Below are 72,089 nucleotides of genomic sequence, written 5' to 3' on the forward strand. Positions count from 1 at the left end.
TAATAGCACTATCTATATGCTTGCCTTATCTATCATTTGAACCTGTTCAGCGCTAAACAGCACAACCAGAGGCTTAGAAAAGGAATTCCTCAGCTTCGGGCGAGATCATGTGAAAATACAGCCACCATTGATGGAGCAAAGAAAGTTGGGTTGCCCAAGAGAGGAGAATTAGAGGAGCACAGAGATCTCGGAGGGTTGTGGGGCTGGTTGATGTTACAGGGATAGAGGGGGAGGCTCGGGAGGGATTTGAACACAAGAGTGAGAATTTTCAAATTGATGCATTGCTATACCAGAAGCCAATGCAGATCAGTGAACACAGAGGGTGATGAATGATTGGGACTTGGCTTGTGTTCAGTCAGATGGGAAATATGTCTACTTGTGCAGTCTATAATGGAGCAAAAGAAACAGCTAAGGGTCTGCTCCTCGGTCCAACCATCTTCAGCTGCTTCATCAATGACCTTCCCTCCATCATAAGGTCAGAAGTTGGGATGTTCGCTGATGATTGCACAATGTTCAGCACCATTCGCGACTCCTCAGATACTGAAGCAGTCCATGTCCAAATGCAGTAAGGCCTGGACAATATTCAGGCTTGGGCTGACAAGTGGCAAGTAACATTTGTGCCACACAAGTGTCAGGCAATGACCATCTCCAACAAGAGAGAATCTAACCATCGCTCCTTGGCGTTCAATAGCATTACCATCATTGAATCGCCCACTGTCAACATTCTGGGAGTTACCATTGACTGCACTGAACTAACCATATAAATAGATGGGAAAGTAAGTTGTAATGAAGAAATAAGAAATTTACAAATGGATATGGACAGGTTAGGTGAATGGGCCAAAATTTGGCAGATGGAGTTTAACATGGATATGTGTGAGGTTATACATTTTGGTCGGAAGAATAAAAAGGTGACTTATTATTTAAATGGAGAGAAACTTCAGAATACTTCAGTGCAGAGGGATCTGGGTGTCCTCGTGCATGAATCGCTGAAAGCTAGTATGCAGGTACAGCATGTAATAAGGAAGGCAAATGGAATTTTGGCATTTATTGCTAAAGGAATAGAGTATAAAAATAGGGAAGTGTTGTTGCAACTGTACAAGGCATTGGTGAGACCGCACCTGGAGTACTGTGCACAGTTTTGGTCCCCTTACTTGAGGAAGGATGTAGTTGCACTGGAGGTGGTTCAGAGGAGGTTCACTAGATTGATTCCAGAGATGCGGGGCTTGTCTTATGGGGAGAGATTGAGCAGTTTAGACCTATACTCACTAGAGTTTAGAAGGATGAGAGGAGATCTAATTGAGGTATATAAGATGCTAAAGGGGATAGACAAAGTAGACGTGGAGCGGATGTTTCCCCTTCTGGGACATTCTAGAATGAGAGGCCATAGTTTTAGTTTAAGGGGTGGTAGATTTAAATCAGAGATGAAGAGGAATTACTTTTCTCAAAGGGTCGTGAATCTGTGGAATTCGCTACCTCAGAGTGCAGTGGATGCTGGGACGCTGAATAAATTTGAGGAGAAAGGCAGATTTTTAATTAGTAATGGGTTGAAAGGTTATGGGGAGAGGATGGGAAATTGGAATTGAGGCCAAAATGAGATCAACCATGATCGTAATGAATGGCGGGGCAGGCTCGAGGGGCTAAACCCACAACTACCACCATCTAGAAGGACAAGGACAGCAGATGGATGGGAACACCACCACCTGGAAGTTCCCCTCCAAGCCACTTACAATCCTGACTTGGAACTATATCGCCGTTCCTTCATTACCACTGGGTCAAAATCCTGGAACTCACACCCTTACAGCACTGTGGGTCTACCTACACCACATGGACTGCAGTGGTTCAAGAAGGCAGCTCACCACCACCTTCTCAAGGGCAATTAGGGATGGGCAATAAATGCTGACCCAGCCAGTGAAGCCCACAATCCATGAATGAATAAAAAAATGGTGTGATTCAGAAGTGATCTTATCACCAAGTGTGTGACTGTATAAATTAAGTTATTTGAGTTGGGACACAGCACAGGGTCAATGAGAAACATGCAGCTCAGTCACTCTTTGAGTTTGGTGGGTGGGTGGGTGGGTGAGGGTTACACCTCTTCATCGCTCAATGAACGAATTTTCATATCCCACCCCATTGGTAATTCTACACCATGCCATAAAAAGACACAAATCCTGACAGAAAGGTGTGGAACACTCACTAGATCAGCAACCCAGGCCCATCTCACCCAATTCCTCAACTGCCTCTCAACACCTCAATCCTGTCAGGATTCCATCAGAATGTTTTCTTCTAACTGAGAACAACATTCAAGTGTTGTTTTCATTTGTTTTTCTTTTGCAAAACCAACAGTAACTTAGCTTTATTAACCCCTTCCATGGAGTCTTTTATGTCAACCTGAGAGAGCGGATGGAGCATCAGTTTAACACTTCTCCCTCAGACAGCACCTCGGACAGTGCAGCCCTCCCTCAGACAGCACCTCCGACAGTGCAGCCCTCCCTCAGACAGCACCTCCGACTGTGCAGCCCTCCCTCAGACAGCACCTCGGACAGTGCAGCCCTCCCTCAGACAGCACCTCCGACAGTGCAGCCCTCCCTCAGACAGCACCTCCGACTGTGCAGCCCTCCCTCAGACAGCACCTCCGACAGTGCAGCCCTCCCTCAGACAGCACCTCCGACAGTGCAGCCCTCCCTCAGACAGCACCTCCGACAGTGCAGCCCTCCCTCAGACAGCACCTCGGACAGTGCAGCCCTCCCTCAGACAGCACCTCCGACAGTGCAGCCCTCCCTCAGACAGCACCTCGGACAGTGCAGCCCTCCCTCAGACAGCACCTCCGACTGTGCAGCCCTCCCTCAGACAGCACCTCGGACAGTGCAGCCCTCCCTCAGACAGCACCTCCGACAGTGCAGCCCTCCCTCAGACAGCACCTCCGACTGTGCAGCCCTCCCTCAGACAGCACCTCGGACAGTGCAGCCCTCCCTCAGACAGCACCTCCGACAGTGCAGCCCTCCCTCAGACAGCACCTCCGACAGTGCAGCCCTCCCTCAGACAGCACCTCCGACAGTGCAGCCCTCCTTCAGACAGCACCTCCGACTGTGCAGTCCTCCCTCAGACAGCACCTCCGACTGTGCAGCCCTCCCTCAGACAGCACCTCCGACAGTGCAGCCCTCCCTCAGACAGCACCTCCAAAAGTTCAGTGCCGTCTCAGGGTTTGATGGGATGAGTATTTGTCATAATGAGGATCTGTGAGATTCCTCTCTTGAACCTGCTACTGTTTCCCCATCCTCCATGGATCACCACTTTGAGGTTGTGAAGAGGATTGTGCGCTGCAACGATCTCTTGAGTGATGCTGTTGCGAGATCCTTGATTCTGGTAGGGTCACCAATGGCCATAAGGGTGGGGGAAAGGTGCCAGTGAAAGTGGGGTCTGAAAAGTCCTCAAAGGCAGGACGGGTGAAGGAAGATCGTCCAACTCACCGGCTGTGAAGGCGGAAGATGCTGAGGTGGTCTCGGTCAGCATTGCTCCACACGTTGCCGAAATCTGCTCGCCAACCAACCAAGGTCACGAGGACAAGGGCAGGTCCCAAGGTCCCACATTAAACAAAGTCACATGCAGGCTTTTACCAAGGTCTGGCCAGGGAGGACAAAGAAAACATTTCAAAGACACTCTGAATCTCCCCTTGAGGTGCGGAAGCATTGACTGAGAGGAGTTTGCTACCAATCGTTCAAAATGGCGACAATCTGTCTATCAACTGCATCATGCTTTGAGCCACAAGGTCTTAATGATGAGGCAGAGCGGAGGCAGAGAAGGGAAGGAAAGGAAGCAAACCCTGCTCTCTGGATCCCACTGCCTCATGGGCCATCCTGCCCCATGTCCCAAAGACCTGCAGGTTGAGAATCAGCCTGTTCAGTCACATTGAAGACCTATGGCAGAAACTTGCGACCCTGGGTAGACATCTTCCTCGAATTGAGGGACAGCCACCATCACCACAGCGACGACAACTATTCCCTCAGTAGCACTGATGGTCCAGAAGCAGCCCTGACCCATCCGTAACTGTAAGCTGTCATGTTTTTACAATGATATAAAGGCACCAATCACTCACACTGGACTGGGTAAACATGTTGTGGGTTCATTTATTTAGGTTAGGCACATGAGAACATATATACATGGATAGAGAGCTTGAAGGCATCGGCAGCAGAGCCACATGTGCTGTGTTCTGCTCACAGGCCAGAGTGAAACTGAGACTGGATCACATGACACACTTCCCTTCTAGTGACGGCATGCTGCTATCCCTTAAAGGCATATTACAACATTCCCCTTTCTTTTTAAAGACACTTTTCCCCCTTCCAAAGAATGATAACTATTTACAATACATGCTCATGTTTTGTTACCATTACATACGTGTATAGTACTGATGAATCTCTAAATCTCTAAAGTGTAGAGGTAACCTGCTGGTACCCCCATATCTTGTAATGGTAACCATGTCTGCAGAGGCTTTTAATTGCTCACAGTGATCTGTGGGATTGTCATTCTTGGGTATTGCTCCTGGTTGAATTTGGGATCTTCTCCTGAATGAAAGGTGGTTGAGGAGCTGAAATGGATCTGATGTGTTTTCTAACAAACCTCACTGTTGTACCTTTGTGTATAATGACTTCAAATGACCTTGGCTCTGAACAAATCCTTGTCACCCCAGCTGGCTGCCATGTTCCTTCTGTGGGATCCTGGATGTGAACTTGTTGTCCCAATTGTAAACTTGGCAATTCTGTACCTGCATGTTTATCGTGCATGTTGGTCATCTTCTCCTGCAGCTTTACAAGTTGGCTTCTAGTTTCTGAGAGAGTAGAATGGGTAACAGTAGGTAAATTGGTATGCACTGGTCTGCCACACGTGAGATCTGCCAGTGATGGAATAGTTGCACTTAAAGGCATTGTTCTCAGATGTAACATTGCAATGTGTAGACCCTGCTTGGTCTGTCTACATTTGATAATTATAGATTTCACCATGCAAATCATTCGTTCAGCTGGGCCATTGGATCTAGGGTAATGAGGAGAAGAAGCAGTGTGATTGATATTCCACTTCTCATGCATATCCTGAAATGACTTACTGCCATTATCTGGCCGTTAGCCATAATGATCTCTCTAGGCACACCAAATAAACTGAAAATAGCACTTAGAGTGTAATGCTTGATGTATTGTGCAATTGTCAAATAATGGGAACTTCATAAAGTAGTGGACGATGAGGATGAAGTCAGTGTCATGGACCTGAAAGAGGTCAGATGTGACTTTGGACCAAGAATGGGTAGGAACTTTGTGTGGAATCAATGGTTCTTTGTGCATCTGCTCATAACATGCCTCGCACTTCTTGACAACAACTTCAATGTCATTGTTCATCCCAGCCAATAGACTGTTTCTCTTGCAAGTCTTCTCGTCCAATCTATGCCCATGTGTGAGTGACGTAGCTATTGAAGAATAACAATTCACAAAGAATCCGTGATGACGACCTGCCTGCCTTTAAAAATGACTCCACAGGAGATGCCTAGCTCGTCCCAATAAGGCCAAAATGGTCTCAGGTGTTCATGGATGTGCTGAATTGAATCAGGCCAACCTTCAATGATGGTTTTCCACAGCTTTGTACTGTGGAACCTTTCACCATTTCTCCTTCTAGCTGCTGGCACTTGTGTTATGCAAAATGTTCCAGATCATTTGATGAACTTGCATTCTCCTGCAAGTGTAATGTTGCATCTCCCTACAAACTGCAATTTTGTTGAAACATTCTGGATACTTCGATGTCAGTTCATGAACCAAGGTGATAGAGATAGTTGCTGAGGTCAATCTGCCATGTGGTATCTGACTAATTCCATGGATTGTCACTAGTGTGAGGTCATGACATGCCAGTAGACCTATAATGACTGGAACTTTTTTCTCCGCAATGTAGAACATCTGTGACATCCAGGAGGATTGATTGTGCTTGCACTCCAGGACTATGGGTCCTTCACTTGGAATTAATGTACTGTTGCACACTGAGAGTTTCACAGCAGTAAGTTTCACCATGGCCTTCCATGTCTGTGGATACATGTCCTTTAGAATTTGCAGAGGTAGTATGTTCCAATTGCCCCTGTGTCAGTCTTGGCCAATAATGAGTAGCTGACAACTTTCTTAAGGCAGATAATTCGAATCCTGGCAAACACTTTGGACAGTGCAACAGTGTCTATGTTTTCCATGAGATTGATGATGTGAAACATGTGTTCACCACTCTTCATCTCATTGTCCTTTTCTGGTTTGTCAATCACCTCATGTATGTGTTTCTGACTGCATTCCGGATGGTCACTCTTACTGCTTGAAGGCGCTCATTGTGTACGGTCTGTTTAGGTCTGTGTGTGACTCTTTGTAGCTGCATCAGCCTTTGCTCTGGTGCACTGCCACTGCCAATGGCCCTTTCTGCCACACACCTTACAGAACTGGTGGAAAACTGGGCATTTCCTTGGTGCATGCAGAAGAGCACACCTTCCACATGCCTTGCCTGGTTTAGGTGTTCTAGTAAGTGCGTCACAATTGGGGTTGTGCTTAGGACCTGTAAACTTCATCGACCTGCCAGGGTCACTTTATGCTTATGTCTATCCTTGAGTAGCTCTTTGATGCTATATGTTCTGGGCTTGACTAGCAGAGTCTGGGATTTCTGGAATTCTTCCACGGGAGTGGACGCGATCACCAACTCAACAATTCTGTCTGCTGGCTCTGCGTTTGAAAAAAAATCACAGTACGTACCCTTTCCCCTGCACCTGCTGACGAAGGGGTCTACGGATCCTGCAGGCTGTTGTCGAAATGACGTGAACTCTAGTCAATGAATACGGAAGTTTAACCTGAATCTGAACCGGTCTTCTAATGTAGTCCGTATCTTTCGGGGATCCTTGATCTCTTCTGCTGCTAATCCTGATGTGTTCAGCCTGTGCAGGCCTTCATTCCCTATTGCTAGGCAAACTTTTATGGCTTGCTTATCTGGTTCAAATACACCTGAATCAAGAAACCATAGCTCTGAACGCTGTTTAAACATTTTCACTTTGGATAGTAGGTCGGCTTCATCCCATTTCAAACTGGGAAATTTTGTGGACATTCTGACAATATCCCTTTGACCATCCTCCTTGTTTTATTCAATTAATTGTTCAGCAACTCCTGAAGCCAACCATTATCATCGTAACCTTCTCTCGCTCGATTTTTATGCTGGCTTTGTTTTGTTTTTCTTTTTGTTTGGCTCTCGCTCGCTCGCTATTGGTCCAAGCCACACCCTGGTCACTCGCCTTTCCCGACTGAACTAACCCGGTGCTGGTCCTGGCGACACACCGTCCCACTCATTGAACTGACAGGCTCTGTGCTGCAACCTCACCATCCGTCTGCTGACCAGCTCTTTACCTGAGCACTAACCCGGCTTGTGTCTTCAAAGCTTCTCTGTGCAGTCAACACGCTGTGATTTCAACACTCCATGCCGCATCTTTGTTGTGGTCTGAGCAAAATGCTGAGGGTCATCTCATGTCATTTAGCACGATCTAAGGCTGTTCACCATATCACACCGACTTAATCTTGTTGCCATGCCGTTTGACCACTGCTGAACACCATGTTGTGTTTTATAATGATATAGAGGCACCAATCGCTCATAATGGATTGGGTAAACACGTTGTGGGTTCATTTATTTAAACTCGGCACATGAAAACAGATATACATGGACAGGAAGCTTTACGGCATCAGCAGCAGAGGCTTGTGTGCTGTGTTCCGCTCACAGACAGAATGAGACTGAAACTGGATCACATGACACACTTCCCTTCTAGTGATGGCATGTGGCTATCCCTTAAAGGCATATTACAACACATTTCCGGGGCAAGTTGTCAACATCCACCTGGAGATAAAACACCCGAGGGACAGAACTTATGTAGTTGTGGCACAGTTCGAATCTTTAAACCCACAAAGTGAGCTAGAGAGATTCCCAATCAGTCAAGTTTAGATTGCAATGCTTTTAAGCTCAGCTCTGTGCTTCAGTTAGAAACTTTCAAGGACCATCAGAGGAACAATTTTTTGGGTGAGGCATTAAAGGGAACTTCTGTTATACTTGTGCGGAACCTTGGTTAGACCATACTCGGAGTGCTGTGGGTTTCCATATTATATGAAGGATATAGAGGCACTGGAGAAGGCGTAAACAAGATTCACAAGGATAATACCAGGACTGGGAGTTTATATCTATCAGGCAAGATTGAACAGGTTGAAGCTCATTTCTCTAGAAAAGAAAAGGCTGAGGGGTGACCTGATAGCAGTATGTAAGGCTACAAGAGGTTTGATAGAGCAGACATAGAGGAAATGTTTCCAGTTGCGGGAGAGACCAGAACTAAGGGCCATAAATATAAGATGGCCACTAATAAACCTAACAGGGAGCCAAGGAGAAACCTACTCATCCAGAGTGAGGTGAGAATGTGGAACTCACTACCACAGGGCAAAATGAACAGCACAGATGCATTTAAGGGGAAGCTAGATAAACAAAGGAGAGAGAAAGGGATAGAAGGAAATGATGATAGGGTGAGATGAGGTAGGTTGGGGGGAAGACTTGTGTGGAGGATAAATACCAACATGGACCCGTTAGGCCGAATGACCTGTTTCTGTGCTGTAAACTCTATGTAAAGTGTTTGACGATCAAAGGTTGTTTTGCGCTATCAAACTGTGTCATTTGAGTTCATACAGCACCAGTATGGCAGTGATGAGACCTCCTTGCACTGAAAATAAACTCGTAAATATAGGGTAAAAGCATATTTATTGAGGAACACAAATGGGCTAAGGCCTCTAGTCCAGAACATCACCAAGGAGGAACTGATTAGGAGAGAAGACACCAGGTAATGGGATTCCCAGCTCACATTTTGACATGCAAAATGTTGTAGGAGGATATAAAACTGAGAGGTGTTAGGGGTTGCACAGTTATCAGGTTCTGGGAAACAATGGTACATCGTTTGATACATTTGAACAGTTGGCTGAACTTGAGAGACTTGTGATTCAGGTCAGAGACATTGTGATTCAGGTCATTGTGAGGCATGGGCTTGGTTTTAAATGCCCCTGTCAAAAAGGAAAGCTGAACAGGGACTTGTAGTGTCAGGGGATCTACTGTCATCTGCGTTCCCACCCAGTGCCGACCATTCCAATTGATCTCCCATGGAGGCACAGTAGGAGAGATGGGATGGAACAGAAAGGACTGGAATGATATGGGTTAGAATGAAATGGGATGGAATGTGGATGTGATGAGATAAGTTGAGTGAGATGGAATGGGGTAGAATGAGATGGGATGAGATTGGGACAGGATGAGTGGTATGGGATGGAAATGGGGTGAGTGGGATGGGGGTGGGATGGGGCAGAGAGGAGTGGAATGCGATGAATGGGATAGGATGAAGATGTGATGAAATGGAATGTGATGAATGGGATGGGACTGAAATGGGAGAAATAGAAAAATGACAAGGAATGAAATGGGATGTAATGAAATGAATGGGATGGGATAGGGATGGATCTACACTACCTTAGACAGGGTTCTGTGAAGTCTGTCAGTTAATGATGTGATATCTGTCGCAAAGTGATACTGAATTGGTGTAACATCAATATCACTCCCCTCCGCCCATCCTCCCACCCCCTCCCACTGCCACGCTATCCAATTTGTCCAGAGAGAGATTATGTTGCCAGAATCCATGACACACTCTATAGAATGGCTGAGGAAGACAATGACACACAGATATTTGAAGGGAGGTGGATTTTCCCCAATTATCTCTAAGTTCAAGCTCCACATTCACAGCTGAATCCTACTGACTCACACTTTGCACTTTAGCCAACCCTGGATAAAGTCTGTGTGGGTGGCTCGGTGTTGGGAAATCATCTCAATTCACTTGCGTAATTGTGTCTGGAATTTGATGTCAGGCAATCCCATTTGGTTTTATCCAGACATTTTATTCACCAAGGAAGTGGGCAACATTGGAGCCCATTCCTACAGATAGCACACAAAGTACATTGGAATGTCTTGCTCTGGATGACCCAGATGTCTACAATTCTAACTTTGCAGCAGAGACAGGCACTAAACTGTGAACATGGTGGGGATCGAATCAGAGCTTTCCTACCTCAACATCAGTAACGGCAAAGACATCATCAAAATCCCAAATCACTGCTGCCACCCCAACCCCCCCCTTCCCCTGCAAGTTGAGAGGAAAACATAATAGCCGAGCATGAACATCAGGGGGAGATGGTGGTGTATCCAGACACCCAGGTTAATGCTCTGGGGACCTGGGTTCAAATCCTGCCATGGCAGATGGTGGAATTTGATTTCAATTAAAAATCTAATGATGACCACCCATCCGGTTCACTAATGTCTCATTTAGGGAAGGAAATCTGCCATCCTCACCTGGTCTGGTCCACACCAATGTGGTTGACCCTTAAAAATGCCCTTTGAACAAGGGCAATTTGGGATGGGCAATAAATGCTAGTCAGGGACGCCCACATTCCACAAGTGAATAAAAAGCAACAACTTGAATTTATATACTACCTTCACCCCATGGTGCTTCGCAGGAATGGTTATCAAACACCGAGCTACATAAGGAGATATTCAGACAGGCCACCCAAAGGCAGGTTTTAAGGGCTGTGTTAAAGGAGGAAAGAGGTGGAGGGGTTTATGAAGGAAATCCCAGAGCTTAGGGCCTAGGCAGCTGGAGGCATGGCCACCAGTGGTGGAGAAATTGAAATCGGAGGGTGCTTAAGAAGCCAGAATTGGAGAAGAGCAGACCTCTTGGAGGGTGGTGAGGCTGGAGGAGGTTACAGAGATAGGGAGTGGCAAGACCATGGAGGAATTTGAAAACAAGGATGAGAATTTTTAAATCGAGGTGTTGCTGGTCTGGGAGCCAATGTAGGTCCATGAGCACAAGGATGATGGATGAACAGGACATAGTGAAAGTTAGGATACAGACAGCAGAGATTTAGATGAGCTCAAGTTTATGAAGCATGCATCAAATGGAGTTGATGAAAGTGTGGCCTCAGTCTGTACTTTCATGGCATCAGGCAGCAGAGAAATCCATTTTAAACCTGGAAATGTGAAATTAAAACAGCAAGGCCCGGGGTAAGTACAGACGATATTCAAATTTGCTTCATTCAAATTACCTGACAATTTAATTTTTATAAGAATTAAATCAGCTACCATTATTTATGTTGTTCAATTCAAACAACTGGATAAGTCATATTTTCTTTGGATGCATAAGGAAGATTGAGGACGATCAGAAATGGGTTGCGATGAATCGAGGGAAAACCAGGTTGTATTCTCAACGTCCACAAGGTGGCAATGTTACCAAACAAAGTAGGGCAGGGGCTCAATCGCCACCAGGTTTCAGCAAATAAGCTCACTGTCAGGGCAATAAAGATCTCTTGCTGAAAGAGCGTTTGCAGCACACACAGCTCCATGCCAATGTTTATGCTGCAAATGTGTCTGCTCTCAGCCCTCCTTAGCTTACCCTATCACCGTGTCCTTCTATTCCTTTTCTCCCTCGTGTCTTTTCATGGGATGTGGGTGCCACTGGCAAGGTCAGCATTTGCTGCACATCTCGAACGGTCTTTACGCTGAGAGGGCAGTTAAGAGTCAACCACATTGCGGCAGACCTAGAGTCACACATAGGCCAGACCAGATAAGGACAGCAGACTTCCTTCCTGAACAGGGACCATTTAGTCAGATGGGTGTTTTTACAACTGTGACAATTTCTTAGTCATCATTACTGAGAATAGCTTTTAATTCCAGTTTTCATTAATTGAATTTCACCAGCCACCATGATGGGGTTTGAACCTATGTCCCTAGGTCAATTCATGTAGGTTTACTAAATTACCAGTCTAGCAATATTACCGCTACACCACCCGCTCCCCACTTTAAACACACCCCTTTTCCCTTAAATGTATCCAAGCTATTCACCTGAATCGCTTTACAAAAAGTAAAGGAAGCCTTGCATTTATATAGCACTTTTCACAACCACCGGAATTCCCAAAATGCTTTACAGCCAATGAGATGCTTTTAAAGTGTAGTCACTGTTGCAATGTAGGAAAAGTGGCAGCCGTTTTGCATACAGCAAGCCTCCCTAGAGAAAAGAGAACAGAAAGGCATTGGAGATAGAAGCATTAAGAGATACCAGTCCTTTATCCAGTGAACACAGCAATGTTTATATATGGGCTGCTCCATGACAGTCGTGCCAATGTGCCTCAGAGCAATGGGGCTGTTGCTGTGATACTCCAAAACCAGCCAAGCCAGTCAGAGGCACTGAGCCAAGGGCAGGAGCTTCCTCAGAGAGGAGCACCTGGCTTCCAAGGTAGTTTTCCCACGAAAGGAAGTAGGAATGTGCAGCCACATCTCCCCACAGCAGCTTAGTTCCCAGAAGGTGAACCTGGCACAACGACAAGCAATCCTCAGTTCAATTCTGCTTTCTTGTATAAACGCATGCTTGGTTTTGTAAGTGTCTTAACTTTAACCAATGATTGGATGTATTAGTGATCCTATTGCCAGCAAAACAATCTAGAATCAGAGATCATACAGCATAGAATGAGGCCATTCAGCCCATTGTGCCTTTGCTAACTCTTTGGTGGACCAGCTCCTCTGCTCTTTCACCATATCCCTGCAAATCTTTTTTCCCCCAGGTGTTTATCCTATTCACTCCTGGATGTAAAGTACCAGCGTAAAATCCAGGCATGTAGGGTCAAATGAGGGACCAATGTCATCAGCTGCAGATCTGAAAATGACCCTCATATTCCAAGAAAATTTCTGTTTCCTATCATGTCTGCTGTGAAAATGAAGCCATATCCAAATGCTGTGTGGCTTGTTAAACTCGGCCTGCTTTCCTCCAACTAAATATTGGGAGGACCGAAGCCATTGGCCCCACCAGAAGCTCCACAACCTAACCCTCGGTTCCATCACACTCCCTCGCAACTGTCTGAGGCTGAACCAGACTATTCGCAATCTGGTAGTGTTTTTGACTCCGATATGAGCTTCAATCTGCTCCATCGCCATGGCTACCTATTTCCACCTCTGGAGTATCACCCTACACTGCTCCTACTTCAGTCCATTTGCTGCTGAAACCCTCAAAATGCCTTTGTTACCTATTGATTCCACTCATCCAAAGCTCTCCTGATTGGCCTTCTATCTTCCACCCTTCATAAACTTCAACTCATCCAAACCTCTGCTGCCCATATCTTCACTTGCCCCATTCACCCATCGTCCCCATTCTCATTGACTTGGTTCCTAGTCCCAATCCCAGTATTGCCTCCATTTTAAAATACTCCTCGGTGTTTTTAAATCCCTTCATGGCCCCACCCTTCCCTGTCTGGGTAACCTTGTCGTAACCCTCTGCGATCTCCTCCAAATCTGAACTGTCGCAAATGCCCAAGCGGGGGTGGGTGGGACTAACGTGATAACTCTACCAAAGAGCCAGCACAGGCATAATGGGCTGAATGGCCTCCTTGTGTACAGTTGTGTGATATTCTATGATACTTCATCATTGACGGCCATGCCTTCAGCTGCCTGGGCCCTAAGCTCTGAAATTCCCTCCCTAAACCTCTTCGTCTCTCTACCTCTTCCCCTTTAAGACACTCCTTAAAACCCACCACTTTTGGACCAGCTTTTAATCATCTACCTTAACACCTCTTTGTCTGGCTTGGTGTTAAATTCTGCTTGATAATCGCTTATGTGAAGTGTTTTGGGATGTTTCACTATGCAGTGCTACATAAAAGCAAGCTGTAGTTGTTGGGGTGCTGGCGTTGGCCTGGTTCAAAGGGAGTGTCCCCAGGAAAGTTGGGAGCAGAGCCATCGCCTGGATATAGCCGATCATTGTCTGCGGACTTGTCGGACGACTCCTTTCCTTGCTCCAGGGGTTGGGTCTCAAACGGCCGCAAAGAGCTACTTTAGCACCTTGTTCAAACATGTTCGAGCAGAGGCTCAGAGTGGGAGTGCTATCAGTCCAAAAGTGTGAAATTGACCATTCCTTTCTGTTGAAGTCAACTGTCTCGCTGTGACTGCCAAGATGTCATTCAAACCCAACAATTAACTGAAAGAGCTCGCAGGAGGAGCGTGGGCTTGTCCTCGTGCATATTACTTCTGCAGCTCAGAGAAGCCTAACAGGCAAGAGAAAATGTTTTGTTCAGCTGCAGCAATTTGCGGAGGCTGAGCAGACCGACAGCATTAGACCTCAGCTATTAGCGGGTCTCCCAGCTCAGTAAAGAGCGAGGGATCAGCAGGATCCCCTGTTGGAGCACAGGATTAATGCGCAGTTCGCTATTGAGCTGAGTCACACAGAGCAGGGAAGACGCAGGTTTAATCCCTAGCCCACAATGAATGAACACAGCGGCTCTCAAACTTGCCTTTGTTGGCCCCCCCAAGAATTTTGGCACGCTCCTCGAGAAATCCCCTGGAAATACGGATATACTCCGGGGATGGCCCCTGGAAATATAGTATACTCCTCGGGAATCCCCTTGAAAATGTGAACATGCTCCTGCAGGCATCCCTGAATAAATTGGGGGAATTCCATGAAAATACTGAGACACTTCTGAAGGAATCCCATTAAATATTGAAATACTCCTGGAGGTTTCTGCTGCCTGTGTCTTAACTCACACCACGTCCTGTTCCTCTATCACCCCTATGATCAGTGACCAATATTGGCTCCAGGTCAAGCAAATTTAAAAATGTTATCCTTTCTTTAACTCTCTCCATGACCTTGTGCCTCCCTATCTCTGTAATCTCCTCCAGCCCCTCAACCCTCTGTAATATCTGCACCCTGGCTTCTATTCGCTCCATCATTGAGGGCCATGCCATCAACACCTGGGCCCCTACTCAGTCCTCACTGTAGGGGTGAGTCCCTACACCTCGCCACCTCTACCTCACTTTCCTCCTTTAATGCACTCCTTAAAACCTACCTCTTTGACCAAGCTTTTAGTCATCTGACCTAATAGTCCAGATCTTCCAGTCTCCAGATGGTCAGAGACTGGACATGCCCTGGAAGATACACTAAGGGACTGCTCAGAAGTCCCAATGCAAGGACTCCATGGGAATTGCCCGGGAAATTTGGGCAATCCCCTTGTGTCCGGAATACTCTAAAACATTCCGAAAAGTCTCCAGCTATGAGTTAGAGGTAGAGACTTTGGAGGATAGTTACCCAGGAAATATTAGACAGGACCAGACCATGTCTAATTCCCAATAACTACACAGCTGACTCCCTACGACACCTGACTGACATCCCCCACTCCCACCCTCCAGCCACGCCAACCCTCTGACTCCCCCTGACCCTCAGACTCCCCACCAACCCTCAGACTCCCCAAAACTCCGATTTCCCCCCTTGACCCTCTGACCCCCTCCGACCTGACCTGACACGACCTCACCACCCTGCCACCCTGCCCAACTGGCACCCTATCCACCCTACCGCTCTACCTAGCTAGCCACCTTACCCACACTGCCACCCTACCCAGCTGGCACCCTACACACCCTGCCACCTACCACCCTGCCACCCTACCCAGTTACCCACGTGCCTCACTCACACTCATTCGCTACCACCTTGAAAAGCTATTTAAACGGCCCAAAGCTTCTCAGTGTGTGAGGGAACGAAGACTTAACAAACTACGGCTGCTAGTGCCCGAAAAGGGCAGGGGCTTGGCTTGGCTTCACCTGATAATCCTGCAGGAGGAGGACTTCCAGGGCCGGTAAGCTCCGTATTTTTGAATCGGCCTGGTTCGGACATCCAGGCGAGAAATGTGGAGCTTCACCTTAGTATAAAAATACGGTGTGGAGCGGCAATCCGACAGGAATCGCCGCCCCTCGGGAGATTTGGCTCAATACCTCCTTATCTGGCTAATGGTGTCATATTTTTGCATGTGTCATCAGGCTCTTGTCAAGCGACTTTGGGGTGTTTTATTATGTTAAAGCTGCTATAGAAATACAAGTTGTTGTTGTCTTTGTTTTTTTCTCTTCCACTTTCCTTTGCCGACTGTAATTCCCACAGGTCCTGCTAGGAGTTGTGTGTATGTGGGCATCATGCAGGTAGGTAAGGACACCACAGGATATACAGCACAGGGGGGGAAGGTCAGCGTTAGGATGGTAAACCAGCAACGCTCATTCCCATCGAGACAAACATGTGCTGAAATGCCACTGAGTTTGAAGCTCGCTGAAGGTAACAGAAAGCCCAGATGAGTTTCGGAATAAACACAACAGCTTGGTTAACGGCGAATGGGAGGGAAGAATTGTTTTCAAGTAGGACTCTCAGTTTGACAAAAGCTTCAAGGGTTTAAGTAGCAATATCGTGCGAGCAGATAGAAGGTAAGGAAGGGAGGCAGTTTCAAATGTTGAGGAGAGCAATTAGAACAAGAGGAAGAAACCTCATCCCCAACCCCCACCCTCCCAAACCCCACCTGACCAGCATCATTAGGCACAAGGAGTAGAAAGCATCAAACTTCATTAGACACAATGAGCACATGATAAGCCAAGCTGGGGACTGAGCTGGGAGTTTGAGTGCTAAGGCAAGCAAGTGGCTCTGCGATTAACAGCACTGAGCCAATTAAACAGTAGAGTACTGAGGGAGTGGGCAGTGGTTAACGCTGCTGCCTCACAGCTCCAGGGACCTGGGTTTGATCCTGACCTTGGGTGTCTGTCTGTGTGGAGTTCACTCAATCTCCTCATGCCTGCGTTGCTCTGGTTTCTCCCACAGTACAAAGGCATGCTGGTTAGGTGGATTGGCTATGGTAAGGTGTTCCCCCAGTATGAGTGTGCGCCCTGTGATGGACTGGTGTCTTGTCCTGGGTGTGCTCTGCCTAGTGCCCATTGCCCGTCAGGAGAGACTCTGACTCCTGGTGACCCTGAATTGGATGAAGCGATTCTGGAAGAATGAGTGATGGAGTGCTGCAACAACAACAACTTGCATTTTTGTAGCACCTTTAATGTAATAAAATATCCCAACGCACTTAACCCAGGAGCATTATTGTTGTAAGGATGGCCGAGTTGCTACTATTGATGATAGAGTTGATCTGCAGACACTTCTCGGGTGGAAACATTAATTTTATTTACAATGTACTCAGCAGCAACTACACATGTTCTTTCAACTCCAACTCTATCTCTACACTGACTGCTGAGGTAGCCTGTGCTACTCTCCTATTGGTTACTACAGATCATGTGATCTTCCTTAACACGTATTATTCTTAAAGGGACATTACACACTAAATAAAAGCATGATTACTACAATTATAAATCAAAATTTGACACAGCCATGTAAGGAGATATTAGGGCAGATGACCAAAAGCTTGGTCAAAGAGTTGGCTTGTAAGGGTGAGAATTTAAGAACGAAATGTTGTTTGACTGAGAGTCAATATTGTTCAGTGAGCACAGGAGTGATAGGGGACTTGGTGCGATTAAGGACATGGGCAGCAGAGTTTTGAATGAGCTCAAGTTTACGGAAGGTAGAATGTGGGAGGCCAGCCCAGAGTGTATTGGAATATTTAATTCCAGAGGTAACAAAGACATGAATAAGGAACCGTCAGAGGTGCTGTCTCTCAAATGAGGCGTTAAACTCAGGTACTGTCTGCCTTCTCAGGTTGGCATAAAAGATCTCAAGGTCAATATTTCAAAGAAAAGTATGGGAGTTCTCCCTGGTGTCCTGCTCAATATTTATCCCTCAAACAACATCACTAGAACTGAATATTATGACTGTTTGTGGAAGCTTGCTATGCACAGAATGGCTGTTGTGTTTGCCTACTGTTACAATCCCCATATATAAAAAGAAATATGAATTGCCCAACAGGAAACATCGCACAACAGGATTTCACATTTAAGGCTTTTACTGTAACAAACTAAAATCAACATTACTTAGTAGGCAACTAATACACTAAACTACAGAAAAGCTAGTTTCTGCATTAACTAATTAACACAATGGAAAACACCATGCCACAGTTATACTTCAAGCCTCACTCTCAGCAGCTATTTTTGATAAAGTCCCAATTTCGTCCCAGACACTCAACAAGCTCTCTTATCCCTGCCCCACCAGGAAGAGTCTTCCAGTGCCCTTTAAAACACTCCTCCATTTAATCCTCCCGTGTATAACCAGCAGGCAACCTCCGGAGACACCCGGGTCTTTAAATCTCCACAGGTCCCATCTCTTTAAATAGGAAATGCGTCCTGCTCAGTGATTAACACAAAGACATCCCCTCCCGCTGAAGGTCTTTCTGACTGACTGAGACTGCCAGTCCATGTCCAACAAGACCAGCTGCCCTCTTTTTGTCCCAAGGTGTAAAACCTGGGCACTTGAATTTGTACGAGTTTCAATCCAGGCTTCTGTCCCCATAACAACACATCACATGGGCCTGTTTCCCAGCAGAGTTCAGCATGATTACCGTCCCCCATTACAGGACATTCAGGTTTACCTTTAAAAGGTAAAAGGACAGTTTAAAACATAACCATCTGATAAAGTCTTGTACTCATAACACCTACATATACAGTGACTACAGGGCAAAAACACTTCATTGGATTTAAATTAAGTGCTTTGGGATGTTGTGAGGTCATGAATGGTAAGGCAGGAATGCAGTTCTTTCTTTCTTGTTAATCGGACACTGCACCAAATTTTATACATGGGCCAAGGCAACTTGATCAATGACCTCTCATCCACACTGACGCTGTCAGCCTAGATTGTGCACTTAGGCGTCTGGAATGGGTGTTGAACCCACAACCTTGTGACTCAGAGGTGAGAGTGCTGCTCACTGAGCCACAGCTGACACCAATAGTAGAAATTAGAAACTTACAGTAATAGGAGGATTCACAAGAATGATTACAGGGAAAAAGAACCATAGCTATGAGGATAGATTGAAGAGGGCGGGACTCTTTTCCTTGGAGAAAAGAGGGTTGAGAAGAGACTTGATAGAGGTATTCCAGATCCTGAGGGGCATGTATAGGGTTAATAGTGAGAAACTGTTCCCCACTCAAGAGAGCATCAAGAACTAGAGGGCACAGATTCAAAATAATTGGCAAAAGGAGAAAGAGGAAAAATTTTTTCACCCAGTGGGTTGTTGGAGTCTGGAACGAACTTCCTGAGAGGATGGCGGAGGTAGGTTCGATTGAGGTGTTCAAAAGGGAATTGGATTGCTACCTGAAGAGAGAGAATGTGCACGGTCACGGAGATAAGGCAGGGGAGTGGGACTAGATGGAATGCTCTTTCAGAGATCCAATGCAAACTTGATGGGCCAAATGGCCTCTTTCTGCACTGTAAGGATTCTGTGATTCTGTGAATGTGCTGAGTTCACAATAACCAGGACACAAGTGGTGGTGGGGGCGGTGGGAGGCGTTAATGTATCTTCAAGCATCGATAGCCATTCACTGAGACAACATTCTTTTGACCCAACTTCATCATCTCACCACCGACGGGCCATAGCTGGGATACATTCTCCAACTTGCTTTCTTACAGATAGAAACAGGATTTATTCCGGCGCCTGCCCTATTTAATTATCTGAAGGAGGTTTCGCTCCATACTTCCAGAGGAAGAATTCTTCACACTCCAGCGAGAAAAAGGTATTCGATATAAAAGGTCTGCTTTGTCCAAATTGTAAAGTTCAAATTTATTAAATAAAAGGACAGCTGTATTTTTTTAATGCCTGTCTGGGGGCTTGCACCAAATGGTTGGCTGACAAACGCAGCAGAGATTCAGTTGCGAGTGGGACGCACTCTGCTGTCATTTGTCTGCCTGTGTTTTTTTTAGATCCTGCATAATAAAAGAGTTTTGTTTTTATCTGCATAGTCTGAAGGTCAAAGCGCACGGAATAAGGAGTGATGTAGGTGTGAAACTTGTGGAGGAGGCTTTCCAGTGCTGTCGGTACAAAGTCCACATGCTGAGAAAGGCACATTGTTAGCCTTCACAATGCACAAAAAAAACCCCAAGATCCACACCATTCAGCTCACGACGGGCAGTAGCTTGGGTGAGACGGCTTTGAGATGGTGACCTCCTGCCGCCGTGCCAGTTGGATGGCCCGGGAACCATTTTTCTACTCCCTTAAAATCGAAGAACCCTTGGCAGCCACATTGCTGACATACCCAGAGTGGCAAACGTGGGCCCTGGTCCCCACGTCCCTTTCTACTCGTGTGGCTGGGGAAGCAGTTATAGATATCTAACTATAATCCATTGACCGACTTCAGCTGACTCAGGGTGAGTAGTTGCGCTGTCACCGGTTAATGGATCTCTTGCGGCAGGAGTTCAGCCTGTGGGTGATGGCCCTGCCTTGCTTGGCCACAGTCACAAGTTTCACGTGTTCCACTCGTGACTCAAGTGGCCACATCTTCCCTGTCCCGTTCCCAAGCGATTGAGGGTTGCCTAGGTTTTCTGTACAAGGTCGGAACCCGATGGCCCTGGTAGCTTGGGTCAGCCATCAGGTTGTGGGGGTTGGTGATGTTTGCAGTAAACCAGGAGGCGGCCATCGAGAGGCGGGGGCCACTGTCAGTTTGTAGGGTATGGAATGTGTTCCAGCCAGGATGACGGGATTTCAGGCCAGTGCGTGCGGTTTTTTTTGAGGTCTTGTGTCAATAGCAGTTCTTTGTTAGCCGTCAGCCGCTGGCGTTGTTTGAGGAGGGACACTAAGGAGTTACCACAGGAAGCCACTTGAACTGTTGGTCTCAATGTCCCAGAAATAATCCTCATGACTTCCCAGAGGCGGATATCTACCACGTTTGTGCGGTGACCCCCGAGCCGCGTTCGACGAAGGTCACGACGAGAGTGAATTTCGTATCAAAACTGGTGGATTCCAGTTGAGGCAGCTGAGCAAACACACTAGGCTCTGCTCGCTTGCCCGTATCCAACAGCAGACTAGGGCGAGTGAAGCAGTGTGTGTGGTGTGTTGGTTCCGCTGCCCCAGCTGGTATCTGCCAGTTTCCCTATGAGATTCACCCTCGTTTCGATCTCTGCTGTGGTAATTCCGGAGGTGTTGCTGTTAGGCCAAGGCAGGGCCCTGTGTGATTTGGCTTTTGCGCCTAGGGTTTCCGCTGGAGGATGCATCTCACCAGCCTCAGAACACCCGATGAATCCCTTTTTTGAAAAATTGGGAATGAATGGAAGGTTTAGAGGAAGAAAGGCTCACATTTCTATAACACTTCACACAATCTCAGGATGTCCTAAAGTGCTTTACAGCGACTGAAATACGTTGTGGAGTTTAGATACTGTTGTAATATAGGAAAACAGCAGCCAATATGTGTACAGCAATGTGCTAATGACCAGATCATCTGTTTTAGTGATTGAGAGATAAACATTGGCCAGGACACTGGGGAGAACTCCCCCATTTTTTTCAAACTAATAACATTGAACCTTTCACATCCACCTGAGAGCAGGCAGGGTTTAACATCTCACCTGAATGATTGGCACCTCCGACAGTGCAGCACTCCCTGAGCCCCACGCTGGAGTGTAGCCTAAATTTGGTATTTAAGTCTCTGGCATGGGGCTTGAACCCACAATCCTCTCTCAGATAAGAGTGCTGCCAACTGAGACACTTCCACTGCAGGTGAGATGACGGAAGGTGTCCACAGAGATGCCTGAAACTGACCGTCCTGCAGCCAGGAACGCGAGAGACTTAGAGATAACAAGCTGAAAGGGAGAGAAATGAAATATTGCTCCAAGTTCTGGCAGAAACTAGGTCAAGCTTACAATACTTTATTGCCTGACAGATTATGAACAAGGTATTGACTCCGCACTTGCACTGTCAGAGATCCAGATCTGATAGAGGCCACTGTTATAACCTGTCAAACCAGGCGATCTGTTTTCTGATTTAGGCTGTCACTGATGGGGGCCTCCAGACATGTGTGGAAGATAAACCAAACTTTTTCAACTCCTTTCTTCTGTTCCCCATTCGATGAATAGAAGTCTCACCTGGTGGGATACAAAAGCAGACTCACTTGGAAGATTCCAGGTTCAAATTCCCACTCAGTTAACTGGTCGCATTCAGGGTAATAACAGGGGTGCATCGGGAGATTTCAACACCTCTGAGTTCAGAGAGGAGGGGGGTAGGTGGGGAAGTGAAAAATAAGCAGGGGTCCTGCCCCAATCGCTGATGCATAAGCCCCCGGGCCTCTCCTCCCCCTGCCCCCCCGCCCCCGCCCCCAGCTGCCGGCCCTATCCTCACTCCAAAGCTGAGGACTGAATGGGCTCGGCAGTGATGCCTCAGCAGTTGAATAACTTGCCAACATTCACCACCTGGGTTTTCACTGAATTCACTTCAAGGCTGGTCTAGGTTTTATACCATGCCTTGCACAGAGTTCAAGGAGTGCTGGGGAAACCGAGAGATCCACTGCACAGACCTACCCCACAGAAGAAGGCCATTTGGTTCTGCATCAGCTCTGGTTAGTCCCACACCCGCTGCTCTTTCCCCATATCCCTGCAATTCTTTTCTCCTTCAAATATTTTTTTCCACTCCTCTTTTGAAGGTTACTATTGAATGTGTATCCACCAGCCTATCAGGCAGTGCATTGTAAATCCTAACCAATCATTGTAAAAACTAGTTGTTCCTCATGTCGCCTCTGGTCCTTGCCAATAACATTAAATCTGTGCCCTCTGGTTAGCAACCTTTAAGACAATGGAAGCAGTTTCTCTTTATTTACACTATCCAAACTAAACACCGCGAACAAATTTCCTCTTAGCCTTCTGCTCGAAAGAGAACAACAGTGTTTCCACTTGCGAGCGAGACCAGAACTAGGGGCTGTAATTATAAGACAGTGACTAATAAATCCAATAAGGGCTTCCAGAGAAATTTCTCCCCAGAGGGCGGTGAGAACGTGGAACTTGCTACCACAAGGAGTGGTTGAGTTGAATAGCATAGATGCATCTAAGGAGAAGTTAAGTAAACACGGGGGAGAAAGGAATAGAAGGATGTGTTGGTATAATGATATAAAGAAGGGGTTGGGAGGAGACTGGTGTGAAGCTTAAAGAACTGGCATTGCCCTGTTGGGCTGAATGACCTGTTTCTGTGCTGAAAATACTTGGTACTACTTGGTAAACTGTAATACTCATTGTTCAATCCTCCCAGTACAAGTATGATGAAACAGAGATAGAGAGGGTTACAGGTGCCAGGAACAGGAAGTGGAGATTAAACATTATACTTACTACCTTTGCATCGCTGAAGCAGGGCATTAAAAGGCTCATTGTGCTTAGAAAGTAAATAATGACCTCTTATTTTCAACAAAGACCTCTTTATTGGGGCATATTTTTTAATGGCAGTGGAAGAGATAGAGGCAGCACAACTTGCAAACTGTTCTGTTCAGTAAACATATCCCTAGGCACAGGAATTAGCCACAGAACTGCTTGTAGTGGCATCGTAAATATGTTTTAACTCTCTTTAGCATTTACAGCTAGGCCATAACTACGTGTAGGGGCCTAGATTTAGGTGCGGAATCAGATGGCTGGGGGCGGGGCGGAGGATCTTGACATATGATAGCCGGGGAGGTTGGGGAGAGCAGAGGACGGAGAAAGTCAATCATTGGCTGTGAAGCCTGCTACAATGTCCTAAATGACACAATATAAATACGAGTTATTTTTTTTCTTTACCCAATAACACAACCATTGAATGATTTAACCCTTGATTGGAATCAGCACTGTTCAACCCTCTGTTTGATTATTAATCATGCGCTTACGTATAAAATCCAGAAGGATCTGTTCTGAGTTGCCTTTCTTAATGTTAACTTAGACAAGTGTACAAAAAGCAAGGAAGACCCCATCTCACCCATCAAAGCTCCGAACATGGCACAGCCCAAATAACACCGTCAAACCCACACCCCTGTCCCAGTCATGCAAGCTCCTGGAACAGGCTAAGAAGAAAATAATAAACAGAAAGGTGGCACAAAGTTGACCTCAGTGCCACTCAAAAGGAGAGAAGGAAACTTGTCCGCTCCTGACCGATGCCAATGTGACACACCTGCTGGAAAGTGCAGTTGACCATCGGGTGAGGGTTGGTCTCAGCCTATGTCACCTCGCACAACTGCGGACAGTTTCTATCTAGGCTTTCACAGGACGAGTGCCCACTTGAAGTAGCAGCACTTTGGAATTAAACTCAAGTGCTTTGAAGTGCAGCAGTAACTGCAAGGGGAGGGAGAGGGTGATGGGGGAGTGGGAGTTAATGCGTCCCCTGAGATTTGGGTCTTAGTGTTTAGATGCTTCTGCGGTTATCCAGAGGTGTCAGTGTTGAGCCACTGTGAGCTCTAGGAAAGGAAATTAGTGGCAGAGGCAGGGGACACAAGGTGGGGGAACGAGATGGGTACTATGCTGCATGTACTCCATCATATCTTTTCCTAGCATGACTCAATCCCCAGGGAGCTGTATTGTGCTAACAAAGCTGAAATGGAGCTTGTATTTACCACCTTCTTTGGACAAATGTACCAGTACAAAGGGTTTGCTGATTGGAAGTCATTGGGACGCTGATCTTTTAGACCTGACAAATGAGTATAGTATTAAAACTGAAGCAATATTAATTTCTTTGTGGAATCCTGCACAGGGCAAAACAACGTCTTAATGATGGAAAATGTCACTGCTATCTTTATTAATTTGAGCACTTTAACAATAGTTTTAATAACTCTATCACAAAATATGAAAGGGCAATGAGAAAGAACTCTCAGCTAATAGGTGTGTGTGTGTGTGAGTGTGTGTGTGTGTGTGTGAGTGTGTGTATGTGTGTGTGTGTGTGTGTTTGTGTGTGTGTGTGTGTGTGTGTGTGTGTGTGTGTGTGTGTGAATTCTTCCATTGTTGCGATACCCTTGACACAGCCCTTGGTGTGGCCCCAGCAACACAAAAACCATTGTAAAGACCAAGAGATAAGTGGCGTAGACACGTTAAAGAGTGCATTGTTTGCAAGGCATTCCATGTGATTTACTGTTTGCGCATGATAGCGGATTTGTATGCGTCTGTGTCCACTTTTCTGTTTGTCCAGGTTCAATCCGAAACCTTTCACAAAGTCAGTTTTGCAGCAAGAATTTCCAAACTGCAAACTGTGGTGGAAAGCTGTGGGGTTACAAAAGGGCTGTTATATTACACGACATGGATAAAGGGGTGGGAAAAGGGGAAGAGCCCCTTCGTAGAGCCTTGAAAATCTGCATCAAGCTCAATATTGAGCTAAAGGGATAAAAACAAAAAACTACTGCGGATGCTGGAAATCCAAAACAAAAACAGAATTACCTGGAAAAACTCAGCAGGTCTGGCAGCATCGGCGGAGAAGAAAAGAGTTGACGTTTCGAGTCCACATGACCCTTCAACAGAACTGAGTGTAGTTAGGAGAGGGGTGAAATATAAGCTGGTTTAAGGTGGGGGGTGGGGGGAGAGAAGTTGAGGGTGGGGTGGTTGTAGGGACAAGCAAGCAGTGAAACTTGTCCCTACAACCACCCCACCCTCAACTTCTCTCCCCCCGCCCCCCACCTTAAACCAGCTTATATTTCACCCCTCTCCTAACTACACTCAGTTCTGTGAAAGGGTCATGTGGACTCGAAACGTCAACTCTTTTCTTCTCCACTGATGCTGCCAGACCTGCTGAGTTTTTCCAGGTAATTCTGTTTTTATATTGAGCTAAAGGGAGCCGCTAGAGAAGTAAATTAAGAGCCGAGAGTTGGTTTCCACCTTGATTTTACAATCAAAAATAATTGGGTCTCCAGATTGCACAGTGAAGCCTTGTTAACCAACGTGCATCTGAAAAGTAACAGGGGATGTCAGGCGGGAGTGGTGCATGGAGTTACCTCTCCTCCTCAGGGTCAGTGGGAACTAGGCAGTGTCAATGTGCCTCAGTGTCAGGGCAGTGTCAATGTGCCTCAGGATTCTGCTATAAGTAGACAGAGGAACAGGAAAACAAAGACTTAGGGCAGGATTTTTCAGTTGGCGTGCGGGGGAGGGCCCAACACGCCGACGCGTAAAATGACACTCGACGATGTCGGGCGTGCGTCCCGATGTCATCGCGCAGTCCCGCGATACTTCGTTCGGTGGGTATGAGCCGGAGTCAGCTGTCACGGGTGGGATGAGGTTTCCTAAAGCTTTTATGAAATGAAAATTAAAATTTTCATAAATGTAAAAACATGCCCCATCTCATGTGACACAGTCACATGAGGGGACATGTTTAATTAAACTTTAAACCATTGATTTAATAATTTCAGTAGTGATTCAATCTCCGTGAGGCAGCTCCGTGCCTCAGGGAGATTGAAGCGCTCTTCCGCACGTGTGCGTGAAAGAGCGCTGGCCCCGACTCTTCCTCCTCCTCCCGTCCACACAGGTAGCGCTGAGCGCTACGGCTCGCGCCTTGCGCTGGGTGGGCCTTCATTGGCCTGCCCGGGTAAAATGGCGGCGCGGAGCCAATCGCGGGTGGCAATCAGCTCCATGACCGCCCCCGCCCACTCCTGCCAAGCCCGCCCGCCATATGAAAAATTCTGCCCTTAGATTTCTACAGTACCTTCCGCAACCTTAGGATGTTCCAAAGTACTTTACAGACAATGAAGTATTTTTGAGATGTAATCATATTATAGGAAACACAGCAGATTTGCACACAGTAAGATCCCACAAACAGCAATAAGATCAATGACCAGATGATCTGTGTTTTTTTTAAAGGTGTTGGTTGAGGGACAAACAGTGGGGAGGATATTGGAAGGAATCCCCTGCTCTTTTTCAAAATAGTACCATGGGATTTTTTTACACCCATGTCCGTGCTGGGACCCAAGAGGGCAGAAGGAGCCATGGTTTAACATCTCATCTCTGACAGTGCAGCACTCCCTCATTGCTGCAGTGGGAGTGTCAGCCTGGATTGTGTGCTCAAGTCAATGGAGTGGGACTTGAACCCACAACCTTTTGACTCTAGAGTACAGCCACTGAGCCACACCTGACACCACCGCTTTGGATAGACAACACTACTGAACTCCAATGAACGTTTAGGTAAGTTTATTTTAGTCGCCCCCTTCTGCATTAAAGTGGGAACAAAATTTGGGTGAGATGTTTAATGGAAGGCAGTTCACCAATCAGGTGGTGAAAGTGACAATTTGCCCAATGGTGATACCCACATAATACTCCTTTTTTAAATGGATAGCACAGGGATAAACAGCTCAAGGCAGTGGAGGGTGTTCTTTACAATGTACCAGATGAAAACAGCCCAGCAAGCACTGACTGGCAAAACTGTCTCATTGTTATTGTAAGATAGTATCTCAATGTTCTGGCCAGTAGGTGTTTAACCTTAGAATCTTTCGTCAATCTTGACTGCATAAGGAAATGCTAATTACTGACACACACGCAGGTATTGTGTGGTACATGGAATGTAACTGCAGCGTAAGAGTGCATTTGTTACATGGGCCAGTAAGTCTCCACTTGGCACTTGCTAAGATCAAAGGGAATTCAGGTACCCCACACAATTCATGTGTGTCCAGAGGAACGTAAGAATAGGAAGAGGCCTTTCAGCCCCTCAAGCCTGTTGAGCACTTCAGTTAGATAGCGGTTGAGCAGTGCCTTAACACTATCTACTCGTCTTGGTTTCTGGAGCATATGATCAGGATCTGTCTGTCAAACAACAATAACAATGTCTCCCTATCATCCCTGTGCTCACTGAGCTACACTGGCTCCCGGTTAAGCAAAGACTTGATTTTAAAATTTTCATCCTTGTTTGCAAATCCCTCCATGGCCTCACCCCTCCCTATATCTGTAAGCTCACCCGGTCTTTAAACCTTTTGAGATCTCTGTGCTCCTTCAATTTTGGCCTTTTATAGGCATCCTCAATTTTAAGTGCTTCACCATTGGTTCCTGTGCGTTTAGCTGCCTGGGCCCTAGAGCTTTGGAATTTCCTCCCTACCTCTGCCTCTTTAGCCCTCTTTACCCATCCCTCTATCCTCCCTTAAGATACTCCTTAAAACCTATCTCATTGAACAAGCTTTTGGTCATCTGCCCTAATATTTCTATATGCAGCTTGGTGTCTTATTGCATTCGATGGTGCTCCTGTGAAAGTGCCTGGTGACATGTTTCTATGTTAAAGGCACTATATAAATACAAGTTGTTGTTGTTATCTGTCAAAGATTGAAAGACATTTTGTGGGAGAACTTTGGTATCTTTGGGCTCCCAGCCTATTGGGTTTTCTCTGGGTGTCCATGCTGGTTTGTGTTGATAAAGGAAGATTGACCAGACTCTGCTATGTTCCAGGTGCTCCTGGATGGGATGAATTTTTTTCCTTATGTCATGTCAGGTCTTCAATACAATTGATCAGCTCCTGCAACAGCTGCAACTCTGGTGTGAAATGAGGGAAAACCCCCGAAACTGGGATTGGTGAAAGAAAGGCCTTCCCTTACCAGTTAGCAAACTGATTTTCTTCAGCTGTATCTATGGAATGTCCCCTCTAACGTTTTCCCTTCAGATCGCTGCTAAAATCAAAGCTTGACCAAATTCCATCCATCAGCTTTCAAATGATATATGGAAGCACAGATTTGTGGCACAAATGTCATAATCAGCTTTGAGGACATTATTGAAGAAGAGATGGATCCTGTGCATTGAAAGTTCTGCCCTGGACAGGCTCAGGGTAAAGACCTGTGACATAAAATCATGGCATATGAATATAGATTTCCATGGCGACAGGAGTAGGACTGAATGTCCTCGGGCCTGCCCTGTCATGCAGTTAGATCATGACTGACTTGTTCATCTCAACTCCACTTAGCCACAGTGTTTCCATATCCCTTGACACCCTTACTCAACAAAAATCTATCCATCTCAGGGCAGGTTTTTAACACCCCGATGGGGCAAGTATGGAGGCAGGTGCGAGAAATTATGCCCCTGGCTGGCATGCTGATTCCCCAGCACCATCCCACCTCCATGCCTCACTGCACCCCACTCTGAAGACCATTTTCCAGGAGGCGGGATGGGGGTTGATGGGAGGGTTCGACAGAGCCACCTATCTGTAAGCAGAGGGTAGCCAATGAATGATATTTAAAGGCCAGCTAAGGCCTATTGTCAGAGGCCATTTGGAATTTCTCAGTGGGCCTCCAAGCCCCTTGACGCATCAGCAACTAGGCCGGCTGCCTGGCAGCAGACTTGGAGGCGGGGGGAGCACTACAGGTTGGCCTTGAGGCCCACCCCACCTACCTGACCTCAGCTGCAGCTCCACTTCCACAATGATGGCCTCGCTGCTGAGAAGATATTTTAATTTTAAGATTTAAAAAAGTTGGAGAGAGGGTACGTCCATGTTGAGGGCCCCTCACTCTCACTCTTTCTTTCTCATACCTGAAAAGGTAGGCTTCTGCTTCTTCAGTACTGGAGGGCCTTCCAAGTGGCCCTCCAGCTTCAAGAGCCCACCCACCATCCTTAATTGGTCAGCAAGCCCGCCCTCTGACCACTAACTCACCAACTTGAGGAACATCACAGCCAGATGAATCTTTCCCACGCAGTGTGGTGTTCTGACCCCCATTTGACCCCAACATCGAGATGCCACAGCCCACCAGGAAATCCTGCCCCCAGTCTCCGACAGACCCAATTATCCCAGCATCCATGGTCTTTCTGGGGGGAAAGTTCCAGATTTCTACTACCATTTGTGTGAGGAACTGCTTCCTGATTTAAGTCCTGAATGGTCGAGCTCTAATTTTACAATGATATCCTTTTGTTCCTAATTCCTCTGCCAGAACAAGTATCTGCTCTGTATCTAGCTATTGAATCCTTTAAACATTTGAAGCACCTCGAGCAGATTACCTCTCAATCTTCTATCCTCTGGGGAATACGAATCAAGTTTATGTAACTGGGCGTCATAATTTAACCGTTTAGTGTCATTCAGCTGCAACCCTTTCAAGGCTAATATTCCAGATGGACATTATACCAGTGAAGCATAACTTAGTCCCTCTTGGCACTCCATGGAGAGCTGTGCTTTCATACTGAATCCCTCTGGTTGGAGCAGTCCTACTTTACTCTAAATAGGTGGGGTTGCAGGAAATAATCAACTCCTCAGATTGCAGAGACCATCCCTCCCATCAGAAGTCCTTGTTGAATGAAGAGTCTTATGCCCTTTGATTGTGAATTTGGAGGAAACAAGTCAAAACTCAATAAAGAAAACGGTTAAAATCGCACTCTTGGGCCAATATTAATTAAACTTTGAAGCAGTAAAAGTAGCTACATCACAGGCTGGAAACCTAATCTGGCTGTAATCGAGAACAATTTAAACCCCCCGCCCCACCCCAGCCAACCTTTGTTTTAATTATATCATATTCATGGAAATAAATCTTACTTTGCCTCTTCCCCTTGTAAGTACATCACATGTTAACACACCAAGGCCTGGATTTTCACCCTGGAGGCAGGCAGTGGGAGTCAGGAAAATTTCCAGCCTGGCTTGCCCACCTCAGGCTAAAGTGCCTGTCGAGGCAGGACCTTCAATGCTGGGGGAGGGTGTGGGCTAGAATCGGGCCAGCCGACCTGAGAAAGCAGTCCAGGTGCGGAGGCGAGCTGTACAAAAGACCCGTCTTGGTGCTGTGGGACTTGGTTCCAGTTAAAATAAATACACAAAGGCCCTCCAGTCATCACCCCTTACACACCCTCATCCTCCGCACATTCCATGCATGTCATGTCCTCCACCCATCCGCTATGGCCCCTCATGCCCCCTATGCCCTTCCACCCATCCATGATCTCTCATGCTGCCAGTGCCAAGCTACACCCTCCATTCACTCAACCCCTCATGGCCCCTCATATTCCTAATGCCAGGCTTTGACATTTCCATGCCCACTGACCCACTCTGCACCATATAGAACCAATGAACAACCCTATAGTGACAGCAGGATGTGTAAAAAAAAAAGTTTTAAAGTAATTCATCTGTAACTTTCTACTATGTTGAAAAAAGTCATTTCACTTAGAAGGCAATTAAAGTGTCAATCATCCAGACCTAATGGATGTCTGGGCTCTCAGCCAAGCCTCAATATGCACGTTTGGTTGAAAGCCCAGACACAACTACTCTTGTTGAAGCACCTGCTCCCCAGAGAAAACATTGCTTGATTGACAGCTCAAGATCTCTGATCTCTGCAGTCAATTTCACAATGTCTATTTACACAAGAGTAAGTGGGTCTCAAGGGTTTGTGGTTTTTGGTGTTGATACTTTAAAGGGTCTGGATGATTGACACTTTTATTGAAATGATTTTTTTTTTAACATCGTAGAAAGTTATGAATGAATTACTTTTTTAAAATCTATTTTCTCACATCCTACTGTCACTATAGGGTTCATTGATTCTATACAGTATATAGTGGGTGAGTGGACATAGAAATGCCATAGTTTGGCATTGGAGGCCTGCGGGGTAATGGGGGTGGGTGGAAGGGCAGAGCTTGACAGGCAGGGCATGAGGAGGACCTTTTGTACTCACCTTTTTAAAGGTCTCCCCATGCAGATTAGGGTTTACGACTCCTCTGAGCAGCCATGAACCACAATTCTTTAAAAACCTTGCCCAATTCCGTGAAAATTGAGGAGGAGTAGGATATACCTATCTCGGCAATGGAGTCTGCCAGGTCAGGAGTACCGAATGCAGACAGAAACCAGTCTGCACACTTTTAAGGCAATTCTGGACATCAGACAGCCCAGAAATGAGGTCAAAAATTGCGGAATCAGGACCTGCCCGCCATTTTTAAAAGGCTTCCGAGACATCCCAATTCAGTGAAAATCCAGACTCAATATTTTTTCTTCATCAATTACATAGAATGTACAGCACAGAAACAAACCATTCAGCCAATGTTTAGGCTCCACATGAGCCTCCTCGCATCCCTCTTCATCTCACCCATTAACATAACCTTCTATTCCTTTTTCCCTCATGTGTTTACCAAGCTTATCTTTAAATGTAGCTACTCCATGTGGTAGTGAGTTCAACTTTCTGGTATAAACAAGTTACTTGTAAATTCTTTATTGGATTTATTTCTGTGTGTACCTGTGTGTGACTATGTCTGTGTTTATATGTGGGAGTGTCTGGGTACCAAAGTCTTTGTGTATCTATGTTTATGTGTGTATATTTCTATTTGCGTGTGATTAAAAGTGGCTTTCTCTAAACATATCTGTGTGTGCCAGAGTGTTTATGGGTGTGGTTTTTTCTGCATATGCTCATATATGAGTAAGTGAGTGTGTACATGTGTATGTGTGCATCTATGGTTATGTGTTTTTGTGTGTGTCTGTGCATCTTTGTGTGTGTTGTGTGTGTTGTGTGTGTGTGTTGTGTGTGTGTGTGTGTCCATGTGTAACTGGGCAGAATTTTTCACTTGGTGTGTGGGCGTGTGCCTAACATGCTTGAGGGCAAATTAGCACGTGATGAATTGGGGTACGCGTTCTGACGTCATCGTGCACTCGTGCAAAATTTCGGTCGGCAGTCATACTCTAAACTCAGAATTGCACCCGCCAACAATTAAGAGGACTATTAAACCCATTAACGGCACAATTAACTGGGATTTTTCGCTGCCTGTCCAACATTACAGCTGGCAGATGGGCAAATTGGCAAGGTGGCCTTTGCATTTTTCCAGAAGCCTCATCCAAGGGCGGGACGATGTTCCCGTCATCAAACAAAAAAAAATGTTTGCACAGAATTTTCATCTTGTTCAGGTGACTGATTCTGATACGTGGGCATTTTTTTTTGCAGATTTTAAAACATGTTATTATTGCATTTGAACTCTTCAGCTCCCTGAATCAGCTCTCTGCTTTCAGGGAGCTTTGTGTGGGCATTCCCTGCTCCCATGCTGATTCAGCGCTCAACAAAAACAGAATTACCTGGAAAAACTCAGCAGGTCTGGCAGCATCGGCGGAGAAGAAAAGAGTTGACGTTTCGAGTCCTCGAAACGTCAACTCTTTTCTTCTCCGCCGATGCTGCCAGACCTGCTGAGTTTTTCCAGGTAATTCTGTTTTTGTTTTGGATTTCCAGCATCCGCAGTTTTTTGTTTTTATCTCTGATTCAGCGCTCGCCCTCCTCCCGCCCCTACCTCGGCAGCACTGAGCATTTCAGCGTGTCATTCACGCTGGCCGGCCAATTAACAGCCAGCCAGCGTGAAACCGTGGTCAGGGGCCGATTGCAGGCAATAGGCCGTTTCCCAGCCACTCCCGGTCATGCCCACCCAATGTGTGTGTGTATGTGTGTGTGTGTGTGTGTGTGTGCGTATGTGTGTGTACGTGTGTGTGTGTATGTGTGTGTGTGTACGTGTGTGTGTGTATGTGTGTGTGTGTACGTGTGTGTGTACGTGTGTGTGTGTGTGTGTGTGTGTATGTGTGTGTGTACGTGTGTGTGTGTACATGTGTGTGTGTATGTGTGTGTGTGTGTACGTGTGTGTGTGTATATGTGTGTGTGTACGTGTGTGTGTGTGTCTGTGTGTGTGTACGTGTGTGTGTATGTGTGTGTGTACGTGTGTGTGTGTGTATGTGTGTACGTGTGTGTGTGTATGTGTGTGTGTGTACGTGTGTGTGTGTACGTGTGTGTGTATGTGTGTGTGTATGTATGTGTGTGTGTGTGTACGTGTGTGTGTGTGTGTGTACGTGTGTGTATGTGTACGTGTGTGTCTGTACGTGTGTGTGTGTACATGTGTATGTACATGTGTAGGTGAAAGTAAACCCTTGAAGGTTCAGTAAAATTGATGAAACAGTGAGATTAAAGAAAGGGTGGACTTTCTTCATTGTATTTGAACTCAATTCCATGCCCATAAAAGTGGCAGAACTGCACTTGTTTCTGTGTGGGCTGCTATATCATTTGTAATGAGGACATTGAGGAGCCAACGTGAATTAATAAGTACAAATAAGTGGAGGAGTGAATGACTGGGATGTACAATGAGTTAACACACTGTTCTTTCACCTCGGGTTAGCTTAGATTTTAGTTTATTCAATACATCATGTTGATGGAATGTGCTGGTGAACTCAAGGTATTGTCAGAGCTGCTTCATCAGAGGATACGGGTCTGAGAGATTCTTTCTCTGCTGAAAAATCATTGGAAGGAAAAGGGAGACATGGGGTGTCGATTTATGATGTGTGGATGAAAGGAGTAAGGATCATCAGTTGGATCTATCAAGGCCAATTCTATCACCAGTACAGTTAAGTTCAACTAAAGAAAAAAAAAGAAAGATTTGCACTTATGTTATGCCTTTCATAACCTTTTGATGTCCGAAGGTGCTGTACACTTAATAAAGTACTTTTTGAAGTGGAGTGGCTGTTGTAATGTAGGAAATGTGGCCGCCAATTTGTGCACAGCAAGCTCCCACAAACAGGAATCTGATAATGACCAGTTAATTTTAGTGATGTTGGTTGAGGGATAACTATTGGCCTGGACACTAAGGAGAACTCCCCGGCATGGCTTAGAAATAGTGGCCGTGAAATCTTTAACATCCACCTGCAGAATGCAGACAGGGCCTCCGTTTAGCATCTCTTCCAAAAAAAACAGCACCTCTGACAATGCGGCACTCCCTCAGCATTGCACTGGGAGCGTTAGCCTAGATTTTGTGCTCAAGTCTCTTGACTAGGATTTGAACTCACATCCTTCTGACTCAGAGGTGAGACGGCCACACACTGAGCCATGGCTGGCTGGCTCAGTGTGGATGCAAGATGGAAATATTCCAGGTCAGTGTGACTCAGTCCAGCACAGCATTGGCCCACAATCATCCACATACAAAATTGTAATGTCTTAACTATGGTGACAGGCTCCTTGCCTTTCAACAGAGATGTTCAAAATTATTAGGGGCTTTGATAGAATAAATATAAGCAGAAGCTGTTTCCACTGGCAGGAGGGTTGGTAACCAAAGGACGTTAAAATAATTGGCAAAAGAACCAGACAGAGAGATGAGAGGAAATGCTTTAATTCAGCGAGTCGTTATGATCTGGAATGCGCTGTCTGAAAGGACGGTGGAAGCAGATTCAATAGTAACTTTCAAAAGGGAACTAAATAACTACCTGAACAAGGAAAAAAAATGCAGGGTTATGGAGAAAGAGAAGGTGATGTGGCACTAATTGGCTAGTGCTGGCAGAGGTAGGATGGGCCGAATGTGTTATATGATCCCTTAAGCGAAATGAATGGCTAAAATAACGTGAACCTCAAGTATCAATCTGTGCACGGGGGAAATTCTGCAGGACCTGCGTCAGAAACTGTTCCTTTCTTCCCCATCGCACAGCTCGTGTTTGAACTCACCTTTACTGAAAATAAAACTTCGCCTAAGGGCTATTGCAAGTTGTCGTGTTCCATCATGCAGATATTTAAGATAAATGAAAGAGGCAAAGGGAAGCCGTGGGGACTAATTATCAATAGCGCACCCTGCTTCTTCTCAAATGAATTGTAAATAATTGTATCGTTATGCTGCCACTATTAATTGCTTTGGATAGCCTTTTAATTCTGATTCAATTTTACTCATCAAGGTCTCTTAACCAAAACATACTAAAAGTTCAAACCTTCTTTGTTTCATGGTTAACTTCTTGTCAGCTGTGGCTCAGTTGGTTAGCACTGAATCACAAGGTTCTCAATTCAAGTCCCATTCACAAAAATCAAGGCTGCCACTCCAGTGTAGTATTGAGGTACTACAGTGCAGTGTTGGACTTTTTTTTTCCCCCCTTTATTCTTTCATGGGATGTGGGCATCACTGCATATGTTGCCCATTCCTAATTGACTCAGAGGCTTGTTAGGCCATTGCTGCTGGTCTGGAGTCACATGCAGGCCAGACCAGGTAAGGATGGCAGATTGGTGAACCAGATGGGTTCTTGTGACAATTTCATAGTCACCATTGCTGAGACTAGCTTTCAATTCCAGATCACATCCATTGAATTTAAACTCCATCAGCTGCTATGGTGGGATTTGAACCCATGTCCTTTTGGTAGTGGCTGGGAGTTTCTGGTCTAGTGACATTACCACTACACCACCATCTTCCCCACCCTGCACAAGGTGCAGTCTGTGGGATGGGATGTTAAACCAAGACTCTTTCTGCTCTCTCAAGTGGACGTAAAGATCTCATGGCACCATTTTGAAGAAGAGCAGAGGAGTTCTCCTTGGTGCCCTGACCCTTATTTATCCCTCAGCCAACATCCAGTTTGCTGTGTGCAAATTACTCGCTATGTCTCCTGGGCTGCAACAGTGACTGCGTTTTGTTGGCTGGAAAGCACTTTGAGATGTCTGGGGGGGTCACGTAAAGTGCTTTAAAAATTCCACTCTTTCCCTTTCTTATTTAAACACCAATCATCATACACTCTCCTTGTAACTTGAAATATGTCCCAAATCATTGAAAACGCTCAATAAATCCAGAGACTGGGGTCAGATTCTTTAGGTGGGCGTTGTGGGCGCATGCCCGACCCGATCGGACACCAAATGGCGCGAGATGTCGTCCATCGCTCGCGCGATATTTTGGCCGGCGGCGTTTTGCGAGCATCGGAAACACGCCCGCCGACAATTCGGAAGACAATTAAAGTTTTGAAAGGCCCAATTCTCCCCAATTTTTCACGGTCCGTCCAACCTTGCGGTTGGCAGGCGGGCGAATCCGCCAGGCGGACTTGGCATTTTTGACGAAACCTCATCCAAGGGCGGAGATGGTGTTTCCGCTTTTAAGTGAAAGAAAACCTAAAAATATATGGGCAGGATTTTTAAAGTGCGTATGCTCAGGTAAATGATTGTGACGCTTGGGCATTTCTTCGTGGTTTTAAAATCTTTATTTAATTGTTTTGAAGTCTTCAGCTCCCCGAGGCAGCTCTCTGCCTTCAAGGAACTTTCATTCAGTGCCCGCCCTCCTCTTGCCACCCCCCCCAACCCTGGCAGCGCTAACCGTTTCAGCGCGTGCTTCACGTTGGCTGGCCGTTAATTGGCCAGCCAGCATGAAATTGCAGTCGGGGGCCGATCACAGGCAGCAGTCCATTCCCCGGCCACTCCCGGGCCTGCTGATTGTGCCCATAAGCCGACATAAAAATCCTGCACATGGTGCCTTCAACTGTGCAGCACTCCCTCAGTACACCCACTGGGAGCTTCAGCCTCAATTTTTGAGCTCCAGGGCAGGATTCTGAATGCGATTTTGCGCCCGATTGTGTCGGGCCTGTGCCCACACGCCGACCTATACATTCTGCCCTATCTTTCAGACGAGATGTTAAACTGAGACCCTAGGCAGGATTTTCCCCTCGTTGGGCGGGCGCGGCAGGCGGGCCTGGGAGCGGCCGCGAAACAGTCAAAAGCTCAACTGAGGCCATTGATCGGGATTGTTAGTCGGTCCGTAGACCCACCACAGTCTCGGAAACACAACAAATGCCTGGAGGTAGCCTCCCAGCAACCTCCTATTGACCCTCCAGCTTCAAGAGCCCGACTGTCATCCTTAATTGGACAGCGAGTTTGCCCTCTGGCCACACAGTTGGCCAATCCTGTGAAAATCAATGTCAGGTTAGTGCTCCTGACACAGTGGGGTGGTGGGGGTGGTGGAAGAAGGGGGCGGGACCCAACAGTTCGGCACTCCCTTGGCACTGGGAATGTCAGCCTAGACTTTATGCTCAAGTCTCGGGGTTGGGATTTATTAATCTTCTGTATCGGCGACATGTGTGCTACCTACTGATACGCAGCAGGTGCTGCAAGCAAGGTATAAAGTGGTGCTCCTGTTCCTTCCTCCCCACGACTTGTGCAGGAAGGATTGCAGCCTTTGCAGGGTTAACCTGATGGTTGAGAGTTTCAACTGGTGTTATCCACCAGCAGTGCACTGAGTGAAACATCTGCAATGCATTTTCTACAATTATTGAAGCATTTCTGAAGATCAATCTCAGCACGTACCAAGTGTTTACGCCACTTAATTGCATGAAATTCCACTGCACGGTGTCTCTGTTTGTGAGTCGGAGAGGTGGAAAGGAAAGGAGGAATCAATGAGGCTCCACCCATCTTCGTCCGACAGCCTCTGCCCCTAGTTCATAGGGAAACCTTTCTCCCCCCCCCCCAATCACCAGACTGCACCATTTGAAATGAACTCAAACACCTGCCACACGATGATCTTCAAAAGTCATTTACTGGATTTCATCGGGAGGAGGGGGGCAGATTGGCTGACCTCAGCCCCCTGAGCTAATAGTCGTTCGGCACTTCGCCAGTGTGAAGCCCGGCTGCCCCACCGTGATAATGTGCTGTGGGGCAGCCTTAATTGGATCAGAGTTGGGACCTCTGCCCCTCGGGGGCAACAAGTACCACCCTGGAGGGCAGCTCTGTCCTCCCAGCAGCGCCAGAAGGATGCCGCGGCCTCAGCTGCAAGGACAAGTAGCTCCGAGGAAGAAGCGAAGACGTCTCCCAGACTTAAGTACCAGGATTTTGGGTGGGCACAGCTAAGAGACCCCAGTGAGGTGGGAAGGGAGATGAGGGGGCAAGGGGTGGGGTGGGGGAGGGATGCAGTCAGGTTAGAGAGGGGGGTACCATCTTGGGGGTGGGTTCCCCCAATGGGCACAGGGAACCCACCCCACCCCTCCCCCAAAGAAGGTCCCCCACCTCTCATTCCAGCCGGCGCAGTGAAAGTTGCTGGGTTACACACCACGCCTCTTGCCAGGCCCCTGCCTCCCCCCTCCATAGATCAAAAAATGTGTGGCAAAGGCAGACTCGGACCCTTAAGTGGCAGTTAATTTTCCACCTAAGAGCTTCAATAGGCCTAGGCGTGGCCAGGCTGCCCGATGCCTTGCCCACCCTCTGCAATATGGAGGACAGTTCAGGGGTGGATGGGAAATGGGAACCCACTTTATTTTACTTGTCTCCCCACCTTCAAATACAGGCCGCAAGAGGGCCGTAAAATTCATCCATAAGGGAATCAAGGAATATGGGGATAGGGTGGGAAAGGGGAGTTGCTGCAAAAGGTCAACTGTGACCTTATTGGATGGCGGAACAGGTTCGAGGGGTCGCATGGCCTACTCCTGCTCCTATTTTTTTTATGTTGTGAAAGACACAGTGGCCTAAGGCAACAGTTACACTCAAGCAAAATGGGTGATTTCAATTTTTCTTAAGAAAAAGTAAGCCCAGGAGGGATTCAATGTTCATAATTTATCAAAGTTGACACCCTTCCATGCATAAAGTACTTCAACTACCTTTTTATGGACCCACCTTCTCCCCTAAGGAAACACACAAATTGAAAGCTCGAGCAATGCATTTCCTCTGATGGGATCTGCTACTTTATGACTGAATATTCCTAATGATACCTTTAAACCATTTGATCCCTTGTGTTCCAGTGTTTTATCAATTGGATTTTATAACTGTGTGCTGTACATCACCCTGACAAGTCCTTGCACCGTGCAACATGCCATTAAGGGGTCGCTTCAACAAAGCAACGTGAGTTAAACCAAACCAAAATTCCACCGGCCATGTCAAATTAAGTTTCACAAAGCCCGTAAAATCCAAAAGGTTGAGCTGATCTGAGGGTGAGAAATCTAAATAAAATATACTTTACAAGCAAGTTCTTCCATAACTGAGATCTCTCTCTCTTACTGACCCATTTGTACATCAGGGGTTTGGTCCCCCACTGTGTGCCATTTTTAGAATGCGACTTACGTGTGTTAGCGAGAGTCATTGAATGACACACACAGGAACTTGACCAAATGTGCGAACCAGGGGAAAAAAATAACATTTTTCAAACTGCACAAGAATGTCTTTTTTTTATCTGTTCTGGGATGTGAGCATCACTGGCAAGGCTGGCATTTATTGCCCTTTCCTGTAGCCCTCTCGGGCTATTTGATCCAACAGGTCTCTGTCCGTTTCTGAGATGCAAAATCCTATGTTATTCTATAGACTAAAGAGGCATTGGGACAATATTTTAAAAGTCAATAGTGTAATATTCGCTCATCACTTCCAGTAGGCTTAAAGGACTGGAATTCCTAGTTTAATAGGATGTGAAGAAAGCTAGGAAACACACGGCTGTTATCTTAAGAAGCACAGCTGCCAGGGAGATAGTAGTTTTCAAGCATCCACCTCATAGACATCCAATTACCTAGATTAAAAGCCCTGTAATGATTCCAAAATGATGTGTTTGCAGTCATTCTGCAGGAAGATGGCAGGAATGGGGATGGAGGGATGGTGGGGTGGGAGGTGTGGGGGGAGAGCTGTTGCCTGATAATTGGTGCCTGCAAGCCTTTTCCACAATAAGGTAAAAAGAAAAGCCGCTTCAAAGTATTATCCTTCCTGACTAATGAAGGAATGTGCCAAAATGAATGGAAACCACCAAAATGACCATTTTGCAGCCAGTGAGTAAAAGCAGTGTTGATACAAGGGAAAATGCCTTGAAGATTGCTTTTTGCAGCACCCGATAACAAAGCTTAGTAAAGCCAGGAACAAAAGGCAAATCGTGCAGCTGGGTGCAGGTTTACGGTTGACAAGACTGGGCAGGAGGAGAACATCCTTACCATATATCCAGGCTTACAGGACAGCTCTGTTGGACTCCTTCATCTTCTAATGCTTATTCATGTTCATGCTCTAATGTTTTTTTAGAGTACTCCCAGGTTCTGATTAATAACTGAATTAATGTAGATTAGAAGTACAAACAGCAACAAATGATACTTGGCTCACCATCAACATCATTTTTTTTTGATTCATCGCAGGTTGTGGTTGGTGCTGCAAGGATTCCTTTTATTGTCCACCCCCATTTGCCTGCAGAAGATGGTTTCCAGGCTTTCTTTTCGAATCACCACCGTCCTTGTGGTGATCGTGTTCCTGCCATTGTGTTGTGTAGGAAATTGCAGGACATTGACCCATCTGTGATGAAGGAGTGGCGTTACGTGTCCACCTTGTGTCGGTGCGCAGCTTGGAGATGATGCTGTTTTGCTGCTTTTGTCCTACCTGGTGGCCTGAAGTCACAGGAAAAATAGAGGGATTGTCAAAGAAGCTTTGGCATACTGTAGGTAGTACACTCTGCAGCCATGGTGCACCAGTGAGAGAAGCAGCAAGGGACGCCAATCAGGCAGTGTCTCCAGCGCTAATGCAGCTGCACCCATCCAGATGAATGATGAATTCCAGCGCACTCCTGACCCAAGCCTTGTGGGTGGTGCAGAAGCTGTAAGGGGTTAGGAGGTGAGGCACAGAGTATCCAACCTCTGCTGTGTTTACTGAGTTGCTCATGGCTGGTCCAGTTAAGGTTAGGGTCAATGGTCACCTCAGGCTGTTCCTGGCGATACCATTGAAGACCAGGAGAAATAGCGGGTCTTTCCTTTGTCTGAGATGGTGTTGATTTGGCATTTACTTGCCATGAGTGTGAATTGTTAGCCCAATCATGACTGTTGCCCAAAAGCTGGTGTAAACAGGGCCAGGATTTTACAGTCGGCGAGGGGGGGGTGGTTGGGCCTGACACACCGGCGTGTAAAATGATGCACGATGGCGTCGGGCGTCCATCCAGCTGCCTCGCGATGTTTCGTTTGGCGGGCGCGCGCCGGAGTTGGCAGCACGCCCGCCACTAATTGATAGGCCTATTAAGGCCATTAATGAAGTCATTAATGTCAAGCTTACGCTGCCCCTCCAACCTTAAGGTTGACGGGCAGGCGAAAAGGCAAAGAGGCCTTTACATTTTTTAGGGATGGGGTTTCCCGAAGCTTTTATGAATTAAACAAGAAGTTTTTCTGAAAAATAAAAACAACACAGTCGCACGAGGGGACACGTTTCATTAGATTTTTATTGATTTTCTTTATTGTTTTCAAAAGCGCTTCCCTCTGCCTGAGGCAGCTCCGTCCCTCAGGGAGGTTGAAGCGCTCTTTCGCGAGCATACGCGAGCGGCCCCATCCATTCCCGCCCAGCCCGCCCGACGCAGGTAAAATTCAGGCCATTATTATCAAGGAACTTCAGGAAGGGATATGGGTGCATTAAAATACTATAACCCAGATTGGTTAAATGCACTGTATTTTTGTCACTTTTAGAAAACTATTTCCATTTGTAACAGATTTCCATGGTCTCTTTTGCGCCAGGCCCTTGCACAAGTAAAGAAAGTTACAATCAATGGTAAACAGCATTGATATGCACTTTCATTCTTCATCCCCTTCCAGGTGCCGCAGTGGCTTTCACCACGCTGGGAGACGCAGGCAGAATTTTCCATTCCGGGACTAAGTGCCGTGGTGAGGGGCGGAGACGACAGTGTTTCCCGCCACGGGGGTCAGTGGGAACTTGCCTTGTATCGCACGATGCTGGCCTCATTAATTATGCAGTCGGGGATTTCCTGATGTTTTGTGCAGCGGGGTGGGCTGGCTCCTGCCGCGCCATCATATCTGGGCGCCATGTTTAGCAGGCTTCCAGACGTCAACTGGCCCACCATTGAAGATAGGGGATGGATCTTCTGAACGTAGAAAATGGACCTCCTGGGATATTCTGAAGATAGGAGATGGGGCTCCTGGGACACTCTGAAGCTCGAAAATCCACCTGGTGGATGCTTCACCCACCCACTGCCACCTGTTCCAGGATCCACAGTCGCTTGGGGCCTTCATCCCGATCTCCGCAGGCTGCCCAAGGCCTTCTTCAGGTAAATCCTGACCTCTCCACGCCACATTGTTCCAGATGTATTCCGGACCAGCATGATATCCCACTGGCAGCGTGGACAATCGAGTGGGAGCGGGGAGGACAAATCCGGTCAGGCCTTCATCTGTATCCCCATTAGCGAGATGCAAACCGGTTTTAGACCAGTGTCTGACGGGAATGGTGATCTTCCAGTGGCGGGTAGGAGCGCAAAATGCCCCCGTCATTTTGCGCTGACAGGAAGCGGACTTTTCAGCTCCCACCGCATTGCTCCCCCCACCACCCCCCCACCCCGCCTGCCATTAAACCCGCTGTGGGGTGGACTGGAAAATTCCGCCTACTGTCTTTCAGGTGAGATGTTAAAACCGAGGCGCTGCCTGTACTCTCAGGCGGGCATGAAAGATCCCATTGCACTGTTTTGAAAAAAAAAACATTTGAGTTCTCTCTGGACAATATTTATCCCTCACTCGACATCATTAAACAGATTATCTGGTCATTATCTCATTGTTGTTTGTGGTATCTTGCTGTGCATAACTTGGCTGCCATGTTTCCTACATTACAACAGTGATAACACTTCAAAAGTACTTCATTGGCTGTAAATAGCTTTGGGACAACCTAAGATGGTGAAGGGTGCTATATAAATGCAGGTTCTTTTATTTCTCTCCTCTGAAAAACTCAATCTGAATTAACTCCCTAATGAAAATAAGGTGATTTGGAAGCTGCTGATGCTGTGGTGATTCTCAACAAGAGCCAGTGGGATGTGGCTTTAGAAGAACATCCCAAAATACTTCAGAGAAGAGATTGTCAGACAAAATTTGACACTGAGCCACATCGAGCTTGTTCATTAAAGTAGATTTTAAAGGACATCTTAGAAGAGGAGTGGGGCAGAGGGGTGTGAAGGAGAAAATTCCACAGGGCCTTGGCAGCTGGAGGCACAGCTGCCAATGAGGGAGTGATAGGCATAAGGGATGCGCAAGAGGCCAGACTTGGAGAAGCGCTGATATCTTGGAGGGTTGTAGGGCTAGAGGAGGTTAAATAGTTAAGGGAGAGTGAGGGTGAGGCTACAGAGGGATTTGATAGCAAAAGGCATTGCAGGGAGTAGATTGCAGTGTGCAGCGTCTGGGCGGAACCTGACTGAAGACAGGTGATTTCAGATGAAGGAAGATCCCAGAGGAGCCTGGAGCCACAGGTACAGTAAGGTCTCAATGGAAAAATGATGGCAGCAAGACAGGTGGAGACGCCAGTAGATGGAGCATGTTACATGCCAAGGTCTATTAGATTCCATGGTAACCACATGACTGATCATTAAAGTCATGTGTTCAAAGATTTGCTTATATGTCGTTATGTCAGCTAAAATCTAGGTGGCTTTGTATAATATTTCTTCTCAAAAGGCTCAGCAATTTCACACTTGGAGGTCATGCTGTCTACAAGTGCAAAACGGTCTTCATGGTTGAGTAACAAGGCTCTAAACTTCAGGAGAGCAGGTAAATTATTCTGAGAACAATCTGTCTGTCATGCATCATAGCCAACTGCTTTATGTTGAAACTATGAAGTGGTGAAAAGCCTACGAGAGCCCTTTCCGTCATGGGGCAATGAGCATTTGCCTGCAAATGTCACCACATATTATTCTGAAGAGAGGATTTTTTTTCCAGGGGAAGATGATGAAGTAATGTTTAACCAAAACATGGCCCCTTTTGTGTGAGGACACTGAACTGGTGCAGCCGGTTCAGGGAACTGGATGAAATGCATAGGCGGACACAACTTAAATCACTTCATTGAGTGCCTTTTCACTAGCTGATCAGAAGAGTATTTCAAGCTGTTGGATCAAGTCCTCATCAGTCCCTTCCTGGTTAATTGTATTTGTCATGTCAAGTTGTTTTTAAATGCTCAGCCAGGACAGGGCACCAAGGGTACCTTAATTTTCCATTTGCAGCACCAGTGACCTGAGGTGTCATGCTTTCCTCATGAGTGTCCACGGAGCCCCCGACTCACCCTCATACCTTGAACTGTCAAGGAAAAAGGCTGGCCTTGCCACCCTCCATATTAAGGGTGCTACAACATGTGCAGAACTCCCTCCGAGCCAATTTGCGCACAGCCAGCTCCCACAAACAGCAACACGATAATGGCCGGATAATCGGTTTTTGACTTTGGTTCAGGGATAACTACTGTGGATAACTCCTCTGGCTCTTCTTCAGAATAGTGGCCTTGGGGCCTTTTACATCCACCAGAGTGGGCAGAGGGGACCTGAGTTGAACACCCACTGTGTCTCCTGCCATCGCAAGATGGCCACAGAAGATGGCCGCCAATGCCCACCTGTGCATGCGCACTGGTCCACGCATATGCAGAAATGCAACGACGTCACTCCGCTGCACCCTATGTTCCTGAGATATTATTTCCCATGATAGAAATTAATTCTTTCACCTTTTTCATCACGTCAAACTGTAAGTGTACTAGATTGCTTTCTATGTACCATTCCACGAATCAATGTACAACACCATTTAAAGCTATAGCCTTTTTTGTTGCTTCATACAAGTTGTAAATTTCGAGCTAACATAATTCAACATCCGCACAACTGTTTCTAACAACTGTTTTTAGTCTTTCTAAAATTAAACTTTTTCAGTCATTTTTTACTGTCTCCAAGGAAAAGATGGCAGTCAATATAGGGTTCCAGTGTTTTTTCCTCTTTCAGGGAATTTTCTCCCAGTTACAAAAATGCTTCTAAACCTGTACCGGTTAGACTGCTGCCTATTCTGTAAGAAAGATAGAACATCTGTCATGTTTGTCAAATGCTGATTATTTATTTGAGGAAGACTCCTTGGCCGTCATAAGATATACAATCCACGCATCTTTGTTCCTGCAGAGAACTAATCTTAGGATGGACACACTACATTCCTCCCTTCCTTTAAGATAGAATGACGGTACACATATATATATAAAAAAATAACTAGCCTTTTTAAAATATTTCATGTGAATTTTCAAACAATACAATGTCCTTGAGGCACAATGGGATCAGAGACAAAAAACAAAAGTATTCTGGATAATCCAAATAAATATGTGGCATCATCTCCAGAAAGTCTCTTTGGTTAACTTTCTGCACATTGTGCAACTTTGGTTATATTTTGAAGGATTCTTTTTATTTATTTTGCATTCATGGGATGTAGACGTCACTGCCAAGGCCAGAGTTATTGCCCATCCCGAATTGCCTTTGAGAAGGTGGTGGTGAGCTGCCTTCTTGAGCCGCTGCGGTCCATGTGGTGTAGATACACCCACAGTGCTGTTAGGAAGAGAGTTCCAGGATTTTGACCCAGCGACAGTGAAGGGACAGCGATATATTTCCAAGTCAGGATGGTGAGTGGCTTGGGGGGAGCTTGTTGTTCTCATCTGTCTGCTGCCCTTGTCCTTCTCGGTAGCATAGCTGCTGGTCTGGAAGCACATTGTTGCATTAGATGCTTTTGTAGCAGGCTATGGTCGGTTGCGTGGGCACCAGCAGATGTGGATATTGTTTCTCATATCCTTCACCTTTTGGTGGGGATTGTCAAGCATCAGCATGGCAGACTGTTCCACCAGAACAACAACTTGGACCTTTAACGCGGTTAGATACCCGAGGTGTTTCACAGGAGTGTGATCCCAGAGCACTATGTCAAAGAGGAGGAGGGAGTTGTCCTGAGCTTATCCTCCAACAACATCTAAAAAACAGGTTAGCTTGTCATTATCACATTGCTGTTTGTGAGAGTTTGCTGTGCGCAAATCGCTTAGGAGTAAAATGATCAGCTCAGGCTTGCCCTTAAAGATAACTTGCATAATTCTCACTATAAGCGGTCTGGATTTTGTTGTGGGCTTCAGGATCCCAGTGTCAGCACCAAATGAGAGTCCAAGCTTAAGAGCAAAGAGACTGCTTCAGTGATAGTCTGAGAGGCAGCCTCATAATTGGCCAACTCTGCGTTCATCGTCCAATTAAGTATGGTAGGCGGGCTCTTGATGCTGCTGGCCCAATTAGAGGGCCCGCTGCTCTGGAGGCCCAGCTGCCCCCTCTGGAAATGTGCACACTGTTGAAGCAGGCCAGAGACAGCAGGGGCACCACAACATGGAGGCACCTTCGCTGGGCTGCACGACAGAGCAGAAATGAACAAAACCTAGACTGGCAGGTGCATCGGGATGGAGGGAAAACCCCTCCGATGGGTCTGAGCCAGCAGCGATTGCAGCCTATCATCAACCTGGCTCTGTCACTAGGGCATGGGAAGCCTCTGGCAAAATACCAGTGTGGCCTTAAAACAAAACCACCCTTAACTGGGGCCTTAGCCAGGTAATTCACTCCATGGAGAGCCAATCCAATTCCCAGCCTTCTCTGACGATGGAAATGCGTTGGGGAGCTGTCGGTTGAGTGGGGATATATGAGACAACTCTAAGGCCTAATTGGAACAATTTCATTGCTTAGCTGGAAACAGATACATGGAATCAAGTAGATCTATGGTTATCGGCTCATTCCAGACACACACCAGTCCATAGCCAATTGAAACCTGTGTAACTGACACAAGTTAATGAATCGTTTTAATAGGCCCTTTAATTCATCCCCAAATTACCTGCAAAACCCCTGATTAATATTCTCCAACCATCACCATTTGTCCAAAATTCTAATCATTTGTTTTCATAGTGCTTACAGAGCAGAAACTGTCCATTTGGCCCAACAGCTTCATGCTGGTGATGAAGAATCCTTGGCTGTTACACGGTTAGACAACCCAAAAGAAAATTCCTGGGTTCCTGGATCAGTGCACAGCAGCATGTAAACCCAACCAGCTGAACACCCAAACACAAAGTACCAGTTCTTCAGCAGCTCTCAAAATCCTCAGCAAAGCGCTGCTCCTGAGGGAATAAAGTGGATCTTGGCTCTTTAAACTGCTGTTGATCTCCACATCAGCAAAATAAGGGTTTTGAATATACAATCCGAAAACGCTGCAAATACTAAATAGGTCAGGCAGAACCTGCGGAGAGAGGAACAGGGTTAATGCAACAGGAGTAATTTTGACCCTCAAGAACAGCTGTGTTGGGGTCGAGTGACATGTTAAAGTTTTAAAAATTCCAAACCAGCAGGCCCCAACCCCTGTCCAACCCACCCATTTCTGGGTTTAATAGGGGGTAGGACAAGGAACGGGCTGGCCTTGTCCTACTCCTATTAACCCCCGCCTAGTAGGCAGGTTGGCTATTTAAATATTACAATGAGGCTGGCCGCCTCACACTGCAGCTGCCTCACAGCTTTAACCTCGGCTGGCCAGATTTCCCAGGCCTCGGGAAAACCTTCAGTTCAAAACACACGAGGTCAGCTTCAGGAGGAGGTAAATGCCTTTACAGCGCTGCTTGTGGGCCAAGGGTGCAGGCAGGGCTCCCATGTTTACCTTCTTTCCTGGGATCGGACCCCCCCCCCCCCACCATTAGACACCACCCCCATCCAGAGACACCCCCATCACCCAGGGACAGACCACATCCCCTCCCCAGGCCAGGCCCCACAGGGAATGGAGATCAAATCCCCAACTGTATTCCCAATAACAGCTGTAGCCTTCCTGCCTTGGGTTATGGTCTACTCTGGAATGCTCCCTGTGCCACTGGAAGCCAAGCCCGTCAATCTGACTGATTTCTGGGCAGGAATTCTGCTGAAAAACAGTTGCTCTCTAACACGCAGGGAAACTTTTGGATTTCTTGACAAACTTGGCCCCTCTGCTTAGCAAACCCAAACCCGTCAACCACAGTGCCAATGTTTCAGGCCAAAGACCTTTCATCAGAATTGGAAGGAGCTGGAGATTTAGCAGTTTATAAGAAAGTACAGAGACAAGGGGCGGAATTTTACAGGGCCATAACATGTGATGGGCCACTCAAAAGTCCATTGACTTCGGCAGAACTGGAAAATTCAGCTGGTGGGAGGGGCCATAAAATTCCAACCCTGTACTCCAGCCTCTCCCTGTCTGTGAGAGGCTGGAGTACAGCGGTGGCTAAATGGCAAAAGGAATGACGGCATAAGGCAAAAAGGGGGTGCTAGTAGAAGAATAAAGAAACAAAGGACAGGCCCAAAGGAGGTGTAAACGGTTATAGCAGGACCATTGCCATCCCCTGCTCTCCTGAGAAAACGGAAGAAGTGATCGTGACACAAAGTTGTTGAACGTAATGGTGAGGCGGGAAGCTGAGGTGTTGATCCTTGAGCTTGCGTTGTGCTTCATTGGAACAATGCAGGAGCCTTCAAAAATAACCTGGTTCCTCTAACAACGATGGGGCAGGAGGGCAAAAGTGCTGCAGGAAACCCTGGGCCGTTTTCTCATATTTTAAAGCCAATCTACAGATGGAAGAGAAAGGAAACCATCCTGTTAAGACATCACATCATGAAAGCAGCCCCCATTCAAACAGCTGCTGCAATGGCCACTGGTCTAAATTCTTTGTGATCATGAGTTTCATTCGGGAATGAGTGACCCCCCCCCCACCCCCCCCACCCCCCCCCCCCCGCACAATGCCCTTCCCCTCCCCTCTGCCAACTGCCAACCCAGTCCGCTACCACCACTGCTCCCTCCTCCCCAAGTACAAAGGGTGCTAAGTTGCTTATCTTCAAAGAGTCTTGGGACACAGTGAAACTTGTGTTCAAGACACATATTTGACATGCATATGTAATGTCAAAGATCTCACAGTTTTCTACTCCGACATTTTCTGCTTCAGATTTGACTTTAGTAGAATCTTGAAATCGACTTTTGTAAGAAAAAGAAAATTCACTTTTGGAAATGTACTTTCGCCAATGGGGAAATGCACTTTTCCCAAGCCAGTGTCCAGCTAATAGGACTGGGGCACAAGTAAGTCACAAACAGTGGCCTAGCTCTGTTTAACTAGTGATTGAGGCAAAAAAAAACAGCAGCATTCGGTCCATTAGCTCTGAAGCAATATGAACAAAGCAAAATAAAAAATCTCCCAAAGCAGCCATAATTATGTGTCATTTCTGGGATAGATCTCCCCTGTAACAGTAGATAACCAATGTTATAATTTCACAGGCCACTTAATATAGAGAAACGTTTGTAATATTTGGCATGAATACAGTACAAATGAATGCTTAGAGTTTTACATTGTGGTTTGGAACCAGACCCCCTTTGATCTACCATGGTGGCACTTTTCCTTATTTCCTGTTCTTGTGCTTTGAGAACAAGTATCGGCAGGGGAAATGTTGTGGCTAACTGCAACAAGCACACCGAATTGTTAAACAAAGTCAAATATTTTCATTGAAGGTGAGGTACTGCCATTCAAGGCTCTCCACGAGATGTTCACCAGAACTTAATTAAGGTGATTCAAACCTGCGCTGATTTACAGGCCACAGGAGTCATTGTGAAAGAATAAAATTGTTGCGGCTTAAGTAGATTCGTTTTCGAAAATCAGCAAGTATTTTCTTAACAGCTTAACCTGACGCACACAGTATGATGCAATTTGTGGCTCAGTCTTCATCTCAGAGTCGCCAATTTTTCTTTCGAACTGAGAAACCGAGGTGAAGGATCAAGGCAAATGGCACAAGGTGAGTGGTACTAATCTCAGCCAAGATCACCGGGAAGGATCCTTCCCATCTAGGGATGGAGGGGACTTGGTTCCAGCTATTACTTTTAAAGTCACAAAGATTTGGCAAAGGACCAAGGCGTACAGTGTAGAACAATACTAAGAATAGGAGAGAAGACAAGATAAATCCTGACTCCCCAAAGTCTGTCCACCGTTTACAAGGCACAAGTTAGATAAGAAGAATCCTTCCCGGTGGTCTTGGCTGGGATTGGTGCAACTCGCCTAGTGCCATTTGTCTTGACCCTTCACTTCGACTTCAGGAAATTTGGCGGCTCTTGGATGAAGATTGAGCCTCAAATTGCATTATACCGTGTGCATCAATTTAAGCTGTTGAGGAAATGTTTGCTGATTTTCAAAAAGTCAGGAGTGTGATGGAATACTCTCCACTTGCCTGGATGAGTGTTGCTCCAACAGCACCCAAGAAGCTCGACACCATCCAGAACAAAGCAGCACCGCATCCAACACCTTCAACACCTTAAACATTCACTCCGTTCACAGCCGACGCAGTGGCAGCAACATGTACCATCTACAAGTTGCACCACAGCAACTCACCACCTTCAACACCCTCCAAACCTGCAGCCTCTACCACCTAAAAGGACAAGGGCAACAGACACATGGGAACACCACCTGCAAGTTCCCCTCCAAGCCAAGTGCCATCCTGATTTGGAACTATGTCACTGTTCCTTCACTGAAACTGGGCCGAAATCCAGCAGTGTGGGTGTACTGCCTGATCAGCATCTTCTCAAGGGCAAGTTAGGGATGGACAATAAAGACCGGCCTTGCCAGTGACGGTCACATCTCAGGAACCTATTAAAAAAAATCAACTGGGAATGTTCATATCCGAGATTGAAGTTGTATATTTCCTGATTTTAATTGCTCCATCACTGGCGCCCATGCATTAAGCTGCCTGGGCCCTAAGCACTGGAATTCCCTCCCTAAACTTCCCACTTCTCCTTCTCTTCTCCTTTAAGACCCTCCATAAAACCTTCCTCTTTGACCGAGCTGTTGGTGATCTGCCCTCTCACATGCTGAGGGCAGATCACCATGTTTAACATGTGTTAAATTTTGTTTGATACCTCTCCTGAGAAGTGCCATGGGACATTTTTAACCATGTTAAAGGTGCTATGTAAGTGCAAGTTGTTGTTGTTTTGTCAGCAGCTGTATTGTAGAATTTAAGGACAACTGAAGGCAGCTAGGAGTTCCATGGTGGATTTTACAGGGAAGACCTAGTTCAAATTGGGAACAGCACGAGGGGGTCAATCTTGGCTTTGTGTGATAGCGCAAAATGCGGGATAGCGAGTCGACAGCCCATTTAATATCTCTCCCCAATAAATATTTCATCTGAGTCCATAGTAAAACGGGCTTGCTATTGCCTGTTGCATACTGTTGGCACCAAGTTAAGATTTACCTCAATGCGTCTTTGTTTCAGCTGAATTCAATGCAAATCTTAATCCATACATCTGTATTGTGAGGGAGAAAAAATAATAATTCTTTTCAATTTTAATTCTTAATGCATATTCTTAATTGTTACCTTCTCATGTTCTACAATTTGGAAAAGGGGAGAGACTCTATGGGATATCTCCAGGACCAATATTGCGGATTTATTGTATTGACTTACAAAAGACATGTTCTGTGTGTGGTGAGATAGGTCTCTTAAGAACATAAGAACATTAAGAACTAGGAGCAGGAGTAGGCAATTCAGCCCCTCAAGCCTGCCCCGCCATTCATTACGATCGTGGCTGATCTCATTTCAGCCTCAACTCCAATTTCCCGCCCTCTCCCCATAACTTTTCAACCCTTTACTAATTAAAAATCTGTCTTTCTCCTTCTTAAATTTATTCAGCGTCCCGGCATCCACTGCACTCTGAGGTAGTGAATTCCGCAGATTCACGACCCTTTGAGAAAAGTAATTCCTCCTCATCTCTGATTTAAATCTACCATCCCTTAGCTTAAAACTATGGCCTCTCATTCTAGAATGCCCCACACGGGGAAACATTCGCTCCACGTCTATTTTGTCTATCCCCCTTTAACATCTTATATACCTCAATTAGATCTCCCCTCATCCTTCTAAACTCGTGAGTATAGGCCTAAACTGCTCAATCTCTCCTCATAAGACAAGCCCTGCATCTCTGGAATCAATCTAGTGAACCTCCTCTGAGCCGCCTCCAATGCAACTACATCCTTCCTCAAGTAAGGGGACCAAAACTGTGTACAGTACTCCAGATGCGGTCTCACCAATACCTTGTACAGTTGCAACAACACTTCACTATTTTTATACTCTATTCCTTTAGCAATAAATGCCAAAATTCCATTTGCCTTCCTTATTACCTACTGTACCTGCATACTAGCTTTCAGCAATTCATGCAAGAGGACACCCAGATCCCTCTGCACTGAAGTATTCTGAAGTTTCTCTCCATTTAAATAATAAGTCACCTTTTTATTCTTCCGACCAAAATGGATAACCTCACACTTATCCACATTAAACTCCATCTGCCAAGTTTTGGCCCATTCACCTAACCTGTCCATATCCATTTGTAAATTTCTTATTTCTTCATTGCAACTTACTTTCCCTTTGCCACTTTTTTGCTGTCCCCAACCCCTCCTGATCCCTCACACACAGATGGAGTGAAGTGTTGCCAACAACCAATTCCACCAGTCTAGTTTTGACCATTGAACCACATCAACCAAGTTCCAGTTAAAAAAAAAATGCAAGGCTGAGGTTTAGGATTGAACAAGAAGAGAACATCTGGCCAATTACATTCACTTCTGTCAGAGACCACATTTCTTATCATGGACTCTTCCCAAGCTATCAAATTAACTGAGCCAAAGCTCTGGAGAAATGCTGAATGTCTTCCAATGGTAATTATAAACAAAATTCAAGGTCATTTGTCAGCACTATTCAACCTTGGCTTGCAGCTCCTCAACATGAGAAATACTCCACAGTCCCTCCCCTACTCCCAGTTCAGTAGCACGGGAACGATCAAGTCCTCTGGGGCATTTTTTTAATTCTTTCATGGGATGTAAGCATCACTGGCAAGAACAACATTTATCCCTAATTTCCCTTGAAAAGGTGATGGTGAGTTGCTTTGTTGAAATGCTGCAGCCTATGTGGTGTAGGTACACCCACAGTGCTTTTAGGAAGGGAGTTCCTGGATTTTGTCACAGTGACAGTGAAGGAATGGTGATGTAGTTCCAAGTTAGGGAGGTGTGTGGCTTGGAGGGAAACTAGGAGGTGGTGGGGTGCCATGCATCTGCTGCCCTTGTCCTTCTAGGTGGCAGAGACCATCAATTTGGAAGGTGCTGTCGAAGGAGCCTTGGTGAGTTACTGCTGAGCATCTTGTAGATGGTACACACTGTTGCCACTGTGCATTGGTGGAGGGAGTGAATGTTGAAGGTGGTGAATGGGTGTCAATCAAATGGGGCTTCTTTGTCCTGGATGGTGTCAAGCTTCTCGAGTGTTGTTGGAGCAGCACTCATCCAGGCAAATGGGGAGTATTCCATCACACTCCTGACTTGTGCCTTGTAGATGGTGGACAGACTTTGGGGAGTCAGGAGGTGAGTTACTCACCACAGTATTTATATAGCTAATCCAGTTAAGTTTCTGGTCAATAGTAACCCTCAGGGTGTCGATGTTTGGGGATTAAAAACTAGTAATACCGTTGAATGTCAAGGGTAGGAGGTTAGATTCTCTCCCATTGGAGGTGGTCATTGCCTAGCACTTGTGTGGCTAAAATGTTACTTGCCACTTATCAGCCCAAGCCTGAATGTTGTCCAGGTCTTTCTGCATTTGGACATGGAATGCTTCAGTATTCGGCAAATCAAGAATGATACACTGTGCAATTGTCAGTGAACATCCCCACTTCGGACATTATGATGGAGGGGAGGGCATTGATGAAGCAGCCAAGATGGTTGGGCCTAGGACACTACCCTGAGAAACTCTTGCGATGATGTCCTGGGACTGAGCTGATTGGCCTTGCACCTTGCTTTACCCTTCAAGGCTAGAAATCTAATGCCTTTAGCAAGACGGGTCATCAAAGCAACTGACCTACATTGGCTTCCAGTGCAGCAATACCTCACTTATAAAAATTCTTAACCTTGTTTTCAAATCTCTCCATGGCCTTATCCTTTCTCTATTTTTGGAGCCTTTTCAGCTCTACAACTGTCCGAGATATCTAAGCACCTCCAATTCTGGTCTCCTGAGCATCCCTGAATTTAATTGCTCCACCATTAGCAGCCGTGCTTTCAGCTGCCTGGGCCCCAAGCTCTGGAATTCACTTCTTAAACCTCTCTGCCTTTCTGTCCCTCCCTCCCCTTTTAAGATACTCCTTAGAACCTACCTTTGTGATCAAGCTTTTGGTCACCTGGTCAACTATTTCCTTATGTGACTGGGTGTCAGATTTTGGTTGATTACACTCTTGTGAAGTGCCGTGGGAGGTTTTGCTACATTAAAGGTGCAGTATGATTGCAGGCTGTTGTTGGGAACCCGTTCTGCATATCCATCATTCTGTAAGGTGGGAACATTTTACTCTCACCTTGATGGATTTTCCCATGGACATTGAATGTTGCCTTTCTGAACCACAGTCCGATGCCCCATCTAGAGAGATGACAATCTTCAGATTTTAAAAAAAAAGGAAAGAAACTTCTTATGATGCAGGATTTTGCTTAAAATCTAAACTCTGGTCACTTTATCATTCTGAAGCCAGACTGACTGACATTGCACATCTTCTCCCTGCCCCCTGTTTAAACATTAAAAGACAAGACACGGTGGTGGAACTGCAAGTTCCGTATGATATGGCTTCACAGAGAGGACCCTGGAGCACATGTACTCCGAGCCACAGCTCCGGATAGCGTGGGAAAGGGTGTGCACTGCATCTCAAGGTCAGTAGTATCCATAGTTATGACATAAATAGATGGCTCAGGATATCGTCTAATCAGGCTGTGGCTGTATGGAATTCTGCCCAAAGCTCTGTGCCCATGAGAAATGGCTGCAGAAATATTTGATCTCTCTTTAAAGTCAGTTTTTTAAAAGAAAAAAAGTTGGTCCTGAAATTATACAGCGGGATATCATGCCTGAACATTTAACAGGACTATTTGAATTCCTTTGTAAGTTGCTTCCTTACAGCAAAGGGGCTAAGACCATCGGTGATAAAGACTTACATTTGTATAGTGCCTTTCATGACCTCAGGATGTGACAAAGTGCTTTACAGCCAATGAAGTACTTTTAAAAGTGTAGACACTGTTGTGATTCAGGAAACACAGCAGCCAATTTTCACGCAGCAAGCTCCCAAAAACAGCAATGTAACAATAACCCGATAATCTGTTTGCGTAATTTTGATAGAGGGATGAATATTGGCCAAGGCATTAGGGAGAAGTCCTGTGATCTTATTCAAAATAGTGCCACGAGGTCTTCTACATTCACCTGGGAGAGCAGACATGGTCTCAGGTTAAAGCCTCATCCGAACAACAGTGTCTCCGGCAGTGCAGCACTCCCTCAGTACTGCACTGGAAGTGCTAACCTAGATTTTGTGCTCATGTCCCTGGAGTGGGACTTGAACGTTCTGACTAGAAAATTAGCAGGCAAAGAAACTTGGACTAATCTGTTATGCCACAAAGTTTCCTCAGGGCCCTTATTCATGCCCATTTGCTTCCCCTACATAATATACATGTTATGTCAACATCCATTACAATCCTGTGCAGTTTCTATAATGGAGAGATTTTCTCCCATTAATTTCCATGGAGTGTCATTCTTTTTAGCGAGTATATTCCCACCATCGTCAGATTCCCAGGGATTGTCCCAGACCAGAATTGTAACGGTCTATTATCCTCAAAAGGATAATTTTGTCCTTTCTTCAAGCCCATGACGCTGCTTGCCAAGTTCAGCCAGAAATCAAAGCGGAGAGGATGAAAGTAAGACATTGTGAGTTAGGAGGGAGGGAATGAATTGGAGAGACAGAAAGGGGGCACACACAGAACAAGAGAACATAGAAACAGTTTGAGATTATTCGTGGACAGAGAAGGGGTTATATTGCTGCTGCTGCATTGGCCTCCCATCAGGGAAAGCAGATCTCTGCACACCTCCATTTCTAGCCGCTTGTGCATCTCTAATTTTAATTGCTCCATCGTCGGTGGCCGTGGTTTCAGCTGCTTGGATCCGAAACTCTGGAATTCTCTCCCTAAACCACTCTGCCTCTCTAGCTTTCTCCTCCTTTAAGATGCTCCATAAAACCTACTTCTTTGACCAAGCTTTTGGTCAATTGTGTCTTTATGTGGCTTGGGTCGGTGTTAAATTTTGTCTGATAACATCCTGTGAAGTGCCTTGGGAAGCTTTAACCATTTTAAAGGCACTATATAAATGTAAATTGTTGTTGTCGCAAGTACAGAGCTCCACTCACCAGTATCCGAATGCTGGTTAAATTTTAATACTATTAAAGAGCCGGATGTGTAGCTGGCTCCTTGCTTTCTTTAAAAGAGTTGAAAGATGAAAACTAAAAACTCTCATATCTATATGGTGCTTTAGCACATCATCAAAATGCTTCAAAGTGCTTCATGTGGTGAATTAGAATGAAGTTTAAACAGTCCCCAAGGGTGTCCAGCTATCACTGCTTTGGCCCCATTGGAAAAGATGTAACACTGGGCTCTATTTATAGGGAATTGTGAGTGTATGAAGCAGACATTTTCCCTCAAAACATTTAGTGTAACTGGAGACAGACATTTACTGAATCATTGAATGTAACAGTCAAATAAAAAGGAAAACCTTCTATTGCTTTCTCCCGCGTGTGTTTTATTAAGTTCTCCTTTAATGCATCTACACTGTTTGTCTCAACTTCGCTCTGTGGTAGTGAGTTCCACATTCTCCTTAATCTCTGAATAAAGAAGTTTCTCTTGAATTCCTTATTAGATTAATGAATGACTATCTTATATTTTTGGCTCCTAGTTTTAGATTCTCCTGGCATCCTTCCTTTAATATGTAAGCAAAATTGAACACTCCACTTCAGAAGCAGCCTTGCCAAGGACTGATCCAATTTCAGCATTGATCTCCTTAGACTATGCCACACCCTTAATTGCATATCCTGACCTGATGTTTGTTTTCTTCCCCGATGCAGATCATTGTTATTAGGCTTCAATTAGGATCAACAGTGGGATGGGAGATGATGACTCACCTTTGGCGCAGAAAGGGTTACAACTGTTAGCGGTAGCCTGGGAATAGACATTTGTTTACAATTCCCCTCACGTGACCTCATGAAGTTCCACATCGTGAATGGGAAGTGTTGTCCAGTCCATCATCCCCCATTCAATCACAGTGTCACAGAAAACATGTCAAAATATAACATCAAAGGAGTTCTCTACAAAATGAATGACTCTAAGTAGCAGCTTTGCATAAATCATGATAACAAGAGGCAACAGAGACACACCGCAAAGTACACCAATAGCCTTTTCCTAACATTTTGGATTATGTGCACAAGCAATTTTTTTTAAAGGTTTGCATTTATATAGCAGCGGATCTTGAGTGTCTTAAAGCCAATGAAGTACTATTGGAGTGTGGTCACTGTTGCAATGTAGCTGATTTACACAAGACAGACTCCCGCAAACTGCAATGTGATAATGGCCAGATCATCCTTTTTGTGATGTTGAATGAGGAATAAATGTTGGCCAGGGTGTAGGGATGACTCCCCTGCTCTTCTTCAAAATAAAAGATCTTTTACTTCCCGCTTTGTCTCCTGCCAACGCAAGATGGCTGCCGACACCCGTCTGCACATGTCCACTTGACCGCGCACGCACAGAAAATTTAAGGCTGAATCTTGCCGACAATGGAAAACAGATGTACGAGTTTAAATTGCCAGTCAGAATTTGACATTAGTTAAAACGTGATCGATATATTTAGTATTCTCATTGAATTTTTTTCAAAATTGGTGCAGCTTTTTTGTATGCCTAATGTGGGCATTTTGAATCAACCAGGTACAGAGCATTGAGAAAAATCAGGTGAGGAGGATCACATACCCATAAGGAGCCAGCCAATTTCCCAACCCGATTTTAATCTTAGTGGCTATATCCAGATGTTTCAGTAGCTTCAGAACCAGGAACATGAAAATCGGCTTGATTGCATTTTAAGGGGAGTTTGAAGTCTCCAACCTCTATGTACATGCTCCCTTGTTTGAAATGGGTACGTGTCATAGAAAAAGATAAAGCTAAAGAAAATTACCTGGGCAAAAATGGGCATTGTATTTTGCTCTGAATAAAATAACCTTTCCTGGTTCCAAATTCCAAAAAAAAAAGAAATTAAATGGAGAGGATGAGTATCACACTGAGGTTGGGGGAATGAGTAGAGTTCTGATCTCCGTCACTCACAATGACGTCATGGATTGAAATGTTACAATTGTGCATGCACCGTGTTGGCAGCAAACACATCCCTTACGTTCACCTGAGAGAGCAGATGTGATCTCGATTTAACGTCTCATCTGAAAGGCGGGATTGAGGAAAACTAACCATTTAACACGAGTGGATTACGCTGTTGGCACTTAACACCAATTTATTTGAAAACTCGTTGGTTGATTATATGAATAATGCCTGACATGGTATTAAAACTGGCCCTTGACAACAGGTTTTTTTTGAATCATGAGCAGATTCAGTGAGGGATAATGATCAATTTGAGGCACATCTTGTCTCTCACAGGAAACTGATAAGGTTCATATTTGCCTCCTGGATTGCAAGAAGGTTTAGTAATGACCCAACAACTGATCACACTGGAAATATGGAGAAGATTGTTTGAAAGAGAAATCTGTTAACTGCCTCAGGCCAACTTGCTACGTTTGCCACCTTAATAAATTCAGTGAAGATCCAATTTTAACTTTGTCTAAGTTAATGGATTTGAGTGAGTTAACATCAGGTCTACTTAATGAAATCAAACTGATAAGTGTATAATTCTGGTGCCTAATCAAATGATAACTTGTACCAGGAAATGCAGCAGCTTGAAGGTAACGCGATCAGCAGAGGCTACCTCTTCTATCTATCTGAAGACAGACGTTGGGCACCTGTGGAAGTAGATCTTGACGTGAATATGAATAAAACCAGAGATGTAAAATGTCTTACCCACTTGCTATCACACATTTCACACTATCACTCAAAGTCGGGACCAATCCCTTTGAATTTGTTGGCCATCATTCAGTAGCATTTGTACAGTAGCACTCAGCGTGACAAAGGGTTAACTGAAGAATATGATGATAATCCCTCTGTTAGTGATGTACCCCCAAGGAGCTCCTGATTGCTTTAATTGCAGTCTGTAATTGCTTTTCCTTTCTTTATGCCACCAGTATACAAAGTGTAAACATATGGATAAAGTAAAAGAGAGAACTTGCATTTAAATAAGCCACACAATGTGATTGTGATGGCTGAGGCTGAAGAAACATTTTTTTATGCGTTCAACTCAAATAGGAAAGGAATCAGAAAGAATATAGCATCTTATCACATACCTCTCAGGATATCCCATACTGCTCCACATCCAATTAATTACTCTGTGAACTGCAATCACTGTTATCATGTGTGAACAAATGCAGTCACCAATTTCTTCATAAACTCTGACAAATAACAAATAAATGAGATCTACCAATATTTACCAGGTGTCTTCTAATCTTCAGCAACTGAAGACCGCAATATTAAAAGGGCTCGCATTTATTTGTTGCTTTTCATGACCTCCAGATGTCCCAAAGTTTTTTATAGCCAATGAATTACATTTTTAAAGTGTAGTCACCTTTGTGATGTTGGGATAGCCAGCAGCCAGGTTGCACTCAGCAAGTTCCCACACCCAGTAATGTAATATTACCAGAGTTGTGAGGCCGCCAACCCAGGGGCAGTGAAGCCATTTGTAAGACCCCCTAGCAGTCAGCAAGGACCAGAGATTGAACATGGGATCCTTCTGTGTCCTATGGCTCAGTTCCATATTGGACAGTGTATTTTATAAACTGAGCCAACCACAAAGCTGCATTTTTTGCCTTTACTGAAAATAACAACCTGTATAGATGGGATAGTCAAATGGGCAGATAAGTGGCAGATGGAATTTAACCCTCAAAAGTGTGAGATGATACACTTTGGAAGGAGTAATTTGACAAGGAAGTATTCAATGAACGGCATGACACTAGGAAGTTCTGAGATACAAGGGCACCTTGGCGTGTGTGTCCATAGATCTCTGAAGGCGGAGGGGCATGTTAGTGGGGTGGTGAAAAAGGCATATGGGATACTTGCCTTTATCAATCAAGGCATGGATTACAAAAGTCGGGAGGTCATGTTGGAGTTGTATAGAACCTTGGTGAGGTCACTGTGGGAGTACTGTGTGCAGTTCTGCTCGCCACATTATAGGAAGGATGTGATTGCACTGGAGGGGGTGCAGAGGAGATTCACCAGGATGTTGCCTGGGATGAAACATTTAAGTTATGAAGAGAGGTTGGATAGTCTTGGGTTGTTTCCGTTGGAGCAGAGAAGACTGAGGGGCGACCTGATCGAGGTGTACAAGATTATGAGGGGCATGGACAGAGTGGATAGGGAGCAGCTGTTCCCCTTAGTTGAAGGGTCAGTCATGAGGGGACACAAGTTCAAGGTGAGGGGCAGGAGGTTTAGGGGGGATGTGAGGAAAAACTTTTTTACCCAGAGGGTGGTGACGGTCTGGAATGCACTGCCTTGGAGGGTGGTGGAGGCAGGCTGCCTCACATTCTTTAAAAAGTACCTGGATGAGCACTTGGCACGTCATAGCATTCAAGGCTATGGGCCAAGTGCTGGTAAATGGGATTAGGTAGGTGGGTCAGGTGTTTCTCACGTGTCGGTGCAGACTGGATGGGCCGAAGGGCCTCTTCTGCACTGTGATTCTGTGATATAGTGACCTTAACACAGTACAACATTCCAAGGCATTTTACAGGAATGGTATCAACAACAACAACTTATATATATATATATAGCACCGTTAGTGTAATAAAACATCCCAATTAAGGCACTTCACAGGAAAGTTATCAAGTAATATTTGACACCAAGCCACAGAAGGAGCTATTGAGACAGCTTGGTCAAAGAGGTAGGTTTTAAGAAGACTGTTAAAGGAGCACAGAGAGATTTCGGGAGGGAATTCCAGAGAGTGGAGCCTCGGCAGCTGAAGGCCAATGGCGGAGCAACTAAAATCAGGGATACTCAAGAGGTCAGAATTTGATGAGTGTTGGAGGGTTGTGGGGCTGGAGGAGATTACAAAGATGGGAAGGGACGAGGCCATTGGGGGGATTTGAAAACAAGGAGGAGAGTTTTAAAATCGAGGCGTTGCTGGACAGGCAACCAGTGGGGGTCAGCGAGGGAAGTGGGTGAAGGGTGAACGGGATTTGGTGCGAATTAGAATATGGAACAGCAGAGTTCCCTATGAGCCCAAATTTACAGAGGGCAGTAGGTAAGAGATTGGCTGGCTAAGCTTTAGATCATTGGAGTCTGGAAATAACAGAGGCATGGATGAGGCTTTCATCAGCCAGAGAGGCAGGGACAGAGCTGGATGAAGTTATGGAAGTGGAAATAGGCACCCTTAAGTGATGGAGAGGGTATAGGGTCTGTGCCTTTCGTTTTGGGTTGTGAATCTTTGGAATCCTCTATTCCAGTGGCAAGGTACCAAGCAGGTCTTGTTCCATTCAAATACTGCATGAGCAAAACTTAAAGAGACCCATGCATTGAAAAATCTGGCTGCTAACAACAACAAAGTTTTAGAGGAAACATAGCTGTGGATGTTGAGTTGTTGAGTATATTCAACACTAAGATCAGTAGATCTTTGGACATCAGTGAATCAAGGGGCATGAGGATTAGGCAGGAAGTCAAAGATCAGCCATGATGTTATCGAATGGCTGAGCAGGTTTGAGGGGCCATATTGTTAATTGTATATTAATTGTTTAATTGTATGCATTGGTGGGCATTAACTGGGGATTCACTCATGCTCCTGAACATAGGAGCAGACTGAAACTGTTGTTGTTGGGTTTGCAGTTGTATGTCAGTAATCTGTTTCTCTAAATGAAAAACCTACCAGTGTGTAAAGAATAGCTTCCGGCTCTATCCTTCGCCTCCTGGTTACCTGGAACAGGATGCGTATTCCCTACTCCAGCTCCGATTTTTTATGTTATTCTCGAAGCATTCGTTATCACTTACTAAATCCTCTGTCAAAGGTCAGAGTACAACTGATGCCGACTGCAATACATGTACTCCAAAAGGCGCAGAAACATCTTTGCTGCAAATGCAAAGACGTAAAACCCTGTTAGGTCTTTGGTCTGCTCCTTTCAATCAGCATAAAAGGATACAAGCTGCAAGAGTCCCTCCGCCATAAGTAATGATGCTGCCACATCAAAGCACATGATTTGATCTATAAGCTGTATTTCTTACGCTGATTTTCCCTTGGTCGGCTTCCCTTTGCCTCTGCAGAAAGGGACCACCCATCAATAGGATCTTCTAGAAAGGCAGCCTGTCATCTGCTTGATGTGGTGAAACTAACAAGTGCAGTAATCAGTTTCACATTTGTCTTCTGTCGTGTTACAGAAGTGATTTGATCGCCCACCACCCCCAGCCTACCTCCCCTCTAACAGAAAAGTCTTAACCGTGATGATCTTGATCTTTGGCATGTGGGCAATCTTCCCGATTGTTGCCGCTTGTTGCCTGCTCATAATTAACCAGCGTGTGCTCAACTTTCCCAAAATTGCTTGTTTGCTTGTTTTCAAAATAGAAAAATAAATAACAACTTGTGCGGAAAACGGCACGGCCAGTGGAGGAACGCTGGAACGGGCAGGAATGCAAACATCAGCTCCAGGGCTGTGACATCTCCTACAAGACATGATGAAGGGAGGAGGCCACACACACCCACACACCCATCAGACACAAGTGTCCCACTGGATGTCAAGCCAGAATTCAGAGCCAGAACTCCAGTTGCCACTCGCTGGTACTCCGCTGTGGGGGTTTGAAGCCCACACCTTCTGACTGAGAGACCACACTCAGCCAAAGGCTCGAGCCTGCTCACTGAATCAAGGAAACTCCGATGGTGCTGAAGGACGGACACTGCTGTAGCAGCACAGTAGGTGATGGGTGACCTTAAAGGGGCAGCAGAGCCTCGACATGACAGTAGTTGTTGACTGAAGCATTAAAGGTAAACGAGTGGGGGAAAACAGGAGGAAGAGGAAGCTTCTACTAGGCCCTGCCCCATGCTGCTGCACTTTGGTATCATTCCTCACAGCTGCAGGAAGCCTACTTCCAACCCAGTGCATAGCACTCTTGCCTATGAGGTTGTGGGTTCAAGTCCCCACTCCCATAAACCTGAGCACAACATTCAGGCTGACATTCCCAGAGCAGTAACAAGGGAGTGCTGCACTGTCAGAAGTGCTGCCTTTACAATGAGATGTTAAACTGAGGCCCCTTCTGCCCTCTATGTAAATAGAAGTTGTTCTTGATTAGGAGTGAAGTTGAGTCTCTGATTGCAGTTGGATTTCAGCCAGATTACTTTCTCTTCAGCCAATCTGCACTTTGACCAGATTGAACTACCGGAGGTCCAATGGGGGTCTGATCTTCAGTAAAGACACCTTAGAGCACAAAGAGGCCTGAGATTGAAGACCTATGAAGACAGGCAATTGTATCAGTAAGTGTTTGAAGAATTAACATTAATACAAAGGAAAGGATTGGATTACCAGCATTTAAGGGTTGGATTCTCATCAATGCCTGTTCCGCTTGCGATGAAGCACCAGGTGTGAGTTTCTTTCCTCAAACAAAATCTGAAATAGACACAGATAAAACAGCCCTGTTGATAAAATTTCATTGACCTGATGCATTGGGATGGATTTAATGGTCCTCCTCTGGCGTACTCGAAGGTGTGGGGGAACCTGAGATGCAGCATGTGGCCTGCCTGCCTTATCCACCACCCCTGACCTGTCTCCCATTTTACAAAGGGTGATGGAGGTGTTGGATCACCCACTCATCCTTGGATCTACTGAAGCCCTTAAGTTGCCACTTGGCACCACATCCACATTCACTCCATTCACCACCGATGCACAGTAGCAGCAGTGTGCACCATCTACAAGATGCACTGCAGGAATTCATCAAGGCTCCTTCGACAGCACCTTCCAAACCCACGACCACTACTAGAAGGACAAGGGCAGCAGATAGATGGGAGCACCACCACCTGGAAGATCTCCTCCAAGCCACTCACCATCCTGACTTGGAAACATATCGCCAATCCTTCACTGTCGCTGGGTCAAAATCCTGGAACTCCCTCCCTAACAGCACCGTGGGTGTACCTGTACCACATGGACTGCAGCGGTTCAAGGAGGCAGCTCACCACCACCTTCTCAAGGGCAATTAGAGATGGGCAATAAATGCTGGCCTGGCCAGCAACACCCACATCCCAAGAATGAACAAAAAGAAATGTAAAGCATTTAAATGACATAAATTAAGTTAAGATACAGAGCATGAACTCATGATGTTCTTTGATGAGTAAATTACTATCTGTTTAACTTTAATATATCTTTCTCCCAAGGTATCTTTGATTACCTGCTATGATGTTTGTAACTAGCACTTTTTAATTTAGAATTGAGAGAGAGAAATTCAAAATATAAACAGAAAATGCTGGAAGTACTCAGCAGGTCAGGCAGCCACTGTGGAGGGGTAGGCAGAGTTACCATGCGGGATATTGTGTTCCTCATGTGTTCCTCATCATCCCCCTCCCTCGACTAAAAAATCGGTCAGGAGTCCACAAAAGGTCAGCTGCCCTGCAGCTATTTTATACTCAGTAGGGCATTAATAGATCTGGGAGGAAGTTCCACCTTAAAGGGCTCCTAGCCAACCTGATTGGCCAGCAGCTCTGTACTCCCAACAGTGCCAGGTTTAAGCAGTGGCCACTGCTGGGACTGCAACCAGTCCCCGAAGAAGAGGAGGGTCTGGAGGCCTGGACTGAAGGTAAATCCAGGATTTTGGTGGGTTCAGAAGGCCCCAGTGAGGGGCGGGGTGGGGTTGGGTGGTGGTTAGGGAGGTGCAGGCTGGGTTTTTGAGAGGCCAGGGCAGGGAGGGTTTGGGGCGGGGGAGGGGGGGAATGACCCCTCTCCCTTCCTGCCGATGCTAGCTCACTCAGTAAAACTTTCCAGGCTGCCCGTTTAGTCTGGCCCTCCCCCTGCTGCAGGTAAAATAGCAGCGGGGTAAGATGAGGCACTTGTGACCAATAATTATTATTTTTTTATTCATTCATTCAAGGGATGAGGGCTTTGTTGGCTTGGAGGGGAGCTTCCAGGTGGTGGTGTTCCCATGTATCTGCTGCCCTTGTCCTTCTAGATGGTAGCGGCCCATGTAGCCCACAGTGCTGGTAGGGAGGGAGTTTGAGGATTTTGATCCAATTGCAGTAAAGGAGCGGCGATATAGTTCCAAGAGAGGATGGTATGTGACTTGGAAAGGAACTTCCAGGTGATGCCCTTCTAGTTAGTAGAGATTATGGGTTCAGAAGATGCTGTTGAAGGAGGCTTGGGAAGTTGCTGCAGTGCATCTTGTCTACGGCACAACCATGGTGGAAGGAGTGAATATTTAAAGTGGTGGATGGGCTAATCTCGAACACATGTTGATGGAGGTTGAAATTCCAACTGATAATCCCTGCAATATGCACCTCAGGTCAAATCTCTACAATATATATCTCAGTACAATTTTTAGCCCTCAAACAGCATGAAACAGGTTAGCTGCTCATTATCATATTGCTGTTTGTTGGGGCTTGCTCTGCACAAATTGGCTGCCGCATTTCCTACATTATAGCAGCGATTACATTTCAAAGGTATTTAACTAACTGCAAAGTGCTTTGGGACATCCTGAGGTCATGAAATGCGTTTTATAAATGCAAGCTTTATAAATGCAAATTTCTTTTACAAAACGTGTGCAGTATTTACTTTGGCAGAAGTAACAACTTGCATTTATAAAAAATACATTTTTAATGTATTAAAATGTCCCATGGTGCTTCACTGGAAAGATTATCAAACAAAATTTGACACTGAGCCCGAGGAAATATTAGGACAGGTGACCAACATCTTGGTCAAAGACGTAGGTTTTAAGGGGACTCTTAAAAAAGCAGAGAGAGGAAGAGCGGCAGCAAAGTTTACAGGGGGAATTCGAGAGCTAAGAGCCCAGACAGCTAAAGGCATGGATACTAATGGTGGAATGATCAATATCCCAAGGACCCAAACCAGTTGACAACTGCCCCAGTTGAACCAGTTATCAGATGGAAATTGGAACAACTAGCCCAGTCAAGCTACTCCCAGCTGGCCTGTTGAGTTGTCCACAGTTGGCCAGTTGAGCTGTCCCCCAATTTGACAGTTGAGCTGCTCCCAGTTGGCTAGTTGAGCTGCTCCCAGTTAGCCAGTTGAGCTACTTCCAGTTGGCCAGTTGAATTGTTTTCAGTTGAGCAGTGAGCTGGTTCCAGTTGTGACCGGTTAGCCTTGTTAAACTTACTGGTCCAACTGGTTCAATTCGAGACCAGCTATACGCAGGATGAACTCTTATGAAATATAAAAAAGGATCATTTTGATTGTGGTACCAGGGCAGTGGTGGGTGATGATGGCCATGAGAGTAGGGGATGGGGGGTTGGTAAGCATGAGAATGATGTAGGGGTGGCATTCAGATATCCATTACTTTTGTTGAAACAGCTGTACTCCAGTGATAACATTACTCAATTGACAGCTCTGGCTGTCTGATATCTGCTGTCAATTGCACAATGTTCATTTAAACAAGGTTAAGTGGTTTCAAGGGCTTGTGGTTTCTGTCATTTATACTTTAAAGGGTTTGGTTGATTAATACTTTTATTGGGCTGTAGCGAAAGGGATTTTGAGAAATGCAAGAGGCCAAAATTGGAGATGCACAGAGATCTGCTTTACCTGACCAGAAAACAATGCAGCAGCGACAGTATAACTTTGCTCTCTGTACTAATGATCTCAAACTGTTTCTGTGCCTGTCTTTAGTTTTGTGCATGTGTTGTGTCTGTTTGTTTCTCTCCCTCTATCTTTCATTAATTCCTTCCCTCCTAACCAACAGGAGCCAAGGAGCATTCAAAATTGGGCAAGCAAGCAGAATTGGTGGATTGCAGTGATTTTGGAGGCTTGTGGTGCTGGATGAGGTTACAGAGAGGGGACAAGGCCATAGAAGCATCTGAAAACATGGATGAGAATAAATATAAGATATCCGTTTATAAATCCAAAAAGAAATTCAGGATAAATTTATTTGCTCAGAGTGAGGTGGGAATGTGGAGCTCACTATCACAAGGAATAGTTGAGGTGAATATTGTGGATGCATTTAAGAGAAATCTAGGTAAGCACATGAGGGAGAAAGGATTAGAAGGACATGCTGATAGGGTGAGATGAAGACTGGTGGGAGGAGGCTCATATGGATCATAAAACACAGGCATGCACCAGTTGGGCTAAATGGCCTATTTCTGTGCTGTAAATTCTAATTTTAAAATTAAGGCATTGCTGGACCAGGGTAGGTCAATGAGCACAGGGGTAATGGATGAACAGGACTTGGTGCAAGTTAGGATACAAACAGAATATAAGGCTGTAATCCTCATCCTGTGTAAATTGCTTATGTCCTTTTTGCAACATGGAACCAAATGGAAATGGCCTCATAACTGAATTGATTTGCATTAATCAAACCCATTTATATACGTCTGAATCGTTGCACATGTTCAGATAGTCCAAAGTCCCATCACAACATTATCAATCTGACCTCACCTTCCTGTAGCGTAAATAGGTGATAATCTCAACTATGGCTTCACGTTTCCTACAAGGCAAATTGTGTCTCTTCCCTTTTGGTCTACATTGGACCACCTGCCTTATTAAGCGAAAATGTCAAACAACTGTCAAGCTGTCAAAGAATTGTCTGGCTGTCAAAGAACTGTCAAGCTGTCAAGGATGTGTCAAAGGATACCAGATTAGTTGGCATGGAGAAGGCAAGGGCAAAGGATGGTGGTTGTGAGGGATGGGTTGGCATTAGTTGGCAATAAACTGGCATGGGGCTTTAGAGGGCCATGGGTATAAGGGGCCATGGGGAAGTAGGTAGATGAACATGGGTTGGCATAAGGGCTATGAAGGGATTTGGGGGGAGTGGGGGCATGAGTTGGCATATATTGGCATGGATGGGGGGTGGGGAGTTTGTGGAGCAGGTGAGAGGGTGAGGACTGAAGGCTGGAGGGCTGCTTTTTGCTTCAGCCTTCTTTTTATTTAATTCAACAAAGCGCTGGAGCGCAGAGGCAGGCCTTCCACCCAGCAGCCTCCACACTCATTCCAAGAACAGCAGTCACAACTTCTAATCCAGCCTCCCCCCCACCACCCCCCAGGAAGAAAATCCCTGCTGCGGCGGCCATTTTTAAAGGTCAGGTTTGCAGAGCTGGGAAATCTCCCACGCCTGTGCAACTCTGTCTCTAATAGAGACTCCAAACACTGGCTCCTGCAGATCCCACTCAATTTAAAATAAAATACTCTTGCACAGATGCTGAAATATCTATATCCATACGTTAAAAGAGGGTTTTCAGTGGGCTGTGGAGCTGGTAAGTGAGTCTGACACTGCGCAGTCTTCAGGAGCCAGGGCTCAGACTCTCCTACTAGAGACAGAGGCCTAGATTTTCGATCCTGGGTTGGGTGCACAAAGACAGGAGAACTCCCGGCTCTGCAAACACAAGCTTTAAAAATGGCTGCCTGGACATCGGAATTTCAGTCCGGGTGGGCGGGCCGGATTATAAATCTGGTCAGGCAACCTGGGAAGAACTGAGGAGGATGCCAGTTGTACAGGCAGGTGAGCTGGGTGGAAGGCCTGCCTCAGGCATTGGCACTGCATCCAAAGTCTAAAAATAAAGATTCAAACAAGAAACATCCCTCCAGCCTCACCCCGCATGCCTCACATATTCCCCATGCCCCATCCATGCCAACCCATGTTACCTCATGCCCCACATACCCCATAGCTCCTCATACCCTCCATGCCAACCTATATCCCCCATCCACTCCCCCGTGGCCCCTCATACATCCCATGCTAAGCTATGCCCCTACACCCATCCCCATGCCTCCATAGCCTCCATGCCAACCTATGCCCCTCCATCCACCTTTCATGACCCCTCATACCATCCAAGCCAACCTATGCCCCCTGTACCCAACCCCAAGGTCCTTTATAGCCTCAATGCAAGTTTAGTGCTGACTCATGCCAACCCATGCCCACCCCCACCCACCACCTTTTTCTCATACACCTACCATGCAAACTCACCTAGTAGCCACCATGGACAGATCTCAGGAACCATGCAGAGATGAGATAAAATAAATTTTCGTGAATAAAATTCTAAAGTGTCATAAATAGTGTCTATTGCAGACATCAATATATTGAAAAAAACACTCTCATGCGGAAAAACCCATTTACATTCCTTCAACAAAATCAAGCCTTATAACAACAAAAAATTCATTCAAGCGCACAATCCCTGATAACAACAAGCATTGGAATTCATAGTCCCACATCAAAGGGTCTATCACCACTTGTAGCTGTCAATCAAACTATGAAATGGCAAGCACCCTACTGTGATAATGGATGGTTGTGAAATCAGTCATGCAGCACTAATCCATTAGGCTTATGTCAACAGACAGAGTGAAATAGCAAGCAATCATTGGGTCAAATCACCCGAGGAGTGGCAATCAGATTGTTTCTTTACACAGCACTGGAGCTCTGAATTTCTGGCCCAGGCTTCCAAATCAGGTCTCTTCAGAAATACAGAGCATACCTGTTCTGGGAGTCCTTCTTCGTAGGGCAGGATCATTTCGAGAAACCAAACCACGCCCACTTTTTACATCACCAGCTGCCATATTTTGATAAGTCTAACACAGTGAAAAGCTTTGGAACATTTAAATAGTTTTTCACTATTTAGCGAATGAGTATGAGTGAGGTAAGTGTATAGGGTGGCATGGTGGTAGGGTACAAGTTCGGTGGGGTGGCAGGGTGGGTAGTGTGGCAGTGTGGTAGGGCAGAAGGTTGGTAGAGTGGGTAGGGTGTCAGCTGCATTGGGTGGCAGGGCAGCTAAGGTGGTGTGGTCAGGTCAGGTCGGGGGGGAGATTCAGTGGGTTGGGAATATTCAGAGACTTGGGAGGGGGTTGAAGGATCAGGGAGGTGTTGGAGTGGCAAGGAGAGTTGGGGGCTCAGAGCAGAGTCAGAGTGTCGGGGGGTTCGGAGGGTCAGGGGTTCGGAGGGTCAGGGTGGAGTCAGGGGGTCAGGGTGGTGGGAGGGTCGGGGGGTCGGACAGTGGGGTGACAGTCGGAGGGTCAGTGGGGAGGTGTCGGGTGAGTGGGGAGTCGGTGGAGGGTTAGTTGTATAGTTACCCAGGTTGGACATTTTTTTTCTGTCTAACATTTCATGGATAACTATCCAGATAAGAGAGCCTCCTGCTCTAACTCAGATTTGAAGACTTTTACCAAGGGTTACAGATGCAGGGGAATTTCCCATCAGAAGTTGAAACTTCCTGGGCAATTTCCATGGGGCCCTTGCATTGGGACTTCTAAGGGGTCTGCCCCCCAGCGTAGTTTCCGGGGTACCTCCAGGATACAACCACCCAGGGAGTGGAAGGTCTGGGCCATTTTTTTCAACACTCCAGACATTGATTTTAAACATTTCTGGAGCAGGATTTTTGAATGTTTGTCAGTTTGACAAGTCCCTTTGAAAGCTCCCTTTGACAGGTCACTTTGACAGGTCGCTTTGACAGGTCGCTTTGACAGGTCACTTTGACAGATCCCTTTGACAGATCCCTTTGAAAGGTCCCTTTGATAGGAGTTTTTGCCTATTTTGACAATTGATTTTGACAGGTCTGTTGACAGTTTCAAAGAACTTGACAATGTTCAGTTTATGCACTTATTATGCACATTTATGCCTGTTAGTATCTAATAGGTTCTGTTGATGAATGTTAAATATCTAGTGGCTAAAGGTAATAAGGTAAACAGGTGTTGGGTATTGATCAGTTAATTATACTAAGATGTGTATATAAAGAAGAGTCAGCCAGCACTGGGTGTGAAGGTGTTAGAGTGGAGAAATAAGCTCTGCAATAAACAACTTCTAACAAAAGCATCCCAGTCTCAGTGTCTTCTTCACAACCAGGTTTGGGAATTCTCTAACAATGACAATTCCAAAGGTCACCTGACCTCCCCCAAAATGCATCTTAACTTCCCCAAAGGTGTTCCTGTACCTGATCCTTACCTCTTCAAAGGTGTACCCTGGCTATCCAACTAAATCCACTGAGCTCAGACCAGCTCTTACCTGGTCTAATCTGCATACTCTGGGTTTCACACTCCTGGCCTACCAAAATCCCGCTTCAGTGGAGGCAGCTGATGATTTAAATGGCCAGGTTCCTCCTAAACCTTGCATGCACGATACCTGCCCTGCCCCCACGAAAATGGCAAGTTGCAATTTTTGAGCATTCCCGCTATTTTTGCCATGACAGAGAGCCTCTCTGTGGGTGGGCATGAGGGGCCGGTTGGGGGGGGGGGGGGGGGTGTTAGAGGGGCATACACTGGCATATAGGGTATGAGGGGCCATGGGAGTGGCTGGGGAGGCATGAAGAGGCATGGATTGGCATGAACGGAGCGTGGGGATTGTGAGGGGGGTGAGGGGTGAGGGCTGTTTTTTGTTTTAATCATTCTAAAAATTAAATTCAACAAAGGTGCTGGAGTACAGAGGCAGGCCTTCCACCCAGCCTGCCTCTGCAGCCAGCAGCTTCCGCACTCATTCTGGGGGTGGCGGGCTTAACCAGAGCCGGGTATTCTCCTATTTCCACGCACCCGACCCAGGAGCAAAAACCTGGAACATAATCACTCAAGTCATTAACTGCCTCAAATGGTCAATAATTGGAAAATGTTCTGTCCACAGGGCACATTTCCAGTACAATTTATGTTTTAGTTATGCTGTTTCATTCAGAGGTTTCTAACATGGGTGGATATTCATCTCATTTCATTGTCTCTAAGGATCACCAGTAATTCACAGACAATCCAATCCCCAAATACAAAAGCAGACAATGAGCTGGAAAAGAGGCAGAGCGGGATTACAGATTTAGCGCTGGGTGTTGTGTTATTAAATGATATAGTACCTTGGGCTTATTTACT

This window comes from Cetorhinus maximus, chromosome 15, assembly GCF_964194155.1.
Source record: "Cetorhinus maximus chromosome 15, sCetMax3.hap1.1, whole genome shotgun sequence".
NCBI lineage: Eukaryota > Metazoa > Chordata > Chondrichthyes > Lamniformes > Cetorhinidae > Cetorhinus > Cetorhinus maximus.